General features: G+C 46.5%; 2 protein-coding genes across 2 annotated transcripts; both read right to left on the bottom strand.

The window, feature by feature from the left end:
- Positions 1-25,813: 25,813 nt before the first annotated feature.
- Positions 25,814-27,186, bottom strand: LOC130298366 (uncharacterized). The gene is made up of 2 exons (XM_056551301.1): positions 26,627-27,186; positions 25,814-26,540 (listed from the first exon to the last, which is right to left on the bottom strand). The coding sequence occupies exons 1-2, from the start codon at positions 26,749-26,751 to the stop codon at positions 25,940-25,942; spliced, it is 726 nt and encodes a 241-aa protein (XP_056407276.1). The 5' UTR covers positions 26,752-27,186; the 3' UTR covers positions 25,814-25,939.
- Positions 27,187-50,073: 22,887 nt separating this feature from the next.
- On the bottom strand, positions 50,074-51,814 carry LOC130298369 (uncharacterized). Its single transcript, XM_056551304.1, has 2 exons — positions 50,992-51,814; positions 50,074-50,905 (listed from the first exon to the last, which is right to left on the bottom strand). Exons 1-2 carry the CDS (start codon positions 51,114-51,116, stop codon positions 50,332-50,334), a joined length of 699 nt encoding a protein of 232 aa, XP_056407279.1. The 5' UTR covers positions 51,117-51,814; the 3' UTR covers positions 50,074-50,331.
- Between the last annotated feature and the right edge of the window lie 20,275 nt (positions 51,815-72,089).

The raw sequence follows: 72,089 nt of genomic DNA, 5'->3' as shown, positions 1-72,089 counted from the left end.
TAACCTTAACTGTCCTACTATACAGTGCAACCTGCTGCAACACCCACAGAACCATAGGCTACATCAGGGCATGCTGGGAGTTGTAGTTATCTAGTAACTAAATGCAACTTCCAGCATTTTCTGACACAAAATGCACCATATAAACTGGAGAAGCAGAACCCCCCCCCCCCCCCCAGTAACATAAAAACTGAAAAAAAGTGATTAAAATATTTTAAAAAGTGCGAATATATGTGAATAAGCCCCTTTCCTAATAAAAGTTTCCAATTTTCTTTAAATAAAAATAATGTACAAAAATAAACATAAGTGGTATCGCTGCATGTGGAAATGTCCAGACTATTAAAATATAATGTTAATTAAACCGTACGGGGAACGGTGTAAATGTAAAAAAATAGTCCAGAATTGTTCATTTTTGGTCACTTCATATTAGAAATTTTTTATAAGGATCAAAAAGTAACATGTAGACTTTTCTGGTCTTGTCTGGGGGGTAAGAGGATCTACAGCTCTCCCCCCGCTAATATCCTGACATACTGCCATCACCTATTAACCCATTAGATCACCGCTGTCAGCAGTGTCTAAAGGATCTTATATCCATCCCTGGTGGTCTAGTGGGGGGGATCAGACTATTTTGGTGAAAATTATTTTATCTACCAGGACAAGTGGATTTTCTTGAGGGACAAGTAGATTGTGTTCCGCTTTAGTCCCTTGGACAAGTAGTTTTTTTTTATATTTCCACACCCCTGTTGGTATATTGGGTACACTGGTATATTGGGTACACTGGTATATTGAGTACACTTATTGGTATATTGAGTACACTGGTATATTGGGTACACTGTATCACTGGGTACACTGGTATATTGGGTACACTGGTATATTGGGTACACTGGTATATTGGGTACACTGTATCACTGGGTACACTGGTATATTGGGTACACTGGTATATTGGGTACACTGTATCACTGGGTACACTGGTATATTGGGTACACTGGTATATTGGGTACACTGGTATATTGGGTACACTAGTATATTGGAAACACTATCACTGGGTACACTGGTATATTGGGTATACTGGTATATTGGGAACACTATCACTGGGTACACTGGTATATTGGGTATACTGGTATATTGGGAACACTATCACTGGGTACACTGGTATATTGGGTACACTGGTATATTGGGTACACTGGTATATTGGGTACACTGTATCACTGGGTACACTGGTATATTGGGTACACTGTATCACTGGGTACACTGTTATATTGGGTACACTGGTATATTGGGAACACTGGTATATTGGGTACACTGTATCACTGGGTACACTGGTATATTGGGTACACTGTATCACTGGGTACACTGGTATATTGGGTACACTAGTATATTGGGAACACTATCACTGGGTACACTGGTATATTGGGTACACTGGTATATTGGGTACACTGGTATATTGGGTATACTGGTATATTGGGAACACTATCACTGGGTACACTGGTATATTGGGTACACTGGTATATTGGGTACACTGGTATATTGGGTACACTGGTATATTGGGTACACTGTATCACTGGGTACACTGGTATATTGGGTACACTGGTATATTGGGTACACTGGTATATTGGGTACACTGGTATATTGGGTACACTGTATCACTGGGTACACTGGTATATTGGGTACACTGGTATATTGAGTACACTGGTATATTGGGTATACTGGTATATTGGGAACACTATCACTGGGTACACTGGTATATTGGGTATACTGGTATATTGGGAACACTATCACTGGGTACACTGGTATATTGGGTATACTGGTATATTGGGAACACTATCATTGGGTACACTGGTATATTGGGAACACTGGTATATTGGGTACACTGTATCACTGGGTTACACTGGTATATTGGGTACACTGGTATATTGGGTACACTGGTATATTGGGTACACTGGTATATTGGGTTATACTGGTATATTGGGAACACTATCACTGGGTACACTGGTATATTGGGTACACTGGTATATTGGGTACACTGTATCACTGGGTACACTGGTATATTGGGTACACTGGTATATTGGGTACACTGTATCACTGGGTACACTGGTATATTGGGTACACTGGTATATTGGGTACACTGGTATATTGAGTACACTGGTATATTGGGTATACTGGTATATTGGGAACACTATCACTGGGTACACTGGTATACTGGTATATTGGGAACACTATCACTGGGTACACTGGTATATTGGGAACACTGGTATATTGGGTACACTGTATCACTGGGTACACTGGTATATTGGGGTACACTGTATCACTGGGTACACTGGTATATTGGGTACACTAGTATATTGGGAACACTATCACTGGGTACACTGGTATATTGGGTACATTGGTATATTGGGTATACTGGTATATTGGGAACACTATCACTGGGTACACTGGTATATTGGGTACACTGGTATATTGGGTATACTGGTATATTGGGAACACTATCACTGGGTACACTGGTATATTGGGTACACTGGTATATTGGGTACACTGGTATATTGGGTACACTGGTATATTGGGTACACTGGTATATTGGGGTACACTGGTATATTGGGTACACTGTATCACTGGGTACACTGGTATATTGGGTACACTGGTATATTGGGTACACTGGTATATTGGGTACACTGTATCACTGGGTACACTGGTATATTGGGTACACTGGTATATTGGGTACACTGGTATATTGAGTACACTGGTATATTGGGTATACTGGTATATTGGGAACACTATCACTGGGTACACTGGTATATTGGGTATACTGGTATATTGGGAACACTATCACTGGGTACACTGGTATATTGGGAACACTGGTATATTGGGTATACTGGTATATTGGGAACACTATCACTGGGTACACTGGTATATTGGGTACACTGGTATATTGGGTATACTGGTATATTGGGAACACTATCACTGGTACACTGGTATATTGGGTACACTGGTATATTGGGTACACTGGTATATTGGGTACACTGTATCACTGGGTACACTGGTATATTGGGTACACTGGTATATTGGGTACACTGTATCACTGGGTACACTGGTATATTGGGTACACTGGTATATTGGGTATACTGGTATATTGGGAACACTATCACTGGGTACACTGGTATATTGGGTATACTGGTATATTGGGAACACTATCACTGGGTACACTGGTATATTGGGTATACTGGTATATTGGGAACACTATCACTGGGTACACTGGTATATTGGGAACACTGGTATATTGGGTACACTGTATCACTGGGTACACTGGTATATTGGGTACACTGTATCACTGGGTACACTGGTATATTGGGTACACTAGTATATTGGGAACACTATCACTGGGTACACTGGTATATTGGGTACACTGGTATATTGGGTACACTGGTATATTGGGTATACTGGTATATTGGGAACACTATCACTGGGTACACTGGTATATTGGGTACACTGGTATATTGGGTACACTGTATCACTGAGTACACTGGTATATTGGGTACACTGGTATATTGGGTACACTGGTATATTGGGTACAATGGTATATTGGGTACACTGGTATATTGGGTACACTGGTATATTGGGTATACTGGTATACTGGGTACAATGGTATATTGGAAACACAGATATAATATAGATATTAGATACATAGATAGATCAGTGTTTCCCTCCAGCTGTTGCTAAACTATAACTTTCAGCATGCCTGGAAAGCCAAACGCATGCTGGGAGTTATAGTTTTGCAACAGCTGGAGGCACCATGGTCAGCAAACACTGAGATAGATAGATAGATATGAGAAATTGATAGATATGAGATAGATAGATAGATATGAGATAGATATGAGATAGATAGATATGATATAGATAGATATGATAGATAGATAGATAGATAGATAGATAGGAGATAGATAGATAAAGTGTTGCAAAACTACAACTCCCAGCATGTCTGGACAGCCAAAGGCATGCTGGGAGTTGTATTTTTAAAACTGCTGGAGGCACCCTGGTCTGGAAACATTAAGAAATTGCCCATTTAACTCCCACTGACCCCCCAAACAGCAATTTGCCCCTCAACCTTTTCCTCCCAGAAAATTACCTGTTGTATAGGGGGCCGCAGCGGTGGGCAGGGGAAGTCTTCCTGTTCCCCTTCAGCGCGGGCGGGTGATGTAGTCAGCAATGGAGCAGGAAGCAAAGAACCTGCCTGCTCCAATAGGGCTGCAGCCTGCACACAGAGGAGTGTGGGGGGAGGGGGAGGAGCGTCCCTCTGCTCTCTTCCCAGAGAGGCATTGCGGCCACGGCCCCTGCACTCACCTTAAAGGGCCGGAGGCTAACTATTTATAAAAAGAAAACAGTGCTGCAGCGGCCTGCAGTGATCCAGGGCCCTAAGTAAGAAGCAGGGCCGGCCCTCTTTTTCTGTTATCATATTTATCATGGGTGCCGGGCGGCCTATGCGGGCCGTCTGTGCAGGCCACTGGGCCTATTTTCATGTAGGGGCCTGGAGCGGCAGCTCCATCCGCCCCTATGTTAATCCGGCCCTGCATGTGGGGGGCTGTTATGTGGGGTGGGGGGTGGCCTCTAAAGAGAGAAGACCCAGTGGCGTCTCCAGCTTTCAAATTTTGGGGGGGGGGCACACTGGGGGCCAGGACAAAAGTAGGGGGGGCAATTATAACAACACCACATTTATACATTGCACGTGCAAATTATATCCAAGCCAAGGGCAGCATCGGGGGACCATGAAGATCTCATTGACTTCAAAGGCAGCTTCAGCATGTGTCTACGTGGAGAAGAAGTGATGTCACTTATTTTTTGGCCAGTTCCCTGTCAAACATTAACATAAGTAATATATGTGTCGATAGAAGCGTGCCGGCACTACCTGTATTGTGTGGTTCACTAAAAATACGTTGGTCCTATAATCCGGACTCTAAAGTATCAGACAGCACAGGCTTGTAATATGGTGGTGCTCATGTAATATAGGTAAAGACAGTTCATCCAATCGCAACGATGTAGAAAAATTACAGGCAGCTCCCCAATCTTTTGCAAGACTTCATGCTTTAATTCCAGGGCGTGCAGGCAAAGCGGCTCCATGCCGCACCGGTGAGCTAGACGCTAGTGCGAACAATGACCTGTATACTGAGAATAATATTACAAATAATACCAGTATACAAGGAGGAATATTATCACCATACATATTACCATCATACTGTAACTGACCAAATCCTGTATACTGAGACAAATAATACCAATAACACCAGCATACAGGGAGGAATATTATCACCATACATATTACCATCATACTGTAACTGACCAAATCCTGTATACTGAGACTAATATTACAAATAATATCAGTATACAAGGAGGAATATTATCACCATACATATTACCATCATACTGTAACTGACCAAATCCTGTATACTGAGACTAATATTACAAATAATATCAGCATACAGGGAGAAAATATTGTCATCATACATATTATGGTCATACTGTTACTGACACCAATATTACTGATAATACCAGTACAAAAAAATAAAAATGGTCAGCACCTCCAGACAAAAGGTGCTTACTGTTAGTTGTGTGCGTTACTAGCAAAAAACAAATAAGGCTGGGTTCACACTACGTTTTGTCCCATACGGGAGCGCATACGGCAGGAGGGAGCTAAAACCTCGCGCTCCCGTATGTGACCGTATGCGCTCCCGTATGCCATTCACTTCAATGAGCCGACCGGAGTGAAACGTTCGGTCCGGTCGGCTCATTTTTGCGCCGTATGCGCTTTTACAACCGGACCTAAAACCGTGGTCAACCACGGTTTTAAGGCCGGTTGTAAAAGCGCATACGGCGCAAAAATGAGCCGACCGGACCGAACGTTTCACTCCGGTCGGCTCATTGAAGTGAATGGCATACGGGAGCGCATACGGTTACATACGGGAGCGCGAGCTTTTAGCTCCCTCCTGCCGTATGCGCTCCCGTATGGGACAAAACGTAGTGTGAACCCACCCTAATACTGCCACACCATGACCACGACTACCATTGTGGCTGACTAATGACCGACTAACACCAATTGTATACATGTTACAAATACCAATACTCCCACATACACTGGCCTTATAGTGGTAGATACCAGCTGTACACATCACAGTGTGTATTATCCCTGTACTGTGACATCACTGTGTGTATTATCCCTGTACTGTGACATCACTGTGTATTATCCCTGTACTGTGACATCACTGTGTATTATCCCTGTACTGTGACATCACTGTGTGTATTATCCCTGTACTGTGACATCACTGTGTGTATTATCCCTGTACTGTGACATCACTGTGTGTATTATCCCTGTACTGTGACATCACTGTGTGTATTATCCCTGTACTGTGACATCACTGTGTGTATTATCCCTGTACTGTGACATCACTGTGTATTATCCCTGTACTGTGACATCACTGTGTATATTATCCCTGTACTGTGACATCACTGTGTATTATCCCTGTACTGTGACATCACTGTGTATTATCCCTGTACTGTGACATCACTGTGTATTATCCCTGTACTGTGACATCACTGTGTATTATCCCTGTACTGTGACATCACTGTGTATTATCCCTGTACTGTGACATCACTGTGTATTATCCTTGTACTGTGACATCACTGTGTATTATCCCTGTACTGTGACATCACTGTGTATTATCCCTGTACTGTGACATCTCTGTATATTATCCCTGTACTGTGACATCACTGTGTGTATTATCCCTGTACTGTGACATCACTGTGTATTATCCCTGTACTGTGACATCACTGTGTGTATTATCCCTGTACTGTGACATCACTGTGTGTATTATCCCTGTACTGTGACATCACTGTGTGTATTATCCCTGTACTGTGACATCACTGTGTGTATTATCCCTGTACTGTGACATCACTGTGTGTATTATCCCTGTACTGTGACATCACTGTGTATTATCCCTGTACTGTGACATCACTGTGTATATTATCCCTGTACTGTGACATCACTGTGTATTATCCCTGTACTGTGACATCACTGTGTATTATCCCTGTACTGTGACATCACTGTGTATTATCCCTGTACTGTGACATCACTGTGTATTATCCCTGTACTGTGACATCACTGTGTATTATCCCTGTACTGTGACATCACTGTGTATTATCCTTGTACTGTGACATCACTGTGTATTATCCCTGTACTGTGACATCACTGTGTATTATCCCTGTACTGTGACATCTCTGTATATTATCCCTGTACTGTGACATCACTGTGTGTATTATCCCTGTACTGTGACATCACTGTGTGTATTATCCCTGTACTGTGACATCACTGTGTGTATTATCCCTGTACTGTGACATCACTGTGTGTATTATCCTGTACTGTGACATCACTGTGTGTATTATCCTGTACTGTGACATCACTGTGTGTATTATCCATGTACTGTGACATCACTGTGTGTATTATCCTGTACTGTGACATCACTGTGTGTATTATCCATGTACTGTGACATCACTGTGTGTATTATCCCTGTACTGTGACATCACTGTGTGTATTATCCCTGTACTGTGACATCACTGTGTATTATCCCTGTATTGTGACATCACTGTATACTATCCCTGTACTGTGACATCACTGTGTGTATTATCCCTGTACTGTGACATCACTGTGTATTATCCCTGTACTGTGACATCACTGTGTATTATCCCTGTACTGTGACATCACTGTGTATTATCCCTGTACTGTGACATCACTGTGTATTATCCCTGTACTGTGACATCACTGTGTATTATCCCTGTACTGTGACATCACTGTGTATTATCCCTGTACTGTGACATCACTGTGTATTATCCCTGTACTGTGACATCACTGTGTATTATCCCTGTACTGTGACATCACTGTGTATTATCCCTGTACTGTGACATCACTGTGTATTATCCCTGTACTGTGACATCACTGTGTATTATCCATGTACTGTGACATCACTGTGTATTATCCCTGTACTGTGACATCTCTGTATATTATCCCTGTACTGTGACATCACTGTGTATATTATCCCTGTACTGTGACATCACTGTGTATATTATCCCTGTACTGTGACATCCCTGTGTATATTATCCCTGTACTGTGACATCACTGTGTATATTATCCCTGTACTGTGACATTACTGTGTATATTATCTCTGAACTATAACATCACTGTGTGTTATCTCTATACTGCAACATCACTGTTGATACTTACACTGCACTGTGACATCACTGTATATATTAAGCCTGTATACCCTAATGTCACTGTACATATTTACCTTGCACTGCGAGTGACAATACAGGGTAAATATGCACAGTGACATCACAGTTCAGAGTTAATATAAACAGTGACATCACAGTTCAGAGTTAATATATACAGTGACATCACAGTTCAGAGTTAATATATACAGTGACATCACAGTTCAGAGTTAATATAAACAGTAATGTCTCTGTACAGGGACAATAAAAAGTTTTGCCACTACAGGGTTAATAAACGCAGTGTTGTCACAGTAGAGAGTAACTATACAGTGATGTCATTGTACCGGAAAAATATACACAGTGAAGTCAGCGTTCAAGAATAATAAACTGTGATGTCACTACAGGGTTGTTATACACAGTGACATCAAATTACAGGATGAAGCACAGTGATGTCACAGTTTATTATGAAGCACAGTGATGTCACAGTTTATTATGAAGCACAGTGATGTCACAGTTTATTATGAAGCACAGTGATGTCACAGTTTATTATGAAGTACAGTGATGTCACAGTTTATTATGAAGCGCAGTGATGTCACAGTTTATTATGAAGCGCAGTGATGTCACAGTTTATTATGAAGCGCAGTGATGTCAGTTTATTATGAAGCGCAGTGATGTCAGTTTATTATGAAGCACAGTGATGTCACAGTTTATTATGAAGCGCAGTGATGTCACAGTTTATTATGAAGCGCAGTGATGTCAGTTTATTATGAAGCACAGTGATGTCACAGTTTATTATGAAGCACAGTGATGTCACAGTTTATTATGAAGCACAGTGATGTCACAGTTTATTATGAAGCACAGTGATGTCAGTTTATTATGAAGCACAGTGATGTCACAGTTTATTATGAAGCACAGTGATGTCACAGTTTATTATGAAGCACAGTGATGTCACAGTTTATTATGAAGCACAGTGATGTCACAGTTTATTATGAAGCACAGTGATGTCACAGTTTATTATGTAGCACAGTGATGTCACAGTTTATTATGAAGCACAGTGATGTCACAGTTCATTATGAAGCGCAGTGATGTCAGAGTTTATTATGAAGCGCAGTGATGTCAGAGTTTATTATGAAGCGCAGTGATGTCACAGTTTATTATGAAGCGCAGTGATGTCACAGTTTATTATGAAGCGCAGTGATGTCACAGTTTATTATGAAGCGCAGTGATGTCACAGTTTATTATGAAGCGCAGTGATGTCAGTTTATTATGAAGCACAGTGATGTCACAGTTTATTATGAAGCACAGTGATGTCACAGTTTATTATGAAGCACAGTGATGTCACAGTTTATTATGAAGCACAGTGATGTCACAGTTTATTATGTAGCACAGTGATATCACAGTTTATTATGAAGCACAGTGATGTCACAGTTTATTATGAAGCACAGTGATGTCACAGTTTATTATGAAGCACAGTGATGTCACAGTTTATTATGAAGCACAGTGATGTCACAGTTTATTATGAAGCACAGTGATGTCACAGTTTATTATGTAGCACAGTGATGTCACAGTTTATTATGAAGCAGTGATGTCACAGTTTATTATGAAGCAGTGATGTCACAGTTTATTATGAAGCGCAGTGATGTCAGTTTATTATGAAGCACAGTGATGTCACAGTTTATTATGAAGCACAGTGATGTCACAGTTTATTATGTAGCACAGTGATATCACAGTTTATTATGAAGCACAGTGATGTCACAGTTTATTATGAAGCACAGTGATGTCACAGTTTATTATGAAGCACAGTGATGTCACAGTTTATTATGAAGCACAGTGATGTCACAGTTTATTATGAAGCACAGTGATGTCACAGTTTATTATGAAGCACAGTGATGTCACAGTTTATTATGAAGCACAGTGATGTCACAGTTTATTATGAAGCACAGTGATGTCACAGTTTATTATGAAGCACAGTGATGTCACAGTTTATTATGAAGCGCAGTGATGTCACAGTTTATGAAGCGCAGTGATGTCACAGTTTATGAAGCGCAGTGATGTCACAGTTTATTATGAAGCACAGTGATGTCACAGTTTATTATGAAGCACAGTGATGTCACAGTTTATTATGAAGCACAGTGATGTCACAGTTTATTATGAAGCACAGTGATGTCACAGTTTATTATGAAGCACAGTGATGTCAGTTTATTATGAAGCACAGTGATGTCAGTTTATTATGAAGCACAGTGATGTCACAGTTTATTATGAAGCACAGTGATGTCACAGTTTATTATGAAGCACAGTGATGTCACACAGACTACAGAATGTACAACTGTACGTATGATAAAGATGGCGGGATGCTATCGAAACGTCACACATACATGGGGGAATAAAACACTTAGATAATATAGATTAATAGATAGATATGAGATAGATAGATAGATAGATAAGTGTATCCCAATCAGGGGGCCTCTAGCTATTCCAAAATGACAACTCCCAGCATGTCTTTGGCTTTATGAGCATACTGGGAGTTGTAGTTTTGCAACAGCTGGAGGCCCCCTGGTTGGGAAACACTGATCTATCTATCAATCATCTATCTATCCATCCATCTATCTATATCCATTTATCTATTTATGTATCTATCTATCTTTCTATTTATCTATCTATCTATCTATCTATCTATCTCAGATAGATGAGAGATAGATAGATAGATAGATAGATATGAGAGATAGATAGATAGATGATATATAGATAGATAGATACATAAATAGATGGATATATAGATAGATATGAGATAGATAGAAAGATAGATAAATAAATAGATGATAGATAGATACTATCTCTTTCTATCTATCTATCTAAAACAAATAAAAACGGCACAACCAAAATCCAGAGATTAGAGAGAATTCGGGGTGCCCGCATACTTGGAACCTGGGTCCACTGGTTCCTTAATCCAGACAAAGAACAATATGATGCAGCATAGTCTATGCACATGATGGAATAAACCACCATTTTCTGCAAACTTGTGGCGTGCTGAATCATATTGTTCTTTATCTATCTATCTATCTTTCTATATCCTATCTATATCATATCCATCTATCTATATCATATCCATCTATCTATATCATATCTATCTATCATCTATCTATCTCATATCTATCTATATATCCATATATTTATGTATCTATTTATCTATATATCATCTATCTATCTATCTCTCATATCTATCTATCTTTCATCTATCTCTCATCTATCTGAGATAGATTTGAGATAGATAGATAAATAGAAAGATAGATATATATATAAATAGATAGATATGAGATAGATAGATATGAGATAGATATGAGAGATAAATAGATATGAGATAGATACATAAATAGATAGATATGAGATAGATAGATATGAGAAAGATAGATAGATATGAGATAGATAGGAGATAGATAAATAGATATGAGATAGATAGATAGATATGAGATAGATAGATAGATAGGAGATAGATAGATAGATATGAGATAGATAGATATGATATAGATAGATATGAGATAGATGGATATATAGATAGATAATAGATAGATGATTGATAGATAGATCAGTGTTTCCCAACTAGGGGGGCCTCCAGCTGTTGCAAAACTACAACTCCCAGTATGCTCATAAAGCCAAAGGAATGCTGGGAGTTGTAGTTTTGCAACAGCTGGAGGCCCCCTGGTTGGGAAACTGATCTATCTATATCATATCCATCTATCTCCTATCTATCTATCTATCTATCTAATCTATCATCTATCTGTCTATATCATATCTATCATCTATCTATCTATATCATATCTATGTATCTATCATCTATCTATCCATCTATTTATGTATCTTTCTATATATCATCTATCTATCTATCTATCTATCTATCTCATATCTATCTATCTATATATCTATCTTCTATCTACCTATCTATCTCTCATATCTATCTATCTTTGATCTATCTATTTCTCATCTATCTATCTCTCATCTATCTGAGTTAGATAGATAGATATGAGAAAGATAGATAGATAGATAGATATGAGATAGATAGATAGATATGAGATAGATAGATAGATGATTGATAGATAGGAGATAGATATAAGATAGATAGATAGGAGATTGATAGATAGGAGATTGATAGATAGGAGATTGATAGATAGGAAATAGATAGATAGGAGATTGATAGATAGGAGATAGATAGATAGGAGATTGATAGATAGATAAATAGATCAGTGTTTCCCAACCTGAGGGCCTCCAGCTGTTGCAAAACTACAGTTGTAGTTTTGCAACAGCTGGAGGCCCCCTGGTTGGGAAACACTGAACTACCTCCCACTGTCTCCCGAACTACAACTTTCTCCCTCTCCCCCAAGCAAGTTACTTACTTTAAAAGGGCAGCATGAGCAGTGGGCAGGTAAGTCTTCATACTGGTGGTGTCCGGGCCTGTATACACACAGCGGGCCTGCTCCACAAGGTCCAGTATACAGGGGAGTGAGAGAGGGGGAGGAGCTTCCTGTCTGCTCTTCCCAGTCTGCATAGCGCGGCCCCTGCGTGGTGACAGGGCTGCAGGCTGAAGGTTTATATAAAAAAGATGGCTCCGGGGGGGCAGCGGGGGCTCGGGCCCCTTACTGGTGAACTAGCTGTACCCCCCTGATAGCCATGAGAGCTGCTAGTGACCTACTGCTGCTAGGGGGGGCACAAAGGGGGGCCAATCATGATGTAGGGGGGGCCGTGGCCCCCTCTGCCCCCCCCCCCTAGAGACGCCACTGAGAAGACCTGCTGTTACTACTTTGTAAGAGAGGGCACTTTGGTTTTCTTTTATTGAAATTTAAGTTGTTAGTTAATGAAAAATAATAAATATTGTTTTATATATAAATCGAGATTTTCCTAGCTTCCGTGATGGAAAATATTAGTTATATGAAGACAGGAGGCTCGTATCTTGCATTAATCTTTCTTTATTAATGCCCATAGCAGAAAATTAAACTTTCAGGTTAATGTATTGAAAGAAAAACGTTTTGCAAAACTACATCTCCCAGCAGCCCCTCTGAGGACTAGTAGCCAATCATATGCCGATGACCTCTATAAAGGGAACTGCTGTGCCATAACTCCTCCTCTTTCTTGACCCGACGTCATAGCCGACACAGGAAAGCCGAACATAGACTCCAACTTGACTCCACATCCTAACGACGGACCATTGCAAGAGCAGCCACGGGATTGCCGTCCTCTGAAGAACCGAACAGAAGAAACAACGTCCCAACGGGGACAACAGGAACATCTCAGCCGCCAACACCTAAACGCAGGCGTTCTTCAGTATCCTGAAACCAGAAAAGAGAAAAGAACACCATAATAGGGTTGGGTTGGGAGGGAAGATACTCGCCTCCTGTCTTCATATAACTAATATTTTCCGTCACGGAAGCTAGGAAAATCTCGATTTATATATCAGACAGGAGGCTCGTATCTTGCAAGTTTAAAGCTCAACAGTAAACATTACAAATAACATGTATAACCAGTAAATTAGCTCACAGTAGAAAGGGCCGACATGGATACGTGAGACTCCGGTCTGAAATAGAATCTGCGAAAAGTCGTCTCTGACGACCAGTCCGCCGCTAAAAGCAGATCCACAAGGGAGCCCCCTGAGGTAACTACCTTAGTGGCCATGGCGCCCCTGGAAGAGTGTGCGCCGAAAAGGGAAACATCTATCCCTGCCATGTCCATGGCGGATCGAACCCATCGGGCTAACGTCGCCGATGACACCGGCAAATGGGGTCGGACATAGGAAATAAGGAGTTGAGAGGACTCCGAAGACCGCAACCCCGCTGTCTGTGCTTCATATGTCTGAAGGCAACGAACAACACAGAGTCGAGGATGGTCAGGGAAGAAGGGATAAAAGATCGAGTGAATCCCGGTCTTGGTCCTACGGACGACCGAAAACCGAACGCCGTCCGGTGAGAATTGACGTCTGGATACATCCAAGGCTTTCACGTCTGAAACCCGTTTAATGGAGACCAGACATAAAAGGACGGTCAGTTTAAAAGATAATAACCGTAAGGGAAGGTCATCATTATCCGCCCATGCGGAAAATAAGTCGAGTAGCTTGGCGACGTCCCAAGTGGCCTGGTATTTGGGACGTGGGGGTCGTTGAAACTTAATGCCCCTCAAGAGTCGACAAACCAGGGGATGTTTGCCGACTGGTAAAGTGTCTACTGGATTATGGTAGGCCGAGATGGCCGACCGGTAGACGTTGATGGAACTAAATGACTTTCCTGACTCGAAGGAGTCGGCTAAATAGTTGACCACTATGGATACAGGGGCGTGAACTGGATCAATCTGCCGTTGATCACACCAACGAACCCAGAGTCTCCAGGCTGATCGATAAGCCGATCGCGTCCCGGGGGCCCAGGCCAGGGCGAGAAGATCTCTAGCTGATTTTGAAAGTTCGTTATCTGATTCCGAGACCCCGAAACCAACCACGCCAGGAGAGGCAGGTTGCCCTCCAACACCAGAGGATGGAGACCCTTGGTTGGATTGGTGAGGAGATGTTGGAGGGGAGGAAGCAACCGTGGATAATCGATCGCCATCCCCAGTAGGAGAGGGAACCACGGTTGAGTCGGCCACCAGGGGGTGATCAACACTATCGTTGCACGCTGAGTCATCACATGGAGGAGAAGCTTGGAGATCATAGGAAATGGCGGGAACGCATAATGCGTCCCCGCCGGCCAGTGTTGGCGAAACGCGTCGACTGCGCAAGCTGCCGGGTCCGGTCTCCAGCTGTAAAAGCGGGGCAGTTGGTGGTTGAGACGTGAAGCAAATAGGTCCAAGAAAAATGGACCCCAGAGTCGCTGTAACGCCAGGAATACTGATCGATCCAGCTTCCAGTCGCTGGCATCTATCATGTAACGGGAATTCCAGTCTGCCACTGAGTTGGAAACCCCCGGAATGTATTCCGCCACTGGAACTATGTCGCGGAGAAGACAGAAGTGCCAAAAATCCTTTGCGATATCCGCCAGGATTTTGGATCTCGCACCTCCCAAGCGGTTGACGTATTGAACCGCTGTCACATTGTCCATGCGCAACAACACGCAGCATTTGAATGCATGTGGTAAGAAACTTTTTATGGCGAAGAATGCCGTCAGCAATTCCAGCGCGTTGATGTGTAATAGAGATTCCTCTGCGGACCACGTCCCTCCTGTAGAGGACTCTCCGCACCGAGCGCCCCAGCCCTGTCGGCTCGCATCCGACTCTATGATGAAGTCCGGGCTGGAGTTGAATATGGTCTTGCCATTCCAGTCGACGGCATGACGCAGCCACCACTGTAGTTCCTCCTTGGCTTCCGGACAGAGGGGTACCTCGTCCGCATATCTGAGGCCTTGTCGGAGGTGTAGTGTTTTTAGTCTCTGAAGGGCCCGATAGTGAAGGGGGGCCGGAAATATGGCCTGGATGGAGGCCGATAGGAGGCCCACCAGACGCGCAAGGACGCGTAGTGAAACGCGACCCTTGCGGAGTACCGCCCTGATTTCCTTGCGAATAAGGGCTAGTTTGGACTTGGGGAGACGGAGAACCGCTTGTTGGGAATCCACCAAAAACCCCAGGAATTCCATTTCCTGAGCCGGGACGAGCACAGATTTTTGGTGGTTGATCAGGAAACCCAATTCCTGTAATAAAGAAACCGTCCAATGCATATGGGAAATGGCTTGGGTTCTGGACCGAGCCATAATGAGCAGATCGTCCAGATCATCCTTACGCCTCTGCTGCGCAGGGATGCTACCACGGGCTTCAGGAGTTTGGTGAAGCACCATGGGGCGGACGATAGGCCGAAGGGGAGGCAAGTGAATTGCCACATTTGCCCTCTCCAAAGGAAACGGAGAAATTGTTGGGATGATGGATGAATGGGCACGGTGAGGTAGGCGTCTTTCAAGTCTACCTTTATCAGCCAGTCCCCCGGCCACAAGAGGTCTCGTAGGAAGTGGATCCCTTCCATCTTGAAGTGTCGATACACTACGTGTTGGTTCAAATTGCGAAGGTTTATGACCGGGCGGAATCCGCCACCCTTCTTCTTGACCAAGAAGAGGTTGCTGATAAACCCCGTGGAGGTTGGATTGACCTCTATCACTGCTCCTTTGGACAGGAGATCTTGTAATTCGTTGTCTATAAGAACAACGTTTAGGTCGGAGAACTGTATGGGGGGTGGTATTATGCCCAACACCGGAAGGGAGTGGAGCTCTATTTGGTACCCCGCCACCGTGTAGAGGATCCATGAGTCCGCCGTAATCGCAGACCAGGCGTGGATAAAAGACTGTAGTCTGCCCCCCACTGGGATATGTGAATGTATATGTAGAGGAGTACTCACCAGTGAATGGTCGAGAGCGGGGATAGCCTCGGGCACCACGTCCTCTCCATGGTCTACCCCTGGGAGGGAAGAACGGCGCGGGTTACGCCACAGGAATCTGGTAGGATGGAGGAGCCTGTGCATATTGAGCTGGAGCTCTGGGTGGTGGCCTGTAATAATTAGATCGGCTGGCAGAGCGGCCCCTATGTCTGCCGGCCTTGACAAAAACCTTATTTGCGGGAGTGGACTTTTTCAAGGACGTTTGGGCCTTGTCCAGTGAAGTAAACAAACCCACAAATTTGTTGATATCTTTAATAAGATTATCGCCAAAAAAAAGCATGCCCTCAGCAGAGGGGCCTGGTTCTGACTCAGCGAGATGGGACAGTTGAGGGTCCAATCGCATAAGAATGGATCTCTGTCTTTCAACCGAGCAAGTCGTATTTGCGGCTCCTAACATACAAATGGCCCTCTGAGCCCAACCTCTAAGTTGGGTGAGATCCACAGGCTGGCTGGATGCAGCGGCCTGCTCAGAAAGATTTAGGATCTTCGTCAAAGGTCCTAGAAGATCCAGGATACGGTCCTGTATAGATCTAAAGGACCGTTCAATGCCCTTTTTTTGGAAATTTACCATTTTTGGTAAGGTATTTAACGAGGATGGGATCTACCGTTGGGGTATCGGTCACTTTCCTCGGAATCGAGGGTCTAGGGCATTCTGCCTTAAGTTTACTCCTATTTGATCTCCCCAGGGACCTACGGGTCCAGTGTTCTATAAAACTAGAGACCTGTGGGAGAGGTGCCCAATCTCCAGAGCGAGGGTGGGAAATCGCATCCGGGTCAAAAAATGGCTCTCCGAGAGAGTCGAGAATTATTTCGCCCTAGATTTCAGGGGTAGCGTTGTTGGGAAACGCAGTAGTCCCACTTTCCTCATCACATGCGTCAAACTCTGCAGAGGATTCAGATTCTCCGGACGTATCCTCCTCAGAGGTGTCCACATAAGAATCTGGCTTTGCCCGCCTGGCGGATCTATGCCTCTTAGTTGTTATCTCCTCGAGGCCCGAGGGTCGGAGAGAGTCTGAAGGTAAAGTGGGTTGGCTAACCGTGATAGAGGTTGCCCGGAGCATGGAATTATCTTCCCCTGCCGGGGAGTCGTGAGCGGGCACTGTGTGCTTACGCTTGTGCGAGGCTTTGCCTTTCTTAACAATCGGGTCATTTGCGATTGGCAGTGACATTGGTGGTAGGGGTTGATGAGACCCTGACGGTAAAGCTGCAGATGCAAGGGCCGCCTGAACTGACTTGCTAATCAGTTCTTGAATTTGTGCAGCATTCATGAACTGCGCTGCTTCAGATTGGGAGCTCATCCCAGGAAGGGAGCTGGTATTGGCCTCCTCAGACATATCAGAGAAATATAGGTAAGTATATATATATATATATATCTAAGTGGTATATCTATAGGATTCTGAGAGGGAGGTCAAGGGTAGACCTGCCAGGGAAGGGGCCTATAGGGGAACAGTAGCACAGGAGGACAGGAAAAAACCTGTTAATAACTGCACAGATGCTCCGTAACGCTCAGGCTCTGACTCTCCTCACCGACAGCGCTGAACTGAGGGCTGTGGTGAGAGGTACAGCGGAGCTAGAGAGCCCGGGGACGAAATCTCGCGAGATTACGCCACTCCGGGTCTCTGATTGGTCGTTGGTTGCCGCCCCTAGAACGGACCGCCCCTCCGAGCGCGTCAGACGCGCGGGAAGGCCGAGAGCGGCGGGAACAGAGAACTGAGGGAGAAGGAGAAAATGGCGCCGCAATATGGCGCCGGGAGAAAGGTATGAATGAATAAAGGGGAACAAAGAACGGAGCGCAGGGTCGTCAGTGGGGCGACCTGCGCCGGAAATATAGAAGGTGAAAACTGGGGACACTGTGCAACAAGTGCCGTGTCCGTGAGGGAAATAGAATTTAATAGGATTTAGTAACACCTGGCTGATGAACGCAACGCAGTCACCAGCAGGGATAAGGACAGGGGTATACCGTTAGAGTACCCCCGAATGTTAGTAAGGAAAAAACTTATATTTATGAATACAGTGTGAAGAGAAATACTTATCTGTCGCTATGAGCAGAAAGAAAGAGGAGGAGTTATGGCACAGCAGTTCCCTTTATAGAGGTCATCGGCATATGATTGGCTACTAGTCCTCAGAGGGGCTGCTGGGAGATGTAGTTTTGCAAAACGTTTTTCTTTCAATACATTAACCTGAAAGTTTAATTTTCTGCTATGGGCATTAATAAAGAAAGATTAATGCAAGATACGAGCCTCCTGTCTGATATATAAGTACAGTTAAGGGGAATGTTTTATCAGTTATTCTGCCTAAACATCGAGCAGCATAAAACTGGTGCAGACATCACGATCCCAGGACACCAGGAAAAACACTGAGACACTCGGTCATTCAGAGTCATCTTAGATTGAAAATCCTGCTGAAACCCCGGAAATGAGTCCCTGGGGCTGGTCCCAGCGGGGCGGGTGACGCATCTCTCCCTATGCCAACGGTCTCCAAACTGTGGACCTCCAGCTGTTGCTTAACTAAAACTCCCAGCAAAACTACAACTCCCAGCATGCCCAGACCATTTTTGGAACAACTAGCAGTCCACAGTTTGTAGCCCTAGTCCCTATACAGTTAAATTCCTGGCTTCTGCACTACTACTGGAATTGTGTTCCTGGTATCTGGCACTTCCGGGTTAGGTGACGTCATATAACTAGCCATCCAATCAGAGGCTGAGGCTGGACATTGCTTCGGCCCATAACTGAATGAGCAGCTGTGTAACGTCACCTAACCCAGAAGCGCTGGACACTGGGAACTGAATTTCGTGATTCTGGCGGTAGCGCAAGAGCAAGGAAGAGAGGGTTTTTTTATACTGTCTTCCCCAAGCGTTAATACCACATTTCTGCCACAACATAGCTTTCTTATGGAGGCCTGGCAAATCAAATGTCAGGCTTCCCTGTCCCTTCCCTGCTGCCGGCGGCTGCCACAATGACACAATGCTGTGGGGCTGGTATGATCATTTTTTCAGGGTTGGTTTTTATCCCCAGTTCTGCCCTGGGTGGAGAGAGATATATCTAGCTAAGGCTGCATTCACACCACAATTGTTACAAACCGGATCTGGCTGGGAGATGTGAAAACCAGGCGCTCCCGTATCTCAGCCGGACCCGGCCCACATCTCGTTTGGATGAGCCGACCGGAGTCAGATAATGTCTCCAGTCGGATCAGTTTTGCCCCCATTACCATATACCACGGTTTTAAGTCTGGTCACAAAACCAGATATGGGGCAAAAATAAGCCGACCGGAGTCACTATTTGACTCCGGTCGGCTCATTCAAATGAGATGAGATGGGGGCCGGGTCCGGCTGAGATACGGGAGTGCCTGGTTTTCACATATCCCTATCGGATCCGGTCCCGTATGTAACAATCGTGGGGTTAATACAGCCTAATGTGGAATGGAGGTAGAAGTGGGAAGAAGCCTGCCTACCTACCTAATATATTAAAGGGGTAGTCCAGTGGTGAAAAACCTATCCCCTATCCTAAGGATAGGGGATAAGTTTGAGATCGCGGGGGGTCCGACCGCTGGGGCCCCCTGCGATCTCTCTGTACGGGGCCCCGGCTCTCCGCCGAGATAGCGGGTGTCGACCCCCGCACGAGGCGGCGGCCGACACGCCCCCTCAATACATCTCAATGGCAGAGCCGGAGATTGCCGAAGGCAGCGCTTCGGCTCTGCCATAGAGTTGTATTAAGGGGGCGTGTCGGCCGCCGCCTCGTGCGGAGGTCGACACGCCCCCTTCCCGCGGGCTGTCGGGGCTCCGTACAGGAGATCGCAGGGGGCCCCAGCGGTCGGACCCCCCGCGATCTGCAACTTATCCCCTATCCTTAGGATAGGGGATAAGTTGCTCACCACTGAGTCACCACTGGACTACTCCTTTAAGGCTGAACATTTACTTAGCTAAGAAGGGGAGAGGGAAGGGGGGCACCTTTGTAGTGTTGGTATCTATCTGTATATGATCACTGTATGGAGTTAACCTTGGTCTTTGCCTAGTGGATTTTTTTCAGTAGCAGTGTGGGGATATTAGTCATTCTGCGGTGATACTGGTCATGATGTGGCGGTATTACTTGTCCCTTGTATACTGATATTGATAATTTCAATCTCAGTTCACAGGATTTGGTCAGTAACAGTATGACGATAATATGTATGGGCAAAATATTCCTCCTTGTATACTGGTAATATTGGTTTCAGTATACAGGATTTGGCTAGTAACAGTATGATGGTAATATGTATGGGCATAATATTCCTCCTTGTATACTGGTATTATTGGTAATATTACTCTCAACATACAGGATTTGGTCAGTAACAGTATCATGGTAATATGTATGGTGATAATTTTCCTCCTTGTATACTGGCATTATTGTTAATATTGCTCTCAATATACCGGATTTTCACATATAGCCTTTTTAAAACATTGCTGCCATTTTTCATTATTAGCAGGTCCGGTGTAAGGGCGGGGCAAACCAGGCAATTGCCTAGGGCCCCCATCCCCCAAGGGGCCCCCTGCCGGCTGCTCAGTAGGGGGGGGCAACTGTTTTAAAGTGGCCGCAGCGTTGGCTTCTTGTTAAAGATTAGCAGTCCGGCCGTGGCCACATTAAAACAGTGGCCAGCTCCGGGCCCCATGCCCGCAGGGGGCCCCCGTCACATTCGGGACATCCCTGTGTCCCGAAAAATCTTTTCAGGACAAAGAATGCCCCGTTTACCTCATAGCGGCCCCGCGTTGACTTTAAAAACGCTGGGGCCGTTGGGAGGAAGCGTACGCAGTGACGGCACTGACGTCACGTGCGTGCGCCCATAGCAATAGTACAGCAGAGCGCAGCAGTGAGGAGGACGCGCGGGTATGGTAAGTCACCTGCGGTCATCTTCAGTGTTCCGACCGCTGCTCCCGGGATGGCCCATAGGCCATAGCAGTAGATCGTTACCGGGATGGCCCATAGGCCATAGCAGTAGATCGTGACCGGGATGGCCCATAGGCCATAGAAGTAGATCATGACCCAGGAGCGCTGGTCGGAATACTCAAGTGGGGCAGTAAACAGGCATACAGCCTTCAGCCATACATTGTATATGGCTGAAGGCTGTATGTCTGTAGGGGAACATACTGCACTTAATGTGGGGGAACTATACTGAACCTAATGTGGGGAATTATACTGCACCTAATGTGGGGAAACTATACTGCACCTAATGTGGGGAATTATACTGCACCTAATGTGGGGGAACTATACTGCACCTACTGTGGGGAATTATACTGCACCTAATGTGGGGGAACTATACTGCACCTAATGTGAGGGAATTATACTGCACCTAATGTGGGGGAACTATACTGCACCTAATGTGGGGGAACTATACTGCACCTAATGTGGGGGACTATACTGCACCTAATGTGGGGGAACTACTGTATACTGCACCTAATGTGGGGGGACTACTGTATACTGCACCTAATGTGGGGGGACTACTGTATACTGCACCTAATGTGGGGAACTACTGTATACTAGGGGTGTGAATCGCCAAGAATTTGGCGATTCGATTCGAATCGCGATACCAGTGTGGCGATTCGATATATCCCGATATATCGCGATACCGTCTAGGTGACGATACATCGCGATATATCGCCCACCTGGGAGCATTCATAGATCCCAATAGACGCCGCTGTCAGCTTTGACAGCGGCGATCTAGTACTCCGGTGCTCACTTTTCTCATGTTATCCCGTCCGGGCTGCAAAATAAAATAAAACGCACTTTATCTTACCTGCCAACGAGCCCGCGGAGCTCCGGTACAGTCCGGTACAGGTGTTCGGTCCCCGGGCTGTATTGTTCTTACTTCCTGTTAGCCCGGCACGTCACATGGAGCTTCAGCCTATCACCAGCAGAGGCGGGACATCGCTGCGGCCAGTGATAGGCTGAAGCTCCATGTGACGTGCCGGACTAACAGGAAGTAAGAAGAATACAGCCCGGGGACCGAACACCTGTACCGGAGCTCCGGGGGCTCGTTGGCAGGTAAGATAAAGTGCATTTTATTTTGCAGCCTGGATAGGATAAAATGAGAAAAGTGTGCACCGGATACTCCTTTAATAGCCAGCCGCGGCGATTGCCGCATGCTGGCTATTAGCGGCGGCCCCCGGCTACTGAAATCAGCCGGGGGTCGCATAGTACGGAGCGGGCACGAGTCGGAGCCCGCTCCATAGCCGTGTCAGATCCGGCCTGCCCGGCTCCACAAATGTGGAACTTTTATCTCCTGATGCCCGGGACATGACATGCTGTTCCGGGCGTCCGCAGATAAAAATTCCACATCCCTAAAAGAATCGATTCAAAAATATTTTGAATCGATTCTGTATCGGCAAATGAAAAATCGCGATTATCGCGAGAATCGATTTTTTCTTACATCCCTACTGTATACTGCACCTAATGTGGGGGGACTACTGTATACTGCACCTAATGTGGGGAACTACTGTATACTACACCTAATGTGGAGGGACTACTGTATACTGCACCTAATGTGGGAGACTATACTGCACCTAATGTGGGGAACTATACTGCACCTAATGTGGGGGAACTATACTGCCAACCTAATGTGGGGAACTATACTGCACCTAATGTGGAGAACTATACTGCTCCTAATGTGGAGAGCTATACTGCACCTAATGTGGGGGAACGATACTGCGCCTAATGTGGGGGACTATACTGCGCCTAATGTGGGGAACTTTACTGCACCTAATGTGGGGAACTTTACTGCACCTAATGTGGGGAACTATACTGCACCTAATGTGGGGGAACTATACTGCACCTAATGAGGGAGGACTATATACTGCACCTAATGTGGGGGAATTATACTGCCAACCTAATGTGGGGAGCTATACTGCACCTAATGTGGAGGGAACTGTACTGCACCTAATGTGGAGAACTATACTGCACCTAATGTGGGGAACTATACTGCACCTAATGTGGGGAGAACTATACTGCACCTAATGTGGGGAGAACTATACTGCACCTAATGTGGGGAGAACTATACGGCACCTAATGTGGGGAGAACTATACGGCACCTAATGTGGGGAGAACTATACTGCACCTAATGTGGGGAGAACTATACTGCACCTAATATGGGGGAACTATACAGCCAACCTAATGTGGGGGAACTATACTGCACCTAATGTGGGGGACTATACTGCACCTAATGTGGGGGAACTATACTGCACCTAATGTGGGGGACTATACTGCCCCTAATGTGGGGGAACTATACTGCCCCTAATGTGGGGGAACTATACTGCCCCTAATGTGGGGGAACTATACTGCACCTAATGTGGGGGACTATACTGCACCTAATGTGGGGGACTATACTGCACCTAATGTGGGGGAACTATACTCCACCTAATGTGGGGGAACTATACTGCACCTAATGTGGGGGAACTATACTGCACCTAATGTGGGGGAACTATACTGCACCTAATGTGGGGGAGCTATACTCTTTACCTAATGTGGGGAACTATACTGCACCTAATGTGGGGGACTATACTGCACCTAATGTGGGGGACTATACTGCACCTAATGTGGGGGAACTATACTCCACCTAATGTGGGGGAACTATACTGCACCTAATGTGGGGGAAGTATACTGCACCTAATGTGGGGGAACTATACTGCACCTAATGTGGGGGAGCTATACTCTTTACCTAATGTGGGGAACTATACTGCACCTAATGTGGGGGACTATACTGCACCTTATGTGGGGGAACTATACTGCCCCTAATGTGGGGGGACTATACTGCCCCTAATGTGGGGGACTATACTGCACCTAATGTGGGGGAACTATACTGCACCTTATGTGGGGGAACTATACTGCACCTAATGTGGGGGACAATACTGCACCTAATGTGGGGGAACTATACTGCACCTTATGTGGGGGACTATACTCCACCTAATGTGGGGGAACTATACTGCACCTAATGTGGGGGGACTATACTGCACACCTAATGTGGGGGAGCTATACTCTTTACCTAATGTGGGGAGAACTATACAAAAATATAAAATTGTACTATTTTGATCCCTATAACTCTTATTTTTCTGTATATGGGGATGTGAGGGTCATTTTTTGCGCTGTGATTTGTAGTTTTTATCGGTACCATTTTTGTTTTGATGGGACTTTTCAATAGCTTTTTAGATATTTTTTTTAATAGTATTTGAAGTGACCAAAAATGTTAAAATCTAGTTAGTGCACTACTATGACTTTTGGGGCCCCACTTTTGATTTTGCCTAAGGCCACGCTAAGCCTAAAACCGGCCCTGATTATAAGGGAGTGTTGTGCCATTTTACTTTTTGAATTTGTGGTGGACTATGATCAGGTCTTGGTCGCTGACACCACTTTATTGAAACATTTGGCAAAGTACTGGTGTATTCCTTCTGTGATATATATATATATGTATAGCCACGCAAAGTGATACGCCTGTGCTCGGTGGCCGTTTGCCGGCACAATGACACAATGCTGTGGGGCTGGTATACAGTAATTTCCAGGGCTGGTTTTCATCCCCAGTCCGGCCCTGTCCCAAGGATAGGGGATAAGTTTCAGATTGCGGGGGGTCCGACCGCTGGGGGGCCCCGTGATCTCCTGTACGGGGCCCTGGCTCGCTGGCCAGATAGCGCGTGTTGACCACCAGACGAAGGGGCAGCCGACACGCCCCCTCAAAAAAAGCACTATGGGAGAGCCAGAAATTGCCAAAGGCAGCGCTGCATCAGTCCCCCAAAAAATGTGAGTTCCTGGATTTAAATATCTATATTCAGGATGGCTGTTCGCATACTGCCAACTATTTTAAGGAGGTGGATGCAAACAGATACCTCGACTTTAACAGTTGCCATCTTAAATAATGGAAGAAGAACATTCCATTAGGTCAAATGAAAAGAATCCGAAGGAATTGTTCTTCCACACAAAAATACCTACAACAACTAGAGAACCTGGAGGATCGTTTTAAACAAAAAGGGTATCCCAAACCCCTTATACAAGGAGCACGCCAGAGAGTGGACGAATTAGAACAAAGTGCTTGCTTGAAAAATAATAAACAGGGTAATGCAGAGGGGGGTTATAATGATGAATTTGATTCTGTTTTCTAACTAGGTATTACACTTCACACACCAATATTTTTTTTACATTTATTTTTTATTTTTTGTATAGGTAATATCACCAGCTCATATTATTGTGTCATGATTACTGGCACCATATGTAGTCCCCCAGTTATTCTTCTTTAGATGTTTTCCGTGTCCTGTGCAGTATCTCTCCCAGAAGTCCACTTGATGGCCCCCGTGGTGGTCTACACCCCGAAGTCATCAATTTTTACTCTAAGAGAGAGTGTGCAGCTGTTTCTGGAGACGGTCAACAATAACCTCTGCATGGTGGAATAATAGGTCACGATGTTTATCAGGATCAGTAGAAGCATCACCCACTCGATGATTATGATGGGGATTTCACGGATCTCGTCCCAGTCTTCATCATTATGGAATAATTCCTTTAATGTTTCATATCCAAAATAGAAAACTACACAGACAAAAGTCAGGCCACAGCAGGTGCATCTACTATGGTGGATGACTTTTTTTGCTCCTGGTAATTTATACATCTGGATGGACTGCCCAAGGTAGTATAAGGCTTCACATGTAATGGAAATTATCGTGCTGACAAAGTGTATCCTGGGATATTCTTCGGGGGACAATACATGCATAACAGCTGTGGAAAAACAGGAGGCCCACACAATGGCCAGCAGGATCCTCTGGATCAGGACCTGATGACCCCTGAACTCTTCAGTATGCATAACCATATACTTATAAATAAGAAAGGTTAGTACCAAAGTGCCAATGGACGTCCCTATGAATCCAATTCTGAATAATATGCTTTCGGGAAAGACATTTCCCACGTCACTGTGAAGGAAAAGAAACCAATGTTATTATGGATATTTCCTCACTCCCAACCCATGAAATAAGAATCATGTGCTTGTTTATCTTACCTGATGCTCATCAGTGGCGAGGCTGCATGGCCGAGGACGACCGTCATGATGTAGCTGGTGGCAAGCCAGGCCGCACACCAAAACGCCAACAGGAGGGGGACGAACCCCAGTCCTTTTAGCTCCATTTCAGACAAGTAGAAAAAGAAGACGCTAATCTCACTATTCTCACTAATCGCACTGGAACAGACTGAAGGCTCGGGCGGCTGTCAGTGGGATGTCAGGCCTCCAGCTGTCTATGACATCACATGTGACATGTCAGAATGACTGCTTGTTTCTTTGAGCTGCCATGATTTAGTATCTGCTATAGACAGAACCTGATGTTTTTACTATGGACCTTACAGACCTCAGAACCCAAGTAATTAGTGCAGGGGCTCCATTTTGATCATCTCATATTTCACATTATTTGAGTTCCAGGGCTCAGATACATTTGCATCCTCTATAGCAGTGGTCTTCAAGCTGTGAACCCCCAACCGCTGCAGAACCACAACTCCCAGCATGCCCAGACAGCAACTTTGCATAAGGAAATAGTCTAATTAAACTTTTCTTATATATAGAATCCCTGAAATCTCCAATCTCTCCTTTTATTGCTTTATGATCTGTGTTACTTATTTGTAAAAAACAATGTTTCTGATTGTCTTCCCCCCACACACTTATGGGCTATCTCTTCAAACGACTTTATTTGACCTAAAGCGTATAATTGATTTACATAAATAAGCCCCTTTTCATCTAAAAGAGTGAATCTTTAATTTTAAGGAACTCTTTAAGTGCTTTATTCGACCATAATGAAGTAAAGTCAAAACTCCATGTGATTTAAAAAATAAATTTAAGTTCCCCCCATACTTAATTATCTAGATATGCATGGGTGTAGTGAGTATCCCAGCTTCCAAAATCTCAAAAATATCCTTCATTTTTCAGAGGCTTTTTCAAAAATGAAAGAAGCGATCTGATTGGTTGCTATGGGCAACTCAGAAACTTTTCCTCTGGGCAGGTTTTGATAAATCTCCCTCTATGGGGGAGATTCATCAAGACCAGTGTAGAGGAAGAGTTGTGCAGTTGCCCATAGCAACCAATCAGATTGCTTCTTTCATTTTTCACAATGCCTTTGCAAAATGAAAGAAGCAATCTGATTGGTTTCTATGGGCAACTCAGCAGCTTTCCCCATAGACCACAATGGGCCTACTGGTTTCAATGGGCAAAAAATCAGAGTTAATGCACTAGACACAGTTCTCTATACCATTAACCCCTTCCCGACCCATGACATACAGGTACGTCATGAACATTTTTGCCGCTACTCGCGGCATCCCGCAGCGCCCGGTAAGATGGTGGCTATCACTGATAGCCAGCCATCTTACCATGCGACCACGGGGGGTTTCATCCCCCCCCCCCCCCCCAGCGATCGCTGCTATCAGCTGGTCAAATCTGACTAGCTAATAGCAGCGTTTCGCTATCAGAATATTTAGCAGCGCGGTGTGTAAGTCCCGATCACGGGGATCGGGACACACACCGCTCTGCTAAGTGTCCATTACCCATCCCCCGGCATCACTTACCCGACCATGCGGTGTCCCGAGTGGTCCCGTTGCGAGCGACGTCCTCCAGGCGGTCCCGGCGGCGCTGCGTCCCAGCGGTGAGTTTCCGGCAGCAGTGCGGCATCTTCATTGGCAGCAGTGAGATCGTCGTAAAGCGATCTCACTGCTGCCTCTGGGAGTTTCAAAACGGCAACTCCCAGCATGCCCAGACAGCCTTTGGCTTTCTGGGCATGCTGGGAGTTGTAGTTTTGTAACATCTGGAGGTCCACAGTTTGGAGACCACTGTATAATGGTCTCCAATCTGTGCTGTTCCAGATGTTGCAAAACTACAACTCCCAGCATGCTCAGTCTGTCCAGGCATGCTGGGAGTTGTAGTTCTCTAACATCTGGAAGAGCATAGATTGGAGACCATTATACAGTGGTCTCCAAACTGTGGACCTCCAGATATTGTAAAACTACAACTCCCAGCATGCCCAGACTGCCCAAGCATGCTGGAAGTTGTAGTTCGGCAACATCTGATCCTTCAGATATTGCCGAACTACAACTTCCAGCATGCTTGGGCAGTCTGGGCATGCTGGGAGTTGTAGTTTTGCAACAACTGGAGGCACACTAGTTGGGAAACATTGTCCGTTTCCTACCTCAGTGCCTCCAGCTGTTTCAATTGTTGCAAAACTATAACTCCCAGCATGCACTGACAGACCATGCATGCTGGGAGTTGTAGTTTTGCAACAGCTGGAGGCACACTGGTTTGGAAACGCTAAGTTTGGTTGCAAAACACTTGAAAGTTTATTACTTAACTTAGTGTTTCCAAACCAGTGTGCCTCCAGCTGTTGCAAAACTACAACTCCCAGCATGCACGGACAGCCAAAGGGCATGCTCGGAGTTTGCAACAGCTGGATGTTTGCCCCCTCCCCCCAATGTGAATGTACAGGGTACACTCACATGGGCGGAGGTTTACAGTGAGTGCTGCAAGTTTGAGATGGCGCAAAATTTGCGCTGCAGCTCAAACTCCCAGCGGCAAACTTGCTGTGAACCTCTGCCCATGTGACTGTACCCTAAAAACACTACACTACACTAACACTAACCTAAAATAAAAAGTAAAAAACACTACATATACACATTATCCCTACACAGCCCCCCTCCCCCTAAAAAATGAAAAACGTCTGGTACGCTACTGTTTCCAAAACGGAGCCTCCAGCTGTTGCAAAATAATAACTCCCAGTATTGCCGGACAGCCATTGACTGTCCAGGCATGCTGGGAGTTTTGCAACAGCTGGAGGCACCCTGTTTGGGAATCATTGGCATAGAATACCCCTATGTCCACCCCTATGCAAATCCCTAATTCAGGCCTCAAATGCGCATGGCGCTCTCTCACTTTGGAGCCCTGTCGTATTTCAGGGCAACAGTTTTGGGACACATATGGGGTATTGCCGTACTCGGGAGAAATTGCCTTACAAATTTTGGGGGGCTTTTTCTTTAACCCCTTATGAAAAGGTGAAGTTGGGGTCTACACCAGCATGTTAGTGTAAAAAAATAATTTTTTTACTCTGACATGCTGGTGTTGCCCTATACTTTTCATTTTCACAAGAGGTAAAAGGGGAAAAAAGATCCTCTAAATTTGTAATGCAATTTCTCCCGAGTATGGAGATACCCCATATGTGGGCGCAAAGTGCTCTGGGGGCGCACAACAAGGCTCAGAAGGGAGAGTGCACCATGTACATTTGAGGCGATTTGCACAGGGGTGGCTGATTGTTACAGCAGTTCTCGGAATCAGAATGATAAGTAAAAGCATTCCAGAGTTATTAATGTTTAAAGTGACAGTGGTCAGATTTTCAAAAAATGCCCAGGACCTGAAGGTGAAAATGGGCTGGGTCATGAAGGGGTTAAAGGGGTACTCCGGTGAAAACCTTTTTTTTTCTTTTAAATCAACTGGCTCCGGAAAGTTAAACAGATTTGTAAATTACTTCTATTAAAAAATCGTAATCTTTCCTGTACTTATTAGCTGCTGAATACTACAGAGGAAATTATTTTCTTTTTGGAATGCTCTCTGATGACATCACGAGCACAGTGCTCTCTGCTGACGTTATTATAATAATAATAATAATAATAAGTCTTTATTTATTGTTGTCCTTAGTGGGATTTGAACCCTCTCCAGCTCCACTATATCTTTCTTGTACACTGGTGCTCAGTACTGTACACAGTACTCTATATGAGGACTGACTAGTGATTTGTATAGCGGTAGCATTATTTCCTTGTCGTCGGCATCTATGCCCCTATTGATGTACCCCATGATTTTATTAGCCTTGGCAGCAGCTGCCCGACACTGGTCACTACAGCTAAGTTTACTGTTACCTAAGGCTCCTAAGTCCTTTTCCATGTCAGTCGTCCTAAGTGTTCTTCCATTTAATACATAATCCCAGCTCGGATTTTTGCATTACCTTACATTTATCAGTGTTGAACCTCATCTGCCACTTCCCAGCCCAAACCTCCAACCTATGCAGATCCATTTGTAACAGTGCACTGTCCTCTATAGTGTTTACCACTTTACAGAGTTTGGTGTCATCTGCAAAGATTGCTACTTTACTATTCAACCCCTCTGCAAGGTCATTCATGAATATATTAAATAGGACAGGACCCAAGACAGACCCCTGTGTGTACCCCACTAGTAACAGTCACCCAATCAGAATAAGTACCATTAATAAACACCCTCTGTTTCCTATCATTGAGCCAGTTACTTACCCACTTGCGCACATTCTCCCCCAGCCCAAACCTTCTCATTTTATGCACCAACCTTTTATGTGAAACCGTATCAAATGCTTTGGAAAAATCCAGATATACGACATCCAGCGATTGCCCCTGGTCCAGTCTTGTGCTCACCTCCTCATTAAAGCTGATCAGGTTAGTTTGACAGGATCAATCCCTCATAAATCCATGCTGATACAGGGTCATACATTTATTTTTATCAAGATATTCCAAAATAGCATCTCTTAGGAAACCCTCAAACAATTTACCGAGGTTAAACTAACAGGTCTATAATTCCCGGGGTCACCTTTTGACCCCTTCTTAAATATTGGCACCACATTTGCCATGCGCCAGTCCTGGGGAACAGTCCCTGTCACTATAGAGTCCCTGAATATTAAAAATTGGGGTCTGTCTATTACATTACTTTTTTTTATATATTTTTTTTATTTTAATATTAAACAATTACAAAAATACATTGTACAAATCCGATAAAACAACATCACCAATCGGAAGAAAAGCAAAAGCCATAGAAGCCAAATCCATACTTGTTTACATCCAAGAGTATGTCTAATCAAATTTGCCCATCTTACCAATAGCTCCCAGCAGTATAAACTCTATCGTACGAGGTACCTTCACAGGGATTTTACTTTCTACCTCTTTTATTACAGATTCCCAGAAAACAGATATCTTCTCACATGACCAAAAACTATGTAAATAGTCCGCCTCTTCCAAACCACATTTAACACACTGTGAAGTGATTCTCACCCCTATCCTATGTAAATGAAGCGCGGAATAGTGGGTCTTGTGTAATATCTTAAATTGTGTAATTTTATGTTCCATATTACGAGAAACCTTGCTTATATTTTGGGCCATAATGTCCCAATCTTCCTCAGACACACTACCCACTATTCCGGACCATTTGTCTTTAATTCTGTCGATCCCCCTTACTCCAATAATCTTATTTAATTTCTTATACAAAATTGATATTCCTTTTTTTTTTTAAAGTGCTCTATTTGAGTTAGTGCTTCTATGAAATTGTGTTTCTGTGCTACATATATCTCCTTATCTATCGTGTTATGGACTGCATGACTAACTTGCCAATAGTACAGCCAATCGTTATCACTAATATCATACCCCCTTTTTATGTGCTCAAATGAAAAGAGTTGTCCTTTATCAAATAATTGTTCCAGTCGTTTTATACCCTTACTATCCCAAAAAGTTGACTCACACTTCACCAATTCTTTAAATTTATTGTTACCCCATAGGGGTGTGAACCCAAAACTATTTCCTACATGTAATTCTCCCTTTAATCTTTCCCATACTTTCCTATATTTATACAATAACATCGTGTTATTTGACCCACTCTCCTCATAATCATCTAATTCCAACACCTCATATATGTTCACTTTCTCCTTATCTACTACAATCTTCTCCAGATATCAAAAATTTCTCCAATTCACGATTCGTACCAACTGCGCGGCCATGTAATAAACAAAGAAATTGGGCATATCCAATCCCCCCCTATCTCCAGGGGCCATAAAATATCTGTACTTCAGACGAACCCTTTTTCTTCCCCATAACAATCTACCCAGTATCACTTCTATCTTCCGGAACCAGCATTTGCCGATCCACACTGGCGAGGCAGCAAGAAAAAAAAGGATCTGTGGGAGGACCACCATTTTTATTATCGCCATCCTTTCTGACATAGAGAAGGGCATTTTAATCCATACTTCTACTCTCTTCGCTAAACTATTCAAAAGGGGCCGTATATTGTTAATCACAAACCTATCATTCGTGGCTGCTATTTTTACTCCCAGATAATGGAAACATTCATTTTTTTTGAACACGGATAGTCTTCCCACCGTCTCCCCCATATCTTCATCCAGGGGGAGCATAGTAGATTTACTCCAATTTATTTCCAACCCAGATAGAGGGGCAAATGCCTCGAACATCTTAATGATACGATGTATTTTTTCTTGTGGGTTAGTTACAAAAAGGAGGATATCATCTACAAATAACAAGATCTTACTCTTCTCTCCATTTACTCCAAATCCCTCATAAACATCATTATCTCTTATCCAAGCCGCTAAGGGTTCAATATAAATTAAAAATAAAAAGGGTGAGAGGGGGCAGCCCTGCCTTGTTCCTCTACTTAGTTTGAATGGGTAGGAGGGGGTTCTACCACCACACTCGCCTCGGGGTTAGTGTATAGTAGCTGAATATAACTCAAAAACCTCGGGCCCACCCTAACCCTCTTCAAAACTTCCCAGAGGTATTCCCACTCCACCCTGTCAAAAGCTTTAGTAGCATCCAATGACAGAATGGAGCGGGGGCCACGGGATCCACTCTGGATTGCTTCATACACCTGGTGGATATTGTCATGAACCGTTCTTCCTGACCTAAACCCTCCCTGGTCACCGCCCACCACTACCTCCACTACTTTATCCAATCTCCTTGCCAGTGCTTTCGCTATTATCTTTATATCTGTATTAAGCAAGGAGATATGAGCCCAAATCCAAGGGATCCTTATCTTTTTTCCTAATGAGTCTAATATTAGCCTCACACATAGATTTAGGGAGAACCCCCCCCCCCCCCTCCAGGATTTATTAATGATACCCAGCAGTTTTGGAAGCAGCAGGGTTGAGTATATTGTATATATCTAGAAAGGAATGCCGTCAGACCCAGGGGATGTATTCCCTTGGATTGATGCCAATGCCTCCTCCAATTCCTGGAGGGAGATTGGGTCATCCAGGGAGTCCCTGACATCCTCTGTCAAACTCAGAATATTAATTCCCCTCAAGAATTCCGCTACCTCCGCCCTATTAATATCGCTGCCCATATAGAGATTGGAGAAAAAAGAGCCAACCATTTGGGCTATTTCTTCTCTATCTGTGGTTATGCTGCCATCCTCCCTCCTCAGAGCCATAATACCACATTCGTCGCCTTGATTTTTAAGTAATCTTGACAGTGTCTTATTTGGTTTCCCTTTCTCAAAGAAATTAAATTGCCCACTGAAGAATAGTTTATTTTGTGCCTTTTTAAGTAGATATTCTTTATATTCCTCTTGAGCTGCCTTCAGTTCTAACAGCTGTTCCCCCCACTATCCTCTTCTATCCCTGCTTCTAATGTTGCCACTTTACTATTCAGTACTGATTCTTCCTGTGAGAATTCCTTTTTTTTTTTTATTGATTCGCCCTATATATAGGCCCCTCAAGTATGCCTTCATAGTATCCCATACCACCTGAGGGTTTGCGGACTTATGATTAATCTCCCAGAATGCCTCTATTTCCTGTCTAAACCAGTCCTGGTCGCCCACTAATTCAATCCAGTGGGGGTTGAGCCGAAAGCCCAACCTTTTCCCACCCATTACCTTACCTCCAATTTCCACCACCACTGGGCAATGGTCCGATAGGGTTTTAGCTTTATACTGCACCCTGCTGGTCCAGGTCATTGCATTCTTATCACACAGGCATAAGTCAATTCGGGAAGCGGTGTTATATGAGGTACTAAAACATGAGTACTGTCTTACTCCTGGGTTTAGTTTCCGCCACCCATCAACCCAATTCATCTCTCCACAGTATCTCGCCAATGCTGTTTCGTTCCCCCCTACATTCCTACCTAATTTGTATCTGTCCATACTAGGGTCTATTACATTGTTCAAATCTCCAACTATCCATAATGCCGAATGTGTCTTACTTTCGCTATAGCTCACGAGGTCCCTCAGAACATCCACTGTAAAAGATGGAGGAATATAAACAAAAGCCAAGATGACTGCCCTATCTTCCCATATTCCATAAAGAAATACATATCGACCATACTTATCTACCTTTGCATTCTTAGTCTCGAATGGTACCCTCCTGTGAACATATACTGATACTCCCATGGAGTAGGAAGAGAGTCTGGAGTGGTATTCTTCTTTGGCCCACTTCCTTGGAAGTATCTGCTCATCTCTTGACCTATGGGTCTCAACTAAACATATGATCGCAGGAAGGCACCTCCGAATATAATCGAAGACTGCACACTTTTTAATTCTATCCGACATACCTTGTATGTTCAAGGCTAATAATTTAAGCATAGATATATTTGCCTAAGAGAAAAAAGAAAAGAGAGAAGAAGAAGAGAAAAAAAAAAAAAAAAACTCTTTTGATCATCCCGTGCCATCCCTCCCTCCTTTCCCTTATCCTTCCCCCCCCCGCACCCCCCCCTCTCCCCATAATGCACCGTACTTCTACTATGTACTCCTATCCTAGTGACACCCCAGAGAACCCCCCAACCCCTCCCCCCTCCCCCCCGAGACGTAACATTATTACTCAACTAATACTTCCAACCCCTAATGCCACAGTAGTGCCTTATATTAGATGCCTTATTTATCCATCCAATCTGAGACTTCTTGTGGGGTTCCAAATATTGTTACCTTTCCCTTATGCTCAACCCGGAGTCTCGTTGGAAACAGCAGAGAGAAGGGCACCCCTGCGTTCTTTAGCCGCCTTTTTATCTCCCGAAAGGATGCCCTTTTCCTCTGGGTCTCCCAAGAGAAATCCGGATATAGAAAAATATTCTGTCCATTATACTGTAGGTCCCCCATCTCTCTTGCCCTCCAAAGGATAGTATCCCTGTCCTGGGAGGTATATAACTTAATTAGGATTGTCCTAGGGGGACCCCCCGGAGGGGGAATACGCCTTGGCACCGATGAGCTCGTTCAATCCCAAACATTGGGGTAAGATGCCCTTCCCCTATCCCCTCCTTCAACCACCTACTAAGAAACTGTATGGCAGAGTTCCCCCCCCCCTCCACCCCCTCAGGAAACCCCACCATCCCCTCAGGAAACCCCACCATCCTTATATTACAACGTCTGGATCTATCCTCAAGGTCAGTGAGCTTATCTTTAACAGATGTCCTCTCCTTTTTCAAGTCATTAACCTCCTCCTCCAAAACCTTAATCCTATTTTCTGTTTTAGGGGCTTCTTCCTCCAGTCTGGAAATCCTATCTCTCATTTTAGTCATATCGTGTCTTATCAGAGATACCTCGGTAGATACCACACCTAATTGTTTATTTATCTCCTCAATTGCACAATTAGATTTTTTCACCCCTCCCAAGATCTCCTCCAACATCTGTGTTCCCATAGGGGGCACAGACTGCCCTTCCTCAGTTTCTTCCACCTCCAAGACCGAGTACCTAGAGCCTGTTTTACTAGGGGAGAGATCCTTCTGGGTTCTAGTTTTTATACCCACAGCTGGAGACTTCCATATTTTATCCAATTTACCCATAGCCCCCTTATCTTTTTGTGGCGAGCTACCCCCTGATCTTCTGGGGTTCACCTTAGGGGCCATTTCACCCACTACATATTTGTGGGGTGTATGTATCACTACGGGGATATCACGGACCAACTTAGCAACTTTATACACCATAGGCCCCTCCCACTCGAGAATTTAAATCCTGTGATTTACAGCATACAAAAGTAGGAATTCACAGTCCCATATGGCTCTGGGGAGCGCTTAAAACCTAGGGTATCACACCCTGATCCAGAAATATCCACCACCAAATATAGCATACTAATATGCAACTATGGAATCATTAGCGTATTCACGCTCCCCCTGGTAGACAGTGCAATCACCCCCCAGAGTCACTGATCTTATTGGGTCCAGGGAGGGGTCCAATTTCATGAGAGAGGAATTCTGCTAAGACCAAGTTGTTCAATTTAGTCCATGAGTCCCGGTTTCTCCAAATCACTAGGAGGAGTGACCAGGCAGAGAGTCAGGCATCCAATATTGTCCATTCCACATGGGGCCAGTGCAAGAGGCTGCTGCTGTTCAGAATATTGCCGGGGTATTAATCAATGGTTTCACCGGCTTCTGCACTGTTAGATATTCATCACATGTAAAGTCTGATCGTTTTACTCAGCTCCACTCTCCATCCACAAGAAAGGGTCTGGGCCAGTCTATCCAAATCCCAGCAAGGAGTAGCGAAGTTCCACACATGTCCCTCAACACCTCCGCGTCTGTCTATTACATTACTTAATTCCTTTAGAACATGGGGGTGAATGCCATCTGGACCTGGTGATTTGTCTATTTTGATTTTTTGTAGGTGGCACTGTACTTCTTCCTGGGTTAGACAGGTGACCTGTACTGGGGAGTTTACCTTATCACACTGTATTTCACCTGGCATTTCATTTTCCTCAGTGAATACAGTGGAGAAGAATTTTAGTATATTTGCTTTTTCCTGATCCCCGTTTATAATTTCTTCCTCATCATTTTTTAAAGGGCCAACACTTTCATTTTTGACCTTTTTGCTATTTATATAATTAAAGAACATTTTGGGGTTAGTTATACTCTCTTTGGCAATGAGTCTTTCTGTCTCTATTTTTGCGGCTTTTATCTGTTTTTTACATATTTCACATTTTTCTCTATAGCTTTTTAATGCTTCTTCACTGCTGTCCTGTTTTAGTAACTGAAATGCTTTATTTTAGTCATTTATTGCCCCCTTAACATTTTTATTCATCCATATTGGTTTTCTTTTATTTCTGACCCTTTTATTCCTATAAAGTATATACATCTTACAGTGAAAATTTAAGATATTTTTAAAAGTCTCCCATTTAGTGTCAGTATTGTTCTTTTTGAGGACAATATCCCATTTTATATTGTTATGGGCTTCTCTGAGTTGATCGAACTTTGCTTTTCGAAAGTTCATTGTTTTTGTGGCCCCTCGAGAGATTCCCTTATTGAAAAACAAGTTATAATGTATTACATTATGATCACTATTTCCTCGGTGTCCATCTACTTGCACATTAATTACTCTGCCAGTTTCAGTACGTTGGTAAATATTAAGTCTAGTAGGGCGCCCCCTCTGGTCAGGCCCTGCACCATTTGGGAAAGATAATGGTCTTTAGCTATAGTCAGAAATCTGTTTCCTTTAAAGTCGAAGTCTGCCCAGTTCTCCATGAACCCAAACCCCTCCTTCCTACACCAGCTTCTGAGCCACTTGTTTACCTCCCTTATCTCCCGCAGCCTCTCTGGTGTGGCTCGTGGTACAGGTAATATTTCAGAAAATACTACCTTGGAGGTCCTTGCCTTAAGCTTGCAGCCTAAGTCCCTGAAATCATTTTTAAGGACACTCCATCTACCTCTTACTTTGTCATTGGTGCCAATATGCACCATGACTGCTGGGTCTTCTCCAGCCCCACCCAGCAACCTGTCAACCCGATCCGCGATGTGCCGAACTCGAGCGACAGGAAGACAACACACTGTTCGGCTATCCCGGTCTTTGTGACAGATCGCCCTATCTGTCCCCCTAATAATTGAGTCCCCCACTACCAGTACCTGTCTGACCTGCCCTGCTCTCCTCCCTCCCTCCTTACTGGAGCAGACACCCCCCTGGCGGTCAGAGGCAAAGTCCTGCTGCAGTACCGCTAGCTCTGAAATGACATCCCCCTCATCTGCCAACTGGGCAAACTTGTTGTGGTGTGCCAGTTCAGGACTAGCCTCCCTCACACTTTTCCCTCTACCCCGTTTTCTAACTGTAACCCAGCAAACTGCCTGACTGTCCTGCCCCTCCGTCCCACTATCCATCCCCACCTCGACCCCAGAGAGTACCTGCTCAGTGAGCAGGAGACTACTCTGCGGGTTGTCAATGCATCTCAGTGTTGCCAGTTGCTCCTCTAGATCCAGGATCTGGGCTTCTAAATGAGCAACTCGCACACATCTCGCACAACAATATGCACCCTCAAACTGTTGTTCAAGGATTGCATACATTGCGCAAGATGCACACTGGACTGCCTTTTCCAACATGGAGGTCATACTAGATTTGGGGATTGCAAAAATTAACAGAAAAGAAAAAAAAATCAAATATTTCAATTTAAACTTCCTGAATTTAAAGTCCCTTAATTTTAAGTCCCCTCACTTTTATACTCACTCACTTGTATGCTTCACACTCTTGTATACAGACAAACAATCGCTAGCTCAACATAGTGTATTTGCTTTATATTTATCACAACCACAACCACCTCTCTTCCACTGCCTGGAAGTGAAACTTTTTTTTTTTTTTTTTTCATTTACACATCCAAATTTAACGAAAAGTCGTAAAAGACCTGTGGGGTGTTAAGGCTCACTAGACCCCTTGGTACGTGGCTTGAGGGGTGTAGTTTCCAAAATGGTATGCCATGTGGGGGTTTTCTGCTCTTCTGGCACCATAGGGGCTTCCAAAATGTGACATGCCCCCCAAAAACCATTTCAGCAAAAATTCACTCTCCAAAATCCCATTGTTGCTCCTTCCCTTCTGAGCCCTCTACTGCACCAGCCGAACACTTTACATACACATATGAGGTATTTCCTTACTCTAGAGAAATTGGGTTACAAATTTTGGGGGCTTTTTCTCCTATTACCCCTTGTAAAAATTCAAAAACTGGGTCTACAAGAACATGCAGGTGTAAAAAATGGAGATTTTGAATTTCCTCCTTCACTTTGCTGCTATTGCTGTGAAACACCTAAAGGGTTAACACACTTACCCAAATGTCATTTTGGATACTTTGAGGGGTGCAGTTTTTATAATGTGGTCATTTGTGGGGTATTTCTAATATGAAGGCCCTTCAAATCCACTTCTAAACTGAACTGGTCCCTGAAAAATTCCAATTTAGAAAATGTTGTGAAAAATTGGAAAAGTGCTGCTGAACTTTGAAGCCCTCTGATATCTTCTAAAAGTTAAAACCTGTCAACTTTATGATGAAAATATAAAGTAGACATATTGTATCTGTGAATCAATATATAATTTATTTGGAATGTCTGTTTTGGTTACAAGCAGAGAGCTTCAAAGTTAGAAAAATGCTAAATTTTCTATTTTTTCATCAAATTTGGGAATTTTTCACCAAGAAATGATGCAAGCCTCAACAAAAATTTACCACTAACATGAAGTAGAATATGTCACAAAAAAACAATCTCAGAATCAGAATGAAAAGTAAAAGTATCCCAGAGTTATTGATGCTTAAAATGACAGTGGTCAGATGTGCAAAAATGGCTGGGTCCTTAAGGTGAAAATGGGCTGGTTCCTTAAGGGGTTAAACCCCACTGGCATTTGACAGATCTTTGGAACAGTGGGCTGTGCAAATGAAAAATTTTCATTTTTCTTTTGGCAGACCACTGCTCAAAAATATCTATCAGACACCTGTGAGATGTAAATGCTCACTGCACCTCTTATTAGGGGTGTAGTTTCCATGATGGGGTCACATGTGGGGGGGGGGGGGGGGGGGTTCACTGTTCTGGCACCATGGAGGCCTACACGTACATGGCCTTCAATTTCAGCCAGATTCTCTCTCCAAAAGCCCAATGGTGCTCCTTCTCTTCTGAGCCCTGTAGTTCACCCGCAGAGCACTTTACATCCACATGTGGGGTATTTTCTGACTCACAAGAGATGGGGTTACAAATTTTGCTGGGCTTTTTTTCCTATTACCCCTTGTGAAAATGATAAAATTGGGGTAACAATAGCATTTTAGGGATAAAAATATACATTTTTTTATTTTCACCTCCAACTTTAACTAAAATTTGTCAAACACCTGTGGGATGTTAAGGCTCACTATACCCCTTATTACTTTACGTGAGGGGTGTAGTTATCTAAATGGGGGTCACATATGGGTGTTTTTTATGTTTATGTCAGAACTGCTGTTACTACCAGCCACCCCTGTGCAAATCACCAATTTAGGCCTCAAATGTATATGGTACACTCTGTTTACACTAACATGCTGGTGTAGACCCAAAATTTACCTTTTCTTAAGGGGTAAAAGAAGAGAAAAAAAATTTGTAACCAAAAACTGTTGCCTTGAAATATGAGAGGGCTCCAAAGTGAAAGAGCACCATGTGCATTTGAGGCCTAAATTAGGGATTTGCATACACCACCAAATTACCCTACAGCAGTGCTTCCCAAGTAGGGTGTCTCCAGCTGTTGCACTACTTCCTGTTCAGGGTGTGGTTGTGTGATCGTCAGCTCCAGGAGAACCAGAGAACCAGAGAGCAGCAGGATTTTCACCAGCCCTCCCCCCCCCCCCCCCCAGGTTTGTGGCAGCCTTCGGGGAAGGGCTTCCCTGCATGAACCCCAACGTCCCCATCTCCCTTACCAGGCCGGCGGGAGGTGGAGGTGACATTGCAACGGCCAACTCCCAGGATGGGGTACGGAGATCCTCCAGGATCCGCAGAAATGCAGAACCAACTCCACCGTCCATATCTGGAAGCCGCAAGGCTGCAAGGAAGGCTACAAGCAAGGCTGCAGGTAAAGACCTGCATGAAGGTGAGGAGTTGAGGAGAAACATGGGGAGGCAAGGTACCTCTGAACCCCAGCAATGGGGGGCATTGGGTCCCAGGGAGTCTTTGGCCACTTTTGGGTCCCGACTCCAAGCAAAAATGGCGGAGTATGAGTGTCTTGGCAAAATGCTTCGTGGGCTAAGAGAGGACTTAAAATTTGCCCGTTACCAGGCTGATTACACCTCAAAAAATCCAAGGCCAGTGTATTCGGCTAAAGTGCGCACCCTGAAAAAAGAGGTTGAGGAGGTAGAAAGGGTGAGGATGGAGATCATGGAAGGGGCTGGTATCTTCAGAGAAAAACTCTGCAATGAAAGTCGGTTCAGAGGCCAGCAGAACCCAGAAAGAGAGGAGGAGGTCAGTCACAGCGAAAGCAGTGCAGAGGAGGATGGTGTGGAGGTGGATGGTGGAGGAGAAAGAGAGAACAGTGCTGAGGAGGACAGTGTGGAGGAAGATGGTGGTGGAGAAAGAGAGGACAGTGCTGAGGAAGGTGCTAAAGAGAAGCAAGATGGTGGTGCAGAGGAGAGTGAAATGGAGGAGGACAAAACCCAGAGTTCATACATAAATCCTGATCAGGTAGCCCTGCCTGTAACGTCAGATGACAGCAGTGACGACAGCGGCAGCAGCAATGGGTTAATTGGTGGTGGATTGCTGAAGGCGATTGTGCTCCAAGAGTCACCTACCCATTTTGAGAACTTCTCATTTGGAAATGACTTAGGCCCAGATACTGAGGTGAAGGGCAAGAGGAAGAGGAGAAATAAAAGGAAAAAAGGAGAGGTCACCAGACTTGTTTATTCTTCTCTCCAGCAGTCTGGGCCATCTGAAAAGGTGGTTCAGGCTGGTGGGCCCCCCAGTCTGCCCGACTCAGCTTTTGCTGTAAAGCGGGGCCAGAATGGGGGGTACATGGTGGATAAGGTTTCTAAGATGGCTGCAGACGCCAAGGAGCCCGCCTGTCCAGCCGGTAGGGAAGGGCAGGACAGGCTTAAGGTGGGCGACTCCGATGCTGCAGGACCACCCCAGGTGGGCAGGGGGCGTGTCCTAGTGCCGGAGCTTGTTGATGTTGCTGTCTGCTCGGGGGGCGGTCCCCCGAGCGATCTGGGCGTAGCAGGGCACTCCTCTGTGAGGGGGGGGGGGAGTGTCCATGCGTCTGGATTGGTAGAAAAGCCCGGGCGGTCGGGTGAGGTGGCTCCTGAAGGTTGCACTGACGCTGTGGGGAATCCCTACACGTCGGCTGCTGTAGGAGGGGTGGGGGTGCGTCCGGAGGGACAGCTCCCACCCAGTGTGAAGCAGTTCTCACTGGGAACATCATCGGCGTTGAAGGAAGTGTCATCACTGGAACTGGAAGTAACATCGGCAGAACCGAAAAAGCGGTCATCGGGGGCGGGACCAGCAGCACAAACCCCCGTGGCATACGCAAATAACCCGGCCAGCTCAGGAAAGTTTAGCCAGGATAATAGTGTGAAAGGGAAGAGTGCAAAAGAGAGAGAAAATTTTGGTGATGGTATGTTGCATGAAAATGTTAGCAGTGTGCAAGAGTGGGGCATTAGAGGTGTACTAGAGAGGGGTGCTAGCGGTGTGCAAGAGAGGGGTGCTAGCGGTGTGCAAGAGAGGGGTGCTAGCGGTGTGCAAGAGAGGGGTGCTAGCGGTGTGCAAGAGAGGGGTGCTAGCGGTGTGCGAGAGAGGGGTGCTAGCGGTGTGCAAGAGAGGGGTGCTAGCGGTGTGCAAGAGAGGGGTGCTAGCGGTGTGCAAGAAAGGGATGCTAGCGGTGTGCGAGAGAGGGGTGCTAGAGGTGTACAAGAGAGGGATGCTATCGGTGTGCAAGAGAAGAGTGCTGGAGGCAGGCAAAGGGATGTCACTGGATCAGTAAAGAGTACTGAGGAAGTAGGGGCTGGTTCGGCTGCCCCCCTGGTGGTGACTGCTAGAAGCTATGCCAGCGTCGCTGCCGGGGAATCAAGAGGGTCTCCGTCTCCATCTGGTTCTGGGGGTCACTTGCACGGCGCCTCCTGGAGGCTCTGCGTAAGGGTGATAGGTCAATTGAGGTAGAAGGGAGGGGTTCGGTTGACCTGTCTTTTTGGATAGAGAGGCATGGTCTGGGTGCCTTCCAAGACCAGAATGGGGAGGTGATGTGGTCCCTCCCGACTCCCGGGCAGGATAGTAACCGTAGGAATGTGGCCCATCTGATTTGGAGGGGTAAAGATGCGTGCCCACCCCGGGCAAGGGTGGTTGAGCTCCTCCTTCAGATGGAGTTCAGGGCGAGTGACATCTTTGCCCTGATTCACCCCTATGGTTCTTCTGAGTTCGACATCAGCTTTGTTCGGCCAGAGGGTCTTGAACTTTTCTGGTCGAATTACGAGATGGTGAAGAACGAGCCAGGCTGGCGGGATTTCGCTGTAAAAGCGATATCCCGGCAGAACCAAATCAAGAGAGTGACCGTTTTGACCCGTAACGAGTCGCTCTCTTGCTACGACATCATGACCTGGCTCGGTCGTTATGGGGATGTGACGGACATGCCCAAGAAAAATCTTGATGAGCACGGGATCTGGTCTGGGGCCTGGACGTTTTCCGTCAAACTTAGGCGTTCAGGGAGCACAGTTGCCCACATCCCATCGGCAGCCTTCCTCGGACGTGACAGAATCCAAGGAGTCTACCAGGGGCAGCCTAAAGTCTGCCACAGGTGTGGTAGTCCTACCCATTTTAGCGCAGCCTGCACTGTGCAGGTTTGCGCTTTGTGTGGTGGGGCTGGTCATTTGGCTGCATCCTGTGGGCAGATCCGGTGTCATCTGTGTGGTGTCCTAGGACACCCTTTCAAGCGTTGCCCCAGCGCCTTTTCCCGTTTGGTGGCCGCTCCAGCTGGGGAGAGCTTTAGGGTTGCCCCGGCTGGGGAGGGTACGGGCATGGGTGAAGGAGCAAAAGGGTTAATGAAGAGCAAGAAGGGGCCTGCCAAACTAAGGCGAGAGGAAAACCGCAGAAGGAGCAGGGAGCTGGAGAGTTCTCAGGTGGCGGGGGTAGCTCCTGGCCCTGCTCCTGTCACTAGCCCAGATGTTGCTGAGACCCTGGGGGATGATGTGTTGGATGAGGAGATTAGGAGGATTCGCGAAGAGGAAGGCAAAGAGGCTGATCTTTCTGATTCCTCCCACTATAAAAGTGTGGATGAGGAGGGGAGGGAAAGGCCGAAAAAAGACAAGGGCAAAAAAGTTGTAAAGGGGAAGTCTCAGTCCTCTATTTCAGGTGCTAAAGGCCAGGTCCTAAAAGGAAGCTTACCTGCCCCCCTTCTGATTGACCTATCGAACAGGTACCTTGTCCTTGATACCATCTCCTCCCCCTCATTGGAGGGGGGTGGCGAGGATGGGGTGCCTGAGGGATTGGAGCCTCCAGGGGGAACTGGGTCCTGTCCTGTTGAGGCATCTTCCTTGGAGGGCAGGGCTAACTCAGGGCCAGATGGAGATGGGAGCCAGATGGATCAGTCTGAGTCAAAAAAGAGATCTAAAGAAAGTAAGAATGCTCCTTCTTCTTCAGGGGATGAGGCGGTGAAGAAGAAGGGCAAGAAAAAATAATGGGTAAGGCCGTCTAACTCAATTACCCAGGATGGCAGCACTCACCCCATTGACGCTGGCATCTATTAATTGTGCCAGTATAAAGTCTGATACGGCTAGATTCGCAGCCTTTGATTTTCTCGGCCGTGTTGAAGCCGACATTTTCTTTTTACAGGAGACCAGGTTGTCAGATCTAGCCTCTCTGGTGAAAGCCAGAAGAGAGTGGAGGCGCGGCCCCTCCCACTGGTCTCTTGTGGCTGAGCCGTATAGTGGGGTGGCGGTCCTTTTTACCGCTCCGGTCGAATGCAGACGGGTCATTGAGTTAGAAATGGGGAGGTGCCTGATCTTAGATGTCTTCATGAAGGGACAAGAGCTCCGGCTCATTAACATCTACACCCCACAAACAAAGTGGGGCCGTAAGGATCTCTTTATGAGGATTAAGCCCTTTCTTTTTACTAGCCGGCAAGTGATCTTTGGAGGGGACTTCAATAATGTCACGAGGTCCCAAGATAGGAGAGGTTCCAATGATCGGCTGGCTTATGACTGTGTGGCCCTTAGTAATATAGTCAGGGAAGCTCGCCTAGAGGATGCCCACATCCGGAGCCCCTCAGGCCACGCGGGTTTCACCTTTCATCGAGGTAGCAGCAGGTCTAGGATAGACAGGTTTTATTTAAAGGAGGAAGCCGTCTCTTCCGCAGTGTCCGTGGTTGAGGTGGAGTTCTCCGACCACTGTATGATTTTGTTTTCCCTGAATGTTTCAGAGACCCCCCGGATGGGAAAAGGTTATTGGAAGCTGAATTTGTCCCTCCTGGAGGAAACAGAGATAAGACAGTCCTTTGAGGATTTTCTTCAGAGTCAGGTACCATTACTGGACTTTTGTAGTAGTAAGTCTGAGTGGTGGGAGATATTCAAGAAGCAGGTTGCGGGGTTCTTCCGCCAGCTCTCGAGCCTCAGGTCCCTGAACAGGTATCGCCTGTATCAGGGACTGAGGAGGAAACTCGAGCTTCTCGTCTCGACTGGAGGTAGCCGAGAGGATATCTCCAGAGTGAAGTCCTTGCTGATGATGTGTCAGTACGATAGGCAAGCATCTTTGGTTTTTGAGAGGGATTACGGGAAGTACCGCTCGCCCGACCCTTACAGGAACTGCAAGATGTCAATGAGTAGTAAAGTAGTCTCAGGACTGATTGATAGTACGGGATCTCTGAATCGGTCCAGATCAGGGATCCTGGAGGTCGTCAGATCCTTCTACTCGCACCTACAGACAGGAAGCTTCTGGCCAAGATACTGTTTAATCGGCTGGTGAAGTTTGCACCCCGGCTCCTTTCGGGGGCTCAGCACTGCTCTGTTCCAGGCCGAAGCACCTTAAGTGCTGTCCTCAGTGTCAGGGAGGCAGTGGAGCGGAGTAGTGCGGGTCTCTGGAAGGGGTACTTACTTTTCCATGGATCAGGCCAAAGCATTTGATCGAGTGAACCATGACTACCTCTGGTCCGTCCTCCTGAGATATGGCTTACCGTGTACTTTTGTTAATTGGCTTAAAATCTTGTATGCAGGGGCAGAGAGTTTCCCGCTGGTGAACGGGTGGTCTGGCCGCTCTTTGAGGTGGGGTCCGGAGTCCGTCAGGGTTGTCCTTTGAGCCCGCTCTTATATGTATTTGCGATCGATCCCTTCCTTAGGAGGGTGAGTTGCGGACCATTGGCGGGAGTCAGGATGATTCTGGCAGAGCCGGGTGTCGCCCAGAGAGTGGTGGCGTACGCTGATGATGTCACCATTTTCCTCTCCTCGAGAGAGGAGGTCGATGTGGTGATGTCGGAAGTGGACCGCTACTCGGAGGCATCCGGGTCTAAGATCAACCAGGATAAGTGTGAGAGTCTCTGGCTGGGAGGGGGAGACCCCACGTTTGATCTCCCGGACACCCTTCCAGGGCCCCAAGAGTCAGCAATAGTTTTGGGCATCACATTCGGCCAGGATGATTATCCCACCAAAAACTGGGATGGTAAGCTCCAGGATGCCACTCAGAGGGTGGACCAGTGGAAGGGTTGGTCTATGACCCTCAGGGAAAGGGTACACCTGATCAAATCGTACCTGCTCCCCTTGTTTATCTATCTGGGCAGCGTATGTATTTTACCAGAGGCTTACTACACTAGGGTCTACAGCCTGTTTTTCCAACTGTTATGGGGGAACAGGTTGAACCTAGTCAAGAGGGAGGTTACGTACCGCACGAGGAGACTAGGGGGTTTATCTATGGTAAACCCTGTGGTGTTCTTAACGAACACCTTCTTGAAAGCTAACATTGCAAACCTCTGGTCAGAGAGGGCTCCTCCGTGGGTACTCTCCTGCAGGGAATGGTTTCGGCCTTTCTTCCAGGAATGGGAGACAGGAGGGCAAGTGAAGGACCTCCGTACACCACATGGATATCTTCCGGCTTACGCTACCCCGACTCTGAAGGCGATACGTCGGTGGGGTCTGGGAGTGTGGGAGATCAGGACCCAGTCAAGGCAGTTCCTTGACAAACGGGTTCTGTTGACCCACTTCCAGAAGCCTCTGGCGCTCAGGGACTGCCCAGGTCGGGATCTGAGGGTGGGGTTGCATCTTTTAAATATGAAAAGGATCCCCCAGAAGTTTTGGGACTTGGCCTGGCGCTGTTTTCAGGGGAAGCTATATGTGAGGGACAACCTGAAGTACAGGAACTCTGATGACCGGGGATGTCCCCGAGAAGAGTGCGGGGACACGCTGGAAAGCATGGACCACTTCCTGCTTCATTGTCCCTTTAATATAGGGTTTTACAACAGGGTGGGTGCTTCCATCGGCTGGAGTCAACTTGCCGGCCTTTCCTATCCGGAGTGGGCTTATGGGGCATTCAGGAACCTGGGTGGCCGTGATCGGGGCACTTTATTCTTAGTTAGCTTAGTGGTTAGGTACTACACGTGGAATGCACGGTGCTTAGTATCGACCCAACAGAAAGTCCTCTCCGAGGTGGAGGTATGTAGGAACATCACTGGTGACCTCGGGAAGATCAGGTCTTTGGAGTATGGCAGTCTTGGTACCAGTGGGGCTTCTCTCCTGTGGAGAGAGTTTTCTTTTGATGTACCTTAATTTTGGTTAGGGACAGTATATAGATGTTAGGGTGAGTATAGGGTCAGTTTTATGAAGGGATAGCGATAGGGTTAGAAGTAAGGTTCATAGGGTAAGCATTTTGAAACTTAGTTTCATCAGGATTGCCATCCTTCTTCCTGGTGGTGGGCTATGCATGTCACTCTAGCTTTTTGTTTTGTTTTCTGTAATTTGAATGTAAAGGGCTTGCAGGCAACCAATCTTGGGCCTGGTGGGGGTTTGTAGTACTGTATTACTTTGTTTTTCATATTATTTCTGTGGTTGTAGTGAATTAGTACATTGTTGAGTTAGTTAATAATAGTGGGGGGGGGGATTAATTTTAAGTTGGGTGGGGGTTGTTGGGGGGAGGGGGTGATGCTTTGGGTCTGACTTGGGTCAGTTTATGGACAATGACTGTTTCAGTAAAAAAATAAATAAATAAATAAATAAATAAAAAAACACTGTGATACACGAACTCTGACCATGTCCAGTGGGAGTGGTGTGGGTGATGGGAGAGTTCATAGTGTAGGTTATTTTTCTTTAGGTTTTATTCTTGTTTACATGTATTTCATAAGTATAAATAGTTTTATGTATTTTTGTATAGTGTTATACCTCATTGTTGGGTAAAGGCAGTCGGACCAGCTTTTAGTTGATATTATTGTGTTTATTTTTTCCCCCTTATGGTAATGTATCCATGCATGTGTGTGTTACTATAGTTTAAAGAGAAGGGAAAGGAGAAAGGGGAAAAAATAAATAAATAAATGAAATTTCCAAGTTGGAATTATTTTTAGTTATGGCAATAAGCCCTCTTTTTATTATAATTTTTTTTATTTTTTTTTATTTTTTTTTACTTTATTTTTTTATTTTTATTCTTTTGTTGTTATGATATAACATGTATTGTGAGTATTGGTTGTTGTATGTGTGTAAAATTAATGGTATTTCCAAGATGGAATTATTTTATTTATTTCCTTATTATTTTTATGGCAGTTAGCCCTATTTATTTTTGTTTAATGCATTTTGTGTATGGTATGTGGGGATAAGTTTCCTATTCGGATGTTTTCAGTTAAAACTTAATTAAGGAAAGCTATATTTATGTTTTGTTGGTCATTAATGTGTGTGTGTATGTGTGTTTGGAAGGATAATAGGTAAGAATTAGTAGTATCAGGCATTATTTGTTAGTTGAGTTAAGCTGGGCTGGTCGGTTAGGTAGGTCCTTTTATTCTGTAACAAAGAGTTTATATTTGTTACTTTTTCATCCTTATGTTTCAGCTGATTAAGCATTGTATTTGTGTTTTGTAAAAGTTTTATATTTTTCTAATAAAAAGAGTTCCAGCTGTAGCAAAACTCCCAGCATGCCAGGACAGTCAATGGCTATGCCGATGTGCTGGCCCCTGTATCACCCGTCATTATGCACAGAGTAAGTTTTCTCTGTGCAGTGATGACAACAGGGGGCCGCAACCGAGATCACGGGGGTCCTTTGTAGAGGGGATAAGATGTTTTGGTGCGTAGTACCCCTTTAAGAGGGAAAAACATGATATATATTTAACCTAAACCCAAATGTACCTTATTTTTATTTTCTACCTAAGGTACATAAAGACCGAAAAAAAAAACACCTGTTCGTCCGATAGTTGCCAGATGTTTATCTGAATATATAGACCATCAGTTACAGAAATGTGTGGTGTCTTTACCAGCATACCTCAGTGATAAATGGGCGTTTATTAACCCTATTGAAAGATATCATACGGGAAGAGGACTATATGTGGGCAACACTAGATGTTGCTTCATTATATAGTAACATCCCACATGACAGAGGAGTGGAAGCTGTGTCATCTTTTTTAGTGGAAGATCCCTTGATGCCCATACATCAGAGGAACTTCATTTTGGAGGCCATTAAAGGAGTAGTGCAGTGTTGAAAAACATCCCCTATCCCAAGGATAGGGGATACATTTCAGATTGCGGGGTGTCCGACTGCTGGGGGGCCCCGTGATCTCCTGTACGGGGCCTTGGCTCGCTGGCCAGATAGCGCGTGTTGACTAGTGTTGAGCAGCATAGGCCATATTCGAATTCGCGATATATCACGTATATATGGACAAATATTCGTCATATATTCGCTAAATTCGCATATTCGTAATATTCGCGTAATATTTTTGCATATGCGAAAATTTGCATAAATGAAAATGTGCATAAGCAAATTTTCCCATATGCGAAAATTCATATGCCAGTCTTACACAGTAGTATTAGAGCCTTCTTTACACCACACAAGCTGGAAGCAGAGAGGGATGATCACTGTGATGTGTATTGTGAAAAAAAAAAAACAATATTCGTAATTTCGAATATATAGTGCTATATTGGCGAATATTCGCGAATTCGCGCATTGCGAATATTTGCGAGCAACACTAGTGTTGACCACCAGACGAAGGGGCAGCCGACACGCCCCCTCAAAAAAAGCGCTATGGCAGAGCCAGAGATATCCAAAGGCAGCGCTGCATCAGTCCCCCAAAAAATGTGAGTTCCTGGATTTAAATATCTATATTCAGGATGGCTGTTCGCAGCTGTTTCTGGAGACGGTCAACAATAACCTCTGCATGGTGGAATAATAGGTCACGATGTTTATCAGGATCAGTAGAAGCATCACCCACTCGATGATTATGATGGGGATTTCACGGATCTCGTCCCAGTCTTCATCATTATGGAATAATTCCTTTAATGTTTCATATCCAAAATAGAAAACTACACAGACAAAAGTCAGGCCACAGCAGGTGCATCTACTATGGTGGATGACTTTTTTTGCTCCTGGTAATTTATACATCTGGATGGACTGCCCAAGGTAGTATAAGGCTTCACATGTAATGGAAATTATCGTGCTGACAAAGTGTATCCTGGGATATTCTTCGGGGGACAATACATGCATAACAGCTGTGGAAAAACAGGAGGCCCACACAATGGCCAGCAGGATCCTCTGGATCAGGACCTGATGACCCCTGAACTCTTCAGTATGCATAACCATATACTTATAAATAAGAAAGGTTAGTACCAAAGTGCCAATGGACGTCCCTATGAATCCAATTCTGAATAATATGCTTTCAGGAAAGACATTTCCCACGTCACTGTGAAGGAAAAGAAACCAATGTTATTCTGGATATTTCCTCACTCCCAACCCATGAAATAAGAATCATGTGCTTGTTTATCTTACCTGATGCTCATCAGTGGCGAGGCTGCATGGCCGAGGACGACCTTCATGATGTAGCTGGTGGCAAGCCAGGCCGCACACCAAAACGCCAACAGGAGGGGGACGAACCCCAGTCCTTTTAGCTCCATTTCAGACAAGTAGAAGAAGAAGACGCTAATCTCACTATTCTCACTAATCGCACTGGAACTGACTGAAGGCTCGGGCGGCTGTCAGTGGAATGTCAGGCCTCCAGCTGTCTATGACATCACATGTGACATGTCAGAATGACTGCTTGTTTCTTTGAGCTGCCATGATTTAGTATCTGCTATAGACAGAACCTGATGTTTTTACTATGGACCTTACAGACCTCAGAACCCAAGTAATTAGTGCAGGGGCTCCATTTTGATCATCTCATATTTCACATTATTTGAGTTCCAGGGCTCAGATACATTTGCACCCTCTATAGCAGTGGTCTTCAAGCTGTGAACCCCCAACCGCTGCAGAACCACAATTCCCAGCATGCCGAGACAGCAACTTCGCATAAGGAAATAGTCTAATTAAACTTTTCTTATATATAGAATCCCTGAAATCTCCAATCTCTCCTTTTATTGGTTTATGATCTGTGTTACTTATTTGTTAAAAACAATGTTTCTGATTGTCTTCCCCCCCACACACTTATGGGCTATCTCTTCAAACGACTTTATTTGACCTAAAGCGTATAATTGATTTACATAAATAAGCCCCTTTTCATCCAAAAGAGTGAATCTTTAATTTTAAGGAACTCTTTAAGTGCTTTATTCGACCATAATGAAGTAAAGTCAAATCTCCATGTGATTTTAAACATTTTTTAAGTTCCTCCAATACTTAATTATATAGATATGCATGGGTGTAGTGAGTATCCCAGCTTCCAAAATCTCAAAAATATCCCTATAACGACCCATTAGGGTATGTTCACACTACAGTGTGTGAATGGAATCTCCGCTCGCTGAATTCAGTGAGCGAAGATTCAGACTGGCAGCCGGCGGTGGCGGTAGGACCGGGCGGCACTGAGCCGTCACCATTGACAGCTATGCAGTGCTTGCGGACTTCCGTGCAAAGAACGAACATGTTCTTTCTTTGGGCGGAACAATTTCAGTGGCGCTGAAATTCCGCAGTGTGAACGGCTCTCGCGGAAACCCATTCACATTAATGTTAAGTTCACACCGCGGAATTCGGCTCTCGGAATTCCGCCCGTGGAATTCGGCTTGCGGAATTCCGCCCGTGGAATTCCGTGGGAATTCCGTAGTGTGAACATACCCTTAGAGAGAAAAAATAGGACTACATTTTCCCTCCTTCTTATAATAGTCTGCTATTTTAGTGCTAAAAAGTACCTAAAAAAAAAAAAAGTGCCCAACCCCCATCGTGCTCAGCTAACGTTAAAGAAACATATTTCATTCTCGTGCTTTCCTGCCCCAAAGTAGTGAATTTAATAAAGAAATAAGAGCTTGGAGCCATTTTTCTGATATCCATACAGTATAGAAACATAGAATGTGTCGGCAGATAAGAACCAATTGGCCCATCTAGTCTGCCCAATAATCTGAATCCTATCAATAGTCCCTGGCCCTATCTTATATGAAGGATAGCCTTATGCCTATCCCATGCATGTTTAAACTCCTTCACTGTATTTGCAGCGACTAGTGTTGTTCACGAATATTCGCAATTCAAATTTTAATCGCGAATATAGCATATTCGCGAATTTGCGAATATTGCAAATATAGCACTATATATTCATAATTACGAATATTCGCTTTTTTTGCGCATTTGTGAAAATTTGTGCGCATATGCGCAAATTTGCGAATATTGAGCCCTCCCTTCATTAATGGTATAGAGAACTGTGACTAGTGCATCAACTCTGTGATTTTTTGCCCAATAAAACCAATAGGCTAATTGTGGTCTATGGGGATCTCACTGCATGTAAGATAAGCAGGACCGTCTCGGCAGTACAGTGGGATGGGAAACCGTCACTGGTTCGAGTCCCAGGGTGGACAGTGTTACAGTGTTGTGGTTAAACTTTACTTTCCTGGAAAAGCTGCTGAGTTGCCCATAGCAACCAATCAAATTGCTTCTTTCATTTTTCAGAGGCCTTTTCAAAAATGAAAGAAGCGATCTGATTGGTTGCTAAGTATATAGTAAACATTCATATATGTGGTCAATATATAGTATAAATTCATATATATGGGGGTAAGTATATAGTATACATTCATATATATGGGGGTCAGTATATAGTATACATTCATATATGGGGGTCAGTATATAGTATACATTCATATATATGGGGGTCAGTATATAGTATACATTCATATATATGGGGGTCAGTATATAGTATACATTCATATGTGTGGTCAGTATATAGTATACATTCATATATGGGGGTCAGTATATAGTATACATTCATATATATGGGGGTCAGTATATAGTATACATTCATATATATGGGGGTCAGTATATAGTATACATTCATATGTGTGGTCAGTATATAGTATACATTCATATATATGGGGGTCAGTATATAGTATACATTCATATGTGTGGTCAGTATATAGTATACATTCATATATATGGGGGTCAGTATATAGTATACATTCATATATGGGGGTTAGTATATAGTATACATTCATATATATGGGGTCAGTATATAGTATACATTCATATATATGTGGTCAGTATATAGTATACATTCATATATATAGGGGTCAGTATATAATATACATTCATATATGGGGGTCAGTATATAGTATACATTCATATATACGGGGGTCAGTATATAGTATACATTCATATATATGTGGTCAGTATATAATATACATTCATATATATGGGGGTCAGTATATAGTATACATTCATATATATGGGGGTCAGTATATAATATACATTCATATATATGGGGGTCAGTATATAGTATACATTCATATATATGGGGGTCAGTATATAATATACATTCATATATGGGGGTCAGTATATAGTATACATTCATATATACGGGGGTCAGTATATAGTATACATTCATATATATATGTGGTCAGTATATAGTATACATTCATATATATGGGGGTCAGTATATAGCAGTGATTCCCAACCGCGGTGTGTGCCGTTCAGCACTGCCCGTGGTGCCGCTGGATTTTGCCATGATTTTTTTTATTTTTTACTATTATTTTTTTTTAAATGTCCCGCCCCGGCCTGACGGCGCAGGGGGGAAGGGAAGTCTGCGTGCGAACTGCGCACACAGCGTCCCCCTCTATCTCCTGCGTTTCCTGTGTTCCCCTCCGTCCCCTGCGTCTGCCGCGTGACCCGTGTTCCCCTCCTTCCCCATCTGTTCCCTGTGTCCCCCGCATCCCCCTCCTTCACTCTCCGTCTCCTGCGTCCCCCTCCGTCCCCCTCTCCCTTGCGGCGCAGTGAGCCGGATATGGTGCCCTGGGGCGGAACGAGCTGCATCAGCGCCGTACTCCCGTGCCTCCTGTGGAACTGCAAGCTGTGCGGGCCGGCTTGCTTAAGGTACCGTACCCTTTCCACCCCTCTGTTCACCTTCTCAACCCTGTCTAAATCCCCCCACCGTCACCCAGGTCCACACTCTACCCCCTCCCCCCCCCGACCCCGTCACTCATGTCCACCCCCCCCCTGTCAGCCATGTCTGCCTTGTTTACCTCCCTGTCCATCTCTATCACCCATGTCCACCCCCCCTGTCAGCCATGTCTGCCTTGTTTACCTCCCTGTCCATCTCTATCACCCATGTCCACCCCCCCCTGTCAGCCATATCTGCCTTGTTTACCTCCCTGTCCATCTCTATCACCCATGTAATCCCTCCCTGTCACCCATGTAATCCCTCCATGTCACCAATGTAATCCCCCCCTGTCATCCATGTCCACCCTCCCTGTCACCCATGTCCACCCCCCAGTCACCCATGTGCACCCCCCCAGTCACCCATGTGCACCCCCCCCAGTCACCCATGTCCACCCCTAAGTCACCCATGTCCACCCCCCCAGTCACCCATGTCCACCCCCCCCTGTCACCCATGTCCACCCCCCCTGTCACCCATGTCCACCCCCCTGTCACCCATGTCCACCCTCCCTGTCACCCATGTCCACCCTCCCTGTCACCCATTTCCACCCTCCCTGTCACCCATTTCCACCCTCCCTGTCACCCATGTCCACCCTCCCTGTCACCCATATCCATCCCCCCAGTCACCCATGTCCATCCCCCCAGTCACCCATGTCCACCCCCCCAGTCACCCATGTCCACCCCCCCGTCACCCATGTAATCCCTCCCTGTCACCCATGTAATCCCTCCCTGTCACCCATGTAATCCCCCCGTCACCCATGTCCACCCCCTCAGTCACCCATGTCCACCCCCTCAGTCACCCATGTAATCCCTCCCTGTCACCCATGTAATCCCTCCCTTTCACCCATATAATCCCTCCCTGTCACCCATGTAATCCCTCCCTGTCACCCATGTCCACCCCCCCTGTCACCCATGTCCACCCCCCCTGTCACCCATGTCCACCCCCCCTGTCACCCATGTCCACCCCCCATATCACCCATGTCCACCCCCCCTGTCACCCATGTCCACCCCCCCTGTCACCCATGTCCACCCTCCCTGTCACCCATGTCCACCCTCCCTGTCACCCATGTAATCCCTCCCCCGTCACCCATGTAATCCCTCCCTCGTCACCCATGTAATCCCTCCCCCGTCACCCATGTAATCCCTCCCCCGTCACCCATGTAATCCCCCCCGTCACCCATGTCCACCCCCCGTCACCCATGTCCACCCCCACTCTGTCACCCATGTCCACCCTCCTGTTCACCCATCTGTCCCTTTGTTACCGCAGTCCACCCCTCTCTGTCACTCCTGTCCCTCTTTTACCCCCTTGTCCACCCCCCTGACCCCCTGTCTCCCCTCTCCACCCTCCTGTCACCCATGTCCACCCCCTGTCCACCCCTCTGTCACCCCTATGCCCCCGTCACCCATGTTCACTCTTCTACACCCATCTATCACCCTTGTACACCTCTCTACACCCCTCTGACACCCATTTACACTTCTCTACAACCCTCTGTCACCCATGTACACCCATCTGTCACCCATGTACACTCCTCTGTACCCCTCTGCCACCCATGTACACTCCTCTACACACCTGTCACCCATGTACACCCCTCTGTCACCCATGTCCACCCCCCCTGTCACCCATGTCCACCCCCTCAGTCACCCATGTAATCCCTCCCTGTCACCCATGTAATCCCTCCCTGTCACCCATGTAATCCCTCCCTGTCACCCATGTCCACCCCCCCTGTCACCCATGTCCACCCCCCCGTCACCCATGTCCACCCCCCCTGTCACCCATGTCCACCCCCCCTATCACCCATGTCCACCCCCCCTGTTACCCATGTCCACCCTCCCTGTCACCCATGTCCACCCTCCCTGTCACCCATGTCCACCCTCCCTGTCACCCATGTAATCCCTCCCCCGTCACCCATGTAATCCCTCCCCCGTCACCCATGTAATCCCTCCCCCGTCACCCATGTAATCCCTCCCCCGTCACCCATGTAATCCTCCCCGTCACCCATGTCCACCCCCCGTCACCCATGTCCACCCCCACTCTGTCACCCATGTCCACCCTCCTGTTCACCCATCTGTCCCTTTGTTACCCCAGTCCACCCCTCTCTGTCACTCCTGTCCCTCTATTACCCCCTTGTCCACCCCTCTGACCCCCTGTCTCCCCTCTCCACCCTCCTGTCACCCATGTCCACCCCCTGTCCACCCCTCTGTCACCCCTATGCCCCCGTCACCCATGTTCACTCTTCTACACCCATCTATCACCCTTGTACACTTCTCTACAACCCTCTGTCACCCATTTACACTTCTCTACAACCCTCTGTCACCCATGTACACCCATCTGTCACCCATGTACACTCCTCTATACCCCTCTGTCACCCATGTACACTCCTCTACACCCCTCTGTCACTCATGTACACTCCTCTACACCCCTCTGTCACCCATGTACACTCATAGGCGTGCGCACAGGGTGTGCCGGGTGTGGAACAAAAGGGGCAGCTGCCCCGGGCCCTGTAATTCCTGGGGGCCCAAAAGCAGCTCTCCCCTTTTGCCCCATAAAGCTGATAAAGGCTGGCGGGCCAGGCGTCAGGGGCCCGGCCAAAATGTCAGTAGGAGTGGGCGGGGGGGCGGGTTTGCGCCGCACGCTACCTTTTTATGTTCGCCGCCGCCGTCACTCATTCCCAGGCAGCCAGTACCGCAATGGCTGTCTGGGAGATGGTCACGTGACGTGACGTGTGGTGCAACGTCACGGGCGGCATCATAGAGAGGAGCGGAGCATAGAGAGTCTCCCGCTCCTCTCAGTCCCCACACGGCCGCTTCCAGGATCAAGGCCGCAGCAAGGGACCCACCGCCGGGGGTATCCTCCCCTCACTTGCATAATCTGATAATCCCCTCCCCCGTACGTATCCTGTACTGATCCTGAGTTATATCCTGTATTATTCTAAAGAGCTGTACTCACTATTCTGCTGGTGAGGTCACTATGTACATACATTACATTACTTATCCTGTACTGATCCTGAGTTATATCCTGTATTATTCTAAAGAGCTGTACTCACTATTCTGCTGGTGAGGTCACTGTGTACATACATTACTTATCCTGTACTGATCCTGAGTTATATCCTGTATTATTCTAAAGAGCTGTACTCACTATTCTGCTGGTGAGGTCACTATGTACATACATTACATTACTTATCCTTTACTGATCCTGAGTTATATCCTGTATTATACTCCAGAGCTGTACTCACTATTCTGCTGGTGAGGTCACTATGTACATACATTACATTACTTATCCTGTACTGATCCTGAGTTATATCCTGTATTATTCTAAAGAGCTGTACTCACTATTCTGCTGGTGAGGTCACTGTGTACATACATTACATTACTTATCCTGTACTGATCCTGAGTTATATCCTGTATTATACTCCAGAGCTGTACTCACTATTCTGCTGGTGAGGTCACTGTCTACATACATTACTTATCCTGTACTGATCCTGAGTTATATCCTGTAAATCTTTTATTAGAAAAATATAAATCATAACAAAACATAAACCAGCACAACTTTGCCATAACGGAAAACAACAACATGAAATAACATAAATCCAAACTTTACATTTAAATAAAAGAACAAAAATCCTGCCTAACCGGCCAGCCCAGCTTTCCTACTAGAACTAGAAATATTATAACTACACCTTTCATAGCCAAACAACACACTCATAAGAAACATAAATATAGCACTATTTCGCTTTAACTCAAAACACCCAAACTCGGGAAAAATCATACATTACAAATAGAAAACACAACAAGCACTCACACTGCACACCATGTTTTTTTTTTAAATAATAATAATAATTATAATAATAATAACAACACTATACCACACTCACACATGCACACATATATATCCATATATTAACTACATTTAACCAAGAAACCAAAAATAAATAAATAAATAAATTAAATTCAACTCAAAATACCCAAACTCGGGAAAATATCACAGAAAACACAATACACACATGCTTACACACATCTTTACTACATACTACATATATAAACCAAAGAAAATAAATCCACAACGGGATACTAAAGAAACATTACTACAAAAACAAAACTGGTTCGACTGCCATGTCTATCTCTACTATAAATACTATATACTTAAAAAAAAATATATAGATATATATATTTTTTTTATAATAATATAACATTATACATACTATATACATAACTAACTATATACACTACTATGTACAATACTATACACAAACTATATACACCTATAAATAAACAGAAAACACACCTACAAATATAAAAGAACATTCTACACTAAACTGACCCTTCACCCACACCACCCGCCCTCCTGTACATGGGTCAGAGTTTTTTCCATACAGTTCATAGTCCTCAATGTCCAGTCCACAACTGACCCATGCCAGGTCCACCAAAAGAAAAGACCACCACCACCCACAAATATACCCTCCCAACCTAGAACTCCTCCCAACCAACTTAACCATTACCAGCTTTAATATACATAAGCAAACAATGCAACCCACTTTAGGCCCAAGTTCGGTGCCTGTAAGCCCTTCATAACCATAGCATCTGAAAATAAAACAAAAAGCTATGGTGCACATGCATTAGCCCACCACCAGGAAGAAGGAAGGCAATCCTGATACATACAAAATGTATATTCTTTCCCTAACTGCACCCTACCTCTCACCCTACCATTATCCCTAAAGATAAACTGACCCTACTATCACCCTAACCCTGTCCCTGCATCACTGTCCCTAACAAAAACAAGGTTGCTCTACCCAAAAGGTCTAGTACCTAGGGCACATCAAAAGAAAATCCTCTCCATAGGAGAGAAGCCCTACTGGTACCAAGACTGCCATACTCCAAAGACCTGATCTTCCCGAGGTCACCGGTGATGTTCCTACAGACCTCCACCTCGGAGAGGACTTTGCGCTGATTAGACACTAAACACCGTGCATTCCACGTGTAGTACCTAACCACTAAACTGACTAAAAACAAAGTGCCCCGATCTCGGCCACCCAGGTTCCTGAATGCCCCATAAGCCCACTCTGGATAGGTAAGGCCGGCAAGTTGACTCCAGCCGATGGAAGCGCCCACCCGGTTGTAGACCCTTATATTAAAGGGACAATGAAGCAGGAAATGGTCCATGCTTTCCAGCATGTCCCCGCACTCTTCTCGGGGACATCCCCGGTCATCAGATCTCCTGCACTTCAAATTGTCCCTCACATATAGCTTCCCCTGAAAGCAGCGCCAGGCCAAGTCCCAAAACTTCTGGGGGATCCTTTTCATATTTAAGAGATACAACCCCACCCTCAGATCCCGACCTGGGCAGTCCCTGAGCGCCAGAGGCTTCTGGAAGTGGGTCAACAGAACCCGTTTGTCAAGGAACTGCCTTGACTGGGTCCTGATCTCCCACACTCCCAGACCCCACCGACGTATCGCCTTCAGAGTCGGGGTAGCGTAAGCCGGAAGATGCCCATGGGGCGTACGGAGGTCCTTCACTTGCCCTCCTGTCTCCCATTCCTGGAAGAAAGGCCGAAACCATTCCCTGCAGGAGAGTACCCACGGAGGAGCCCTCTCCGACCAGAGGTTTGAAATGTTAGCTTTCAAGAAGGTGTTTGTTAAGAACACCACAGGGTTTACCATAGATAAACCCCCTAGTCTCCTTGTGCGGTACGTAACCTCCCTCTTGACTAGGTTCACCCTGTTCCCCCATAACAGTTGGAAAAACAGGCTGTAGATCCTAGTGTAGTAGGAATCTGGCAAGATACATACACTGCCAAGATAGATAAACAAGGGGAGCAGGATACGATTTGATCAGGTGTACCCTTTCCCTGAGGGTCATAGACCAACCCTTCCACTGATCCACCCTATGAGTGGCATCCTGTAGCTTACCATCCCAGTTTTTGGTGGGATAATCATCCTGGCCGAATGTGATGCCCTGAATTTTTGCTGAGTCTTGGGGCCCTGGGAGGGTGTCCGGGAGATCAAAAGTGGGATCTCCCCCTCCCAGCCAGAGACTTTCACACTTATCCCGGTTGATCTTAGACCCGGATGCCTCCGAGTAGCATTCCACCTCCGACATCACCACATCGACCTCCTCTCTCGAGGACACGAAAATGGTGACATCATCAGCGTACACCCCCACTCTCTGGGCGACATCCAGCTCCGCCAGACTCATCCCGACTCCCGCCAACGGCCCACAATCTACCCTCCGGGCGTAGGGATCAATTGCGAACACGTATAAAAGCGGGCTCAAAGGACAACCCTGACGGACTCCGGACCCCACCTCAAAAGAGCGGCCAGACCACCCGTTCACCAGCGGGAAACTCTCTGCCCCTGCATATAAGGTCTTAAGCCAATTAATAAAAGCACACGGTAAGCCATATCTCAGGAGGACGGACCAGAGGTACTCGTGGTTCACCCGATCAAATGCTTTGGCCTGATCCAGGGACAGCAAGTACCCCTTCCAGAGACCTGCACTACTCCACTCCACTGCCTCCCGGACACCGAGAACAGCACTTAAGGTGCTTCGGCCTGGAACAGAGCAGTGCTGGGCCCCCGAAAGGAGCCGGGGTGCAAACTTCACCAGCCGATTAAACAGTATCTCTGCCAGAAGCTTCCTGTCCGTATTGAGAAGAGCTATGGGCCTCCAATTCTCAATACGGCTGGGATCTTTACCCTTTGAGAGAAGAATCAGGGCTGACCTCCTCATTGACTTCGGCAGAGTGCCCGAGGAGAGACACTCATTGAATACCTCAGTCAAGAGGGGAGCTAAAGACTCCTTAAAGGTCTTGTACCACTCGGATGTTAAGCCATCCGGACCTGGTGACTTTTTGGGGGCAAGCCCCTCAATCGCCAGTCTCACTTCCTCTTCCCTTATTTTTTTTGCCAAAACATCAAGAGAGGGGTCTACCCCTGGCTCAGGAATGGTTTCAGCCAGGAAAGCCGACATCCCGTCTCGATCTAGATCCTTCCTTCCCAAGAGATGCGAGTAGAAGGATCTGACGACCTCCAAGATCCCTGATCTGGACCGATTCAGAGATCCTGTACTATCAATCAGTCCTGAAATGACTTTACTACTCACTGACATCTTACAGTTTCTGTAAGGGTCGGGCGAGCGGTACTTCCCGAAATCCCTCTCAAAAACCAAAGATGCGTGCCTATCGTACTGACACCTCATCAGCAAGGACTTCACTCTGGAGATATCCTCCCGGCTACCTCCAGTCGAGACGAGAAGCTCGAGTTTCCTCCTCAGTCCCTGATACAGGCGATACCTATTCAGGGACCTGAGGCTCGAGAGCTGGCGGAAGAACCCCGCAACCCGCTTCTTGAATATCTCCCACCACTCTGACTTACTACTACATAGGCCCAGTAAAGGTACCTGACTCTGAAGAAAATCCTCAAAGGACTGTCTTACCTCTGCTTCCTCCAGGAGGGACGAATTCAGCTTCCAATAACCTTTACCCATCCGAGGGGTCTCTGAAACATTCAGGGAAAACAAAATCATACAGTGATCGGAGAACTCCACCTCAACCAAGGACACTGCAGAAGAGACAGCTTCCTCCTTCAAATAAAACTTGTCTATTCTAGACCTGCAGCTACCTCGATGATAGGTGAAACCCGCGTGGCCTGAGGGGCTCCGGATGTGGGCGTCCTCTAGGCGAGCTTCCCTAACTATGCTATTGAGAGCTATGCTATCATAAGCCAACCGATCATTGGAGCCTCTCCTATCTTGGGACCTTGTGACAGTATTGAAATCCCCTCCAAAGATCACCTGTCGGCTTGTAAAAAGAAAGGGCTTAATCCTCATAAAGAGATCTTTGCGGCCCCACTTGGTTTGTGGGGCGTAGATGTTAATAAGCCGGAGCTCTTGCCCCTTCATGAGGACATCTAAGATCAGGCACCTCCCCATTTCTAACTCAATAACCCGTCTGCATTCAACAGGAGCAGTAAAAAGGACCGCCACCCCACTATACGGCTCAGCCGCAAGAGACCAGTGGGAGGGGCCACGCCTCCACTCTCTCCTGGCTTTTACCAGAGAGGCAAGATCTGACAACCTGGTCTCCTGCAGATACAAAATATCGGCTTCAACACGGCCGAGAAAATCAAAGGCTGCGAATCTAGCCGTATCAGACTTTATACTGGCACAGTTAATAGATGCCAGTGTCAATGGGGTGAGTGCCGCCATCATGGGTGATTGAGATAGACGGCCCTAACCCCCTCATTTTTGTTTCTTCTTTACCCCCTCATCCCCAGATGAGGAGGCTTCCTTGTCTTTGGACCGTTTTTTTGATTCTGACTGGTCCATTTTATAATCCCCATCTCCGCCTGGCTCCGATTTGGCCCCATCCCCTGCGGAAATTGCCCCATCAGGACAGGGCCCAGTTCCCCCTGGAGGCTCCCCCACTTCAGGCACCCAAACCCTGACCCCCCCCCCCCCTTCAAGGAGGGGGAGGAGATGTCTTCAAGGACAGAGTACCGGTTAGACAGATCAATCAGAGGGGGGGCAGGTAAGCTTCCGCTTGGGACCTGGTCCGCAGCACGGGGACTAGAGGGCTCCGACCTCTTCTTTCTCCCTTTACTGCCCTTCTTTTTTGGCCTCTCTTCACCCTCCTCATCCACACTTTCACAGTGGGAGGAATCGGAAAGATCGGCCTTGCTGCCCTCTTCTTTACAGATTCTCCCCATTTCCTCTTCCAGCACATTCTCCCCCAGGGTCTCAGCAGTTTCAGGACTAACCTCAGGAGCAGGGCCAGAAGCTACCCCTGCCACATGGGAACTCTCCAGTTCCCTGCTCCTTCTCCGATTAGCCTCCCGCCTCAGCCTGGCGGGACTTTTCCTCTTCACTGACCCTGTTGCACCTTCACCCGCACCCGTGCCCTCCCCAGCTGAGGCAACGTTACTGCTCTCCCCAGCCAAGGTGACCGTCGCACGGGCAAAGGCGCTAGGACAACGGCTGAAAGGGTGTCCTAAGACACCACACAGATGACACCTGATCTGCCTACAGGATGCGGCAAGATGACCTACCCCACCGCACAGTGCACAGACCTGCACGGTACAGGCTGCGCTAAAGTGAGTGGGGCTGCCACACCTGTGACAGACCTTGGGCTGCCCCTGGTAGAAAACTTGGATTCTGTCTCTCCCAAGAAAAGCAGCTGATGGGATGTGGGCAACAGTGCTCCCCGAACGCTTCAGTTTGACGGAAAACGTCCAGGCCCCAGACCAGATCCCATGTTCGTCATAGTTCTTTTTTGGCATGTCCGTCACATCCCCATATCGGCTAAGCCAAGTCATAATGTCATAGCAAGATAGTGACTCGTTACGTGTCAAAACGGTCACTTTCTTGGCCAGATTCTGACGGGATATCGCCTTTACGGCGAAATCCCGCCAGCCGGGCTCGCTTTTCACCACCTCATAATTCGACCAGAAAAGTTCCAGACCCTCTGGCCGAACAAAGCTGATGTCAAACTCGGAAGTACCATAGGGGTGGATCAGGGCAAAGATGTCACTTGCCCTGAATTCCATCCGGAGGAGGAGCTCAACCACCTTACCCCGAGGCGGACGCGCATCTTCGCCCCTCCACACTAAACGAACCACATTCCTACGGCCACTTTCCTGGCCGGATGTCGGGAGGGACCAGACCATCTCCCCGTTTTGTTCTCGGAAGGCGCCTAAGCCATGTCTTTCTATCCAAAAAGACAGGTCAACCTCACCCCTCCCCTCTACATGGATTGACCTGTCTCCCCTACGTAGAGCCTCCAGGAGGCGCTGTTGCAAGTGACCCCCAGAGCCAGACGGAGATGGGGATCCCCCTGATCCCCCGGCAGTGACGCTGGCATAGCTTCTGGGAGAAGCAGCCACTACCGGGGGGGCAGTCGAACCAGGAACTGACCCAGAGGCCAAACCTGGACCCTTATTCTTAACAGCCATAACACCTCTCTCTGTCATTCCACTACCACTCCTCACCTGTATTTCACTAGCACCCCTCTCTTGGACTACACTTGCACCCCTCTCTTGCACTCCTCTTGCACCCCTCTCTTGCACACTACTTGCACCCCTTTCTTGCACTCCGCTTGCACCCCCCTCATCAACACTGCTACCACAACTCCTCCCATGCACACCACCATAACTCACATTCTGCACATTACCATTTTTATTCACATTTTTCCTTTCACTTTCACTCTTGCGTTCACTCTCCCTTGGAGTGTTACAGACTGGGCTGGCTGGGTCTTTTGCTTCATGTTTAAGGGTTGCCGGTTTCAGGATTGGTGCTGCATAGTTCTTTCTTCCTGTGTCTTTGGGTGCAGACACAGGCTCCGCCTCTGACATGGGTGGCCACGCCCCCTCACAAAAAGACTGTCCCTCCGGACTAACTCCCGCTACAGCTGATGTGCAGGGAACCTCCCACTTTATAGCGGAGTGCCCCCTGGCGCCAGAACCAGTATCAACCACGCCACCTAGGGGACCGCCCCCTGAACCAACAAGGTCCAGCGCCCGGACACTCCCCCCCTCATAGGAGAGTGCCCTGCGGTGCCAGGACCTGTACCGCCCACTTCAACCAGGGGACCACCCCCCGAACGGGTGAATCTGCCGCCATTTTCCGGTGCCTGGACACCCTCCCCCCTCACAGGAGGGTGCCCTTTTTTTTCTATAGCACCCGCGGCCATTTTGGGTGCGCTATTGTATCCCCCATGCTGGCCCCGCTCCACTACAGAAACGGGGTCTGGCAGATTGGGGGACCCAGCACCCTGAACCGACTTTTCAGCCGACCCAGACTGCTGGAAGGGAGAAAAGACAAACTTAACTCCTTGTGTCTTCTTCCTCTTCTTGCCCTTTCCTTTCTTCTTCTTCTTTCCCTTCTCCTCTGGGCCCAAATCATCCCCAAAGGAAAAGTTTTCCAGACGGGTGGGGGACTCCTGCATAACAATTGCCCGCAGGAGACCCCCATCTGCCAAGCCGCTTCCATCACTGCAGTCACTGCCGTCATCATTATCATCAGCCTCCTCCTCACTGGAGGGAGGTAAGGCCACCTGAGCCGGGTTTACATAGTCCTCACTGAGGGTAAGTGGGGGGTCTGGGGTAACAGTAGTGGTGGTACACACAGGTCCAGTATTCATATCCCCCTCACTCACATCCCCCTCCTCACCTCCCTCCATCTCTTCCTCCTCACTCTGGCAGTCATCTTGGTTACTCACTTGTCCTGAGACCTTCATGCTGGAGAAACGATCCTTGTTCACAAGTCTCTCGCTGAGTATACCACCTCCCTCCACAATGTCCGATCTCAGCCTCACAATCTCATCCACCTGTTTCTTCAGAGCTCTCACCTTGGTGGAAAATGCTGCCCTCTTGGTCTTTGCTGCATTGTTTGCTTGGTAGCTGGAGGGGCAAGCTGTGCATAACTAGCTTGCCCCCTGACTGGGGAGCAGTTAAGGGGTTAAGAAATATACAGGCAATGTTTTTTAGCCCCCTCCCCCGCCTGTAAAAACTTGTTGCTAACTATAGTGGTATGTCCCATGGGTGGGGGGGAAGGAGTGCACCAATCAGGGGTCTAATAGTTTCCCGGGCTTTCAGGGGCCCTCCCCTGGGTATTTATAGCTGTGGTGCCTCCCTTACCCCCTCAATCTGCCCAGGACCCGGAGTTTTGACTGCTGGCTGGTATGTGTCTGCCCCTTATTTGTGGCCTGGATGGAGCAGGAGGGTGAGGGCTGGCATGCTCCCTTGTGGCTGAGCTGGCCTCCCCTCCTGTTGCACCCTTGGCGGGTTCAGGAGGCTGGCGGACCTCTTATCAGTCCTGCCCTCCTTTCCCACTGTAATCCCTTTGAGCCCTGTCCCGTTCTTTTGCCCTCTCCCCTGCCTGTACTTTGATCCCTCTCTCCGGGGTGCTCCTGGAGCAGGCTCTGATTACCTACTTGCCCCGTCCGTCTCTTTTTTCCCCCCTGTTGCGGTCCCCTTCGTCTGCCTCCCCCCCCCCCCCCTGTTGCGGTCCTTACCATAACCCCCCCCCTCCCGCCTGTTTGTCCCCTCCGCTCTGGAGGTGGTGGCCCCTGGGTGGCTGCTGCTGTTTTAACCCCCTTTAACGTTTGCGCAAATGGACGTTTATTAACGTCCATTTGCGCGTCCCCAGCTATAATCCGCGCTCACATAGTGAGCGTGCATTATAGCTGTTGGGTCCCAGTTGCTATTAGCGACCAGGACCCCTGATAATGCCAGACATCGCCGATCTGGCAGATGTCCGGCATCACCTTTTCAGACGCGGCGATCAAAGTCATCGCCGCGTCTGAAAATGTAATTGAACGCATCCCGGCTGCTCAGCGGGCTGATCGGGACCATCGCGATAAAATCGCGATGTCCCGATCAGCTGGGACGCAGCAGGAGGGTCACTCACCTGCCTCCTGCGCGTCCGCTCCTCAATTGATTGCTCCAAGCCTGAAATTCAGGCTTGAGCAATCAATCATTGATAACACCGATCATTGCCATGTTACTACATGGCAAGTGATCGGTGTCAGGTTCAGTGTGTGCAGTGTTATAGCTCCTAGGGGAGCTATAGCATTGCAAAAAAAAAAATAAACTGTTGAAGTATTTGAATAGTTAAGTTAATAAAGATCTTTTAACCCTTGCAATTTTACACGTTTGATCACCCCCCTTTTCCCCATCATAAAATAAATAAATAAAAAATAAAAATTAATAATAATAAAAAAAAAAAAAAAGAAAAGAAAATAAAAATATCATAATAGTAATGATAAAAAATTAAAATCTATAAATAAAATAATAATACATAAAATACTGTATATTACAACAACATACACATGTGTGGTATCGCCACGTGCCTACATGTCCGTAGTATAAAAAAATAAATAAATTAATTAATTAATTAAAAAAATTAATAAATAAATATAGTCATTTAAGGCGCTCCGTCTATGGCGTACGTGTATAATATAAAAAAAAAAAAAAAAAAAACATTACAAATTTATTAATTAATGAATAAAATACATAAATAAGTAATATTACTTGAATAAATAAATTTCACAGTCCAAAATAGCGTATTTTTGACCCCTTTTTATACCGTAAATATGAAAAACAGCGATCTCAAACTCTGATCGAAACGACAATGGTACTGCGGACAGCTTCAGATCAAAACGCCAACTATATGAGCCCTCATACCGTCCCCACTCCTTTGCCCGGCTCCTTACCCCCACCACACTAGCACTCCCCTCCTGCCCACTGCTGCTGCTGCCCCCCCCCCCCTTTTTCCTCGTGCTCTTCCAGTGCTCCCCATGGTTCTTGCAGCCACTGCGCCCCCCCCCCCACGCCTCCCCATCACCTCTCTGCCCCGAGTTCCCAACCCCCCCCCCTTCCCCCACTGCTGCCGCTGCTGTCCTCCTTCCTCCTGCCTCTCCAATGCCCCCCGTGGAGGGGTAGGGAGTGCTCCCCTGATTTCGTGTTGCTCTTCCCCCCTCTGGGGCCGGATGGGGGCATAGACGTATTTGTCGCCGCTCTCGCTCTGGTCCTGGGGGGCGGCACAGGCGGTGTTTTTTGGGCCTTCTGTTCACCTGCGGGGAGTAGGTGTTTCGGTTCTTCCCGCAGGGTTCTCCCTCGGAGTCCTCTACTGCTGTTTTCCCGGCGTGGTTTCCGGCGCCGTTCCGGGCGGCGGCCGAGTGCCCGCGACCCGGCGGTCTCCAGCGTGCCTTGTCCCACGCCTGCGGCGGTGGTGAAGTGGTTCCTCCCTCTGTTGTGCTTCTCCATTTTCTGGAATTGGTGAGTGTTCTGATGTGGGGCTTTGCCCCTTCCCTGGTTTGTGTGCTTATGGCTACGTCTGTGTAGTGTTCGTCCTTTTGTTCCCGTGTGTTTGTTGAGTTTGGGTCTTGGATATGGGTGTATATCTGTGTTGGTCTCTGGTTGTGAGTTGGGTACGTCTCTTCTTGACGGGGTGCTTTGGTAGGGTATCATTTTCTGCGGTGCGCGCTTGGGTGTGTGGTCTTTTGGCCTTACGCTCTAGGTGGCCGGGGTTTTGCTGACTTAGCTCCCGTAGGCATGTTCCTTTTCCTGAATCGGTGGCTGCCACCCAGTCACGGTTTTGTTTCTTTGGGTTTTCTCCCCCTTTGTTTGGTTTATCTCTCCATCTTAAGTTGTAGTCTCTCTCCGCTGCTCCATTGTCCTAGTATATTTGTCTGCTGTTTTTTCCTGTTTCGCCCAATCTCATGTAGGCATGGGACTCCTGTATGTCGTGCTGGGTGCTTTGGCTGATGTGGCGGAGGGTAGGTTTCGCTTGAGTCTCTGGGGGTAGGTTTTGCTTGTGTCTCCGTTTGTCTTGCCTGTGTGGTTTCTTCTGTTCGTGGTGGTATTCCGAAGGGTGATTCTCCTGTGCTCTACACTTGTTGGGGTGTGGTTTGTTGCTGCAAGGCTGACATGTAAATTTGTGAAGCGTCCATATTTTGTGCTCGCTTCGGCAGCATGTATGTTAAAATTGGAACGATTTTGAGGAGATTAGCATGTCTTCCGCATGCCTTGTTGGCGTTGGTTTGCTGCTTTCCTATGGTCAGGGAGTAATTGCGTTTTCTCTGTTTTGGTTTCTTCAGGGCTCGCTATGTGCCCCGGTTCCGGTCCTTGCTGGTTTACTGAATGTTCCACGTGGAATGTGGTTCAGGGCAGAGTTTTTTCCTGCAGGTTGTCTCTGGCCGCCGAGGGTGTGTGGTATCTGTGCCCCCGCATATGTGCCCCTGGTGCACTAAGGGCTGACGTTCCGGTTGGTTGGGGTTTTTTCAGGCGTGATGCAGTGGACAGGCCTGCTTTCAGTCCCCCGTTGCAGCTCATGGGGAGCTCGCTCTGTTCCCGGGTGTGGCTGGTTTGGTTGGTTGTTGGTGTGGTTTTTTGGTTTTCCAGTGGTGCTGCAGGGTGGTTTACTACTGGGTGTCTTGGTAGTCAGTGGGTTTCTGCCATGCTTGGGTTTTTTGTTTGCGCTTTTTCCTTTGGTGTTGGTTGTGGGACTTTGGGTGCTTGCTTCGGCAGTTCATGTTCTAGGATTGTAACGGTACTGTGTGGGTTGGCGTGGCCCCTGTGCTTGATTGCGCTATAATTTGGTGATGCTTTTCTTTTTTGGGTGTGATTTGAGTGATCGGGGGCGTTTTGTCGGTCTGACATTTGGGGCGTTGTCACTGTTATTATTTCTTTCTTTCGGCTTTCTTCCTGCGCTCGGCTTGTTGCACCTAGTGCTTCGCTGTTTGGAGATAAGGTTTATTTTGCGGCTGTACTCCCTGGGGTCGGTATTGGGTGTTGACGCTTTGTCCCGTTCTCTGGCAATGGTTCCGGAGGTTGCTCCCTCGGGTGGAGTCGGAAGGTTTGCTCATGTGGCTGTGGAATGGGAGACCACCTCGGGTTCGGGTCCCGGGGTAGGACTGAGTGATACAGTTGTGGTTAAATTTTCGGCCTGTGGGTCATCGTGGAGATTGGTGTATTTCTTGGTCCGCTTTAGTGGCTCCTGCGACTTGGTCGCACTCACGGTGAGGCGCTTGCGAGTAGTTGGGGTTGGTGTGGAGGCCGGGATGTCTACAGTCAAGGAGGGTCCCGAAGGTTCCAAATGTGTTTGTGGATAGGGGTTTTGTTTTTTGTACCTACAAGGTTCTGCTGTTTGACTTCCTATTTCGTTTTGATAGGCTGTGATAAAATAAGTTAACTGCTGTGTCTCCTATCCAAGGAGGTTCGAGATTTGGGCTGTATTCTGCATGTATCCAATTAACATTCTTAGTATGTGACGCTGGGTATCTTCACCTGTTCGTGTGAATCACCTACTACTCAGTGCAAAAAAAAAAGGGTGCTTTCCCACTGTGCTGCGATCCAGTGTGGGGAGGTTGCCGCATGGCGGGGGGTGATTTTTCTTTTCTGCTTTGCGGTTGGTGGGATGTTGGTGTATACCTAGGGGCTGGGCCCGTGAGCGGGTGGCCTTGCTGTCGGCGACCGTTTTTTCCCATCAGTTTTTGGGTCGCTTGGTGGCGGCTGTGGGTCGGATTTTTGGTTGTCGCTTTTGTGTCGTTTTTTCTGATCCGAGGTTTTGCGCTGGCTTTTTTCGGGGCTAGGTGGATGGGGCACTTTCTTTCTCCTCGTCTCCTTCCATGACACTTGGGTGTCTGATGTGTTTTTTGGGTGCCTATTTTGTGCGTTTTCAGGTCCGTCGGTCCGAGATTGCTTAGGCGATCTGGGACACACAGCTTGTGCTGCATGAGGGTCCACGAATGACTGTTTTTTCCGGTTGTCGTCCTTTTGTTGACTGGACTGCGGTGGGGGCCTCCCCACCCCCCTTTTTCTTTTATGTTCCCCGCCCTCGATTGTCTGTTTTGGGTTTTGGCTTCTCTTTGTAGGAGGGGGTGTTGTGAGTTTGGGATTCGCTCTCTTTTTGTGTCGGTGTCGGCGGAGAGGGCTCAGTTTCCGGAGAGGGTAGCGCAGCGCGTGGGGCGCGGGCGATCTGCATGTTGCGTTGCTATTTTCGCCCAGTTTGATGTTTCCCACATGTGTTTTTGTTTTGCGAGCGGCTTTCCGCAAGGTGGTGCGAGTGCTGCGGCACTCTTCGGTGTATGGGCGAGTCTGAGAAATGAGTTCACACAAGAGTTAGTGAATACAAAAAAAATAAAAAAAATAAAAAATTAAATAAAATGCAAAAACATAGGACCTGGCGGCAGGTACCTCGGATTTCCTGGAGAGGTTATGTGTTGGGCGAATTTGCTGGAGAGGAAATGTGTTGGGCGACTTTCCTGGAGAGGAAATGTGTTGGGTGTGTTCGGGGGGCTGAGTTGGCCCCAGGTGTTGGCTATCCAGTATCTCTTGGGTGGGGGTCGGAGCCCAGTGTAGGGCTAACTGGTCTCCTCCGTGGCGGTAAGAAGACGGTGAAAGCGGGGTCAACCCGGGGTAGACCTCCACACAGGACAGTGTGGCAGCACCTCTCGGGTTGGCAAGAAGCCAATCGGTGTCTTTGTTACAGTTAAATTGTTATTTATATAAGTAATTTTATAAATAAAGCTTTGGCCGATCCCCACCCACGGAAAAGTTGAATTGTTGTTGTGTCAGTTATTATTTAATTAATTATTGTAGTAAGGGGGAGGGGTAGTTATAGCCTGCTCGGAGCTAATTGGGTCTCAACAGTCTGGAGGGGCAAGCTGTGCATAACTAGCTTGCCCCCTGACTGGTGAGCAGTTAAGGGGTTAAAAAATATACAGGCAATGTTTTTTAGCCCCCTCCCCGCCTGTAAAAACTTGTTGCTAACTATAGTGGTATGTCCCATGGGTGGGGGGGAAGGAGTGCACCAATCAGGGGTCTAATAGTTTCCCGGGCTTTCAGGGGCCCTCCCCTGGGTATTTATAGCTGTGGTGCCTCCCTTCCCCCCTCAATCTGCCCAGGACCCGGAGTTTTGCCCTCCCTCCCTCCCTTTTTGTATCTCTGTTTATTGTAAGTCACAGCTTGGCGGTAAGAAGACGGTGAAAGCGGGGTCAACCCGGGGTAGACCTCCACACAGGACAGTGTGGCAGCAC

This window comes from Hyla sarda (assembly GCF_029499605.1).
Source record: "Hyla sarda isolate aHylSar1 chromosome 2 unlocalized genomic scaffold, aHylSar1.hap1 SUPER_2_unloc_2, whole genome shotgun sequence".
Taxonomy (NCBI): Eukaryota; Metazoa; Chordata; class Amphibia; order Anura; family Hylidae; genus Hyla; species Hyla sarda.
Note: the sequence above shows the minus strand (reverse complement) of the source record. Positions and strands in the feature narration are given on the sequence as shown.

Bases quoted from the DNA above. Each gene is read 5' to 3' on its own strand.
- LOC130298366 (XM_056551301.1), bottom strand. From the start codon at position 26,751: ATGGAGCTAAAAGGACTGGGGTTCGTCCCCCTCCTGTTGGCGTTTTGG. The intron at 26,541-26,626 runs GTAAGATAAACA...TTTCCTTCACAG, and splicing joins TCGCCACTGATGAGCATCAG to TGACGTGGGAAATGTCTTTC.
- LOC130298369 (XM_056551304.1), bottom strand. From the start codon at position 51,116: ATGGAGCTAAAAGGACTGGGGTTCGTCCCCCTCCTGTTGGCGTTTTGG. The intron at 50,906-50,991 runs GTAAGATAAACA...TTTCCTTCACAG, and splicing joins TCGCCACTGATGAGCATCAG to TGACGTGGGAAATGTCTTTC.